Source organism: Lathyrus oleraceus, chromosome 6 (assembly GCF_024323335.1).
Source record: "Lathyrus oleraceus cultivar Zhongwan6 chromosome 6, CAAS_Psat_ZW6_1.0, whole genome shotgun sequence".
Taxonomy (NCBI): Eukaryota; Viridiplantae; Streptophyta; class Magnoliopsida; order Fabales; family Fabaceae; genus Lathyrus; species Lathyrus oleraceus.
Genome location: NC_066584.1, coordinates 501298310 through 501370398, shown reverse-complemented (window position 1 = coordinate 501370398; position 72089 = coordinate 501298310). Strand labels below are relative to the sequence as shown.

The 72089-nt window shown below is 36.1% G+C and overlaps 1 protein-coding gene across 1 annotated transcript; it reads left to right on the top strand.

Moving 5' to 3' along the window:
- The first annotated feature begins 11949 nt into the window (after nt 1–11949).
- LOC127097701 (protein indeterminate-domain 5, chloroplastic) lies at nt 11950–26555 on the top strand. The gene is made up of 7 exons (XM_051036192.1): nt 11950–12074; nt 12318–12406; nt 19325–19378; nt 21648–21812; nt 22297–22693; nt 24206–25457; nt 26272–26555. Exons 3-6 carry the CDS (start codon nt 19336–19338, stop codon nt 25434–25436), a joined length of 1836 nt encoding a protein of 611 aa, XP_050892149.1. The 5' UTR covers nt 11950–12074; nt 12318–12406; nt 19325–19335; the 3' UTR covers nt 25437–25457; nt 26272–26555.
- Nucleotides 26556–72089: the final 45534 nt, after the last annotated feature.

Here is a 72089-nt window from a genome sequence, read left to right as displayed (position 1 = left end):
ATACCAAAGAACAAGATGATAAAAGTACTATGCAGAATAGTGGTGTCACCGTGGTAGCTGAAGCAATGCACATATCAAGTGTGAAGGACTTAAACCCCAAATTTGCAAATCTGTCGTATTTTGGTGTTATCGAGCGCATTTGGGTGTTTGATTATGAGAAGTTTCAGATTCCTATATTTGGTTGCAAGTGGGTTGAAAATAATAACGGCATTCGAATAAATAAGTCAGGATTTTTGCAAGTGGATCTTAATAGGGTGGGATACAAAGATGAGTCTTTTATTCTAGCCTCTCAAGCTAGACAAGTGTTCTATGTCAATGATCCGAAAAGTACGAAATGGTCTATAGTTCTTTTTTCCAACAAAGTAATTGATGAAAACACTGGAGATCAAGGTGATATTGATGTTGAGATTGAATCGTTTACCATAAATGATCAAGATGAGAATATTATATCAAATGATTCATATATTAGAAATGATCATAATGAGGGTATTTGGATCAATCCAACCGTCCGTGTTGTTAAGAGACATGTAGAACATATTCCAACCAAGAAAAGAAAGAGAACTTAGTGAAAAAGGTACAGGTCAAATGATTTTAATTGTTTTCTTTATTACAGGTAAAATGACTTTTATGATTTTAATTGTTTTTACATTTGTCATCTGATTTTAATTGTTTTCTTTATTACAGGTAAAATGGCTATTATGAAGTCAATCATTCGTGCAAGAGACAAGGGTGTAAAATTTGAAGTACATTGGAGTGCTGAAAACCAACTAATTTTTTTTCATCAGGCTTGTGTCTCAATAGAGGATGGGTATCTACCTAAAGTTACTTTTGTAGTGGTCCAAAAGAGACATCACACCAGTCTCTTTCCTGTCAACCCCAAAGAGACCGATAGAAGTGGAAATATTAAGCCAGGTTTTTTCAATATATTTCTCAACGCAGCTGGTATATATTATCATTTGAATTTATCACTTTTTGCTGATTTTGTTGTTCTAAATTGTCAAAGGAACCGTGGTAGACACCAGCATTTGTCACCCTAGGGAATTTGATTTTTACCTTAACAGCCATTCAGGAATTCAGGTAATATTAGCTATGTCATTTAACTTTATGTCATTGTTTACTATTTGTTGCTCAATCGCCTTTTGACAGTTCTGTGTTATTTGCATTTGGACGTGTTCTTTTTGCAGGGGACTAGTCGACCAACGCATTATCATGTGCTGTATGATGAAAATAAATTCACTGCAGACCAGCTACAGAGTTTGACCAATAACTTGTGCTACACGTAATGATATGATTTGCTTTATTTTGTTTAGTATTGGTTAGAACTACTAGACAGCATGGGTGGATGGGCGTTATTTTGTTTAGTATTGGTTAGAACTACTAGACAGCTTTTGGATACAGTGGTCACTGGGTGTTGGTTGCTATGGATCTTTCGAGACTAATAGTGTATATTGTTGTCGTACTTTTACTAAATCATGAATATGTTGTTGTATATTGTTGATCAAAGAATCATATATTAATGTTGTATATATGGAGGATTAATGTTGTATATAAATGGATTCATGTTGTATATATCAATGGATTAATGGTGTATAACATTGGATTAACGGATGAAATCAATATGAATTTTACACTTTTGCAGCATGCGAACAGGTTACCAATTAAATATCCACTGTTTTTCAAACAATTTTTTTTAAAATAACTAACACTTTAGAGGGCGCTTTGTCCAGAAAGCGCCCTCTAAACACTTTACATTGACAACTTTAGAGGGCGCTTTTTCCTGAAAGCGCCCTCTAAACACTTTACATTGACAACTTTAGAGGACGCTTTTTCCTGAAAGCGCCCTCTAAACACTTTACATTGACAACTTTAGAGGGCGCTTTTTCCTGAAAGCGCCCTCTAAACACTTTACATTGACAACTTTAGAGGGCGCTTTTTCCAGAAAGCACCCTCTAAGGTGTCCCTTTATGGACCACTCCAGAGGGCGCTTTTTTCTGAAAGCGCACTATAATGTGGCCACTTTAGACAGCGCTTTCTCCAGGAAAACAAAGCGCTGTCTTTACCTATGCCAGCGCCACTTTAGAGGGCGCTTGAAAGCGCTGTTATAGGCCAAAATAAGCGCCCTCTTTTCCCTTATTTGGCGTAGTGTTTACACGACCAGATATTTCATATGTTGTCCAACATGAATGTCTTCATATACATGATCCAAAAACATAACACATGAATGCTCTCAAACCCATATGTGTTACGTGCAAGACACTCTACATTTCAACTTACATATGTACCCTTCATCCATTACTGGTCAATATTGTTTGTTGTTGTCAATTAAGATTTATTTATCGTAGTTCAATTCAAATTCATTTTTTTGTTGTTCAATGAAGTATATTATATTATTCATTTTTGGTATTTTATCTTATTTAATTTAGGTATTCTTAATTATTTAAACTTTATTTTAGTTATTATATTATATTATTTTAATTTTGGTAGCTAGCTACATACCTACCACTATAAGCAAAGAAACCATTGCACAAAATGTACAAAGAATGTATGCTTATAATATCATTTTATCCCTTAACAAATTATATGGAGGTGCACACAAATCTAAGAATCAATCAAGTTTTCAAATAAAATAAGAGTCTTATATTTGTAGGGATCAAGTTTGTTCACAAATAACATTTTATAATTTCATTTGAATTTTAGCACGTGACATCCCCATTGGCAATTAAGAAGATTGGAACTCTATGAAAACTATAATAAATAACCAAAATTAGCCAATAAATTATCAAAGTCGGGCATCTTAACAAAGAGGACAATAACATTAGTTGTTTGTTGATCATTTTAAAATCCAATAAATTGGAGAATAAGTAAATTCTAAACATAAATGGTAGCGAAACAATTAGACATGTATAATACATCAATGCAATAAATACATAACTTGACAAATCCAATTGGAAAATGAGAATTAAGATGTGTTAGTACCTTTGCTATGAGATTTAAAACAAAGCAATAAATAGCTTTTATTCTACCAAGACTATAACCACCAACTGATTTAGAAAAAAACAAAACAATCATTGGTGTCTAAATAAATAAAGAACATATAAAATTGAGGTTCTGCGTAACCAAATTACTAACACATTGTAAAACACATTTCAATTATCCATTCAAACTCACATTGTGCCACTTAAACTGAGAGCCAATTATCGATGTGCAAGATCTTAAGATTTTGAGATTTAGAGAGGGAGAGATCCCAACAACCATGGTTTTACCCTTAAAAGCTACCAATAATGTTAACTTAGATAAATTAAACTACAAAACACATGAGCTGCAAAACATCAACTAGTACTTTTCTTGTTAAATGGAAACTAGTATGCATTTAAGCTTCCAGACACCAAGTAGTCCACTAATACGTTATCTTATATAATGGCTATTTCCCCTCAATAACAAAGCCATATCAAAAACTTAAGAAGTTTAATCTATGAAATTTATCTCCCACAAAATTATCTAAATAAGACAAAGATAATGTTGGACTTGAGACTTCAAACACAAGAGGGGGGAAGTGAATTGTGTGATTTAGAAAAATGTGGTTTTGAAAAACATTACGAAGTAAAATCAGAGTGTAAAATTATTTTAAATATTTAGCAACGGAAAAAAGAATTTGTAGAAAAGTAAAGAGTTTAAAGAGAAAGAGATGAACACCACGATGTACAGAGGTTCAATCAAACAAGAAAATGGCCTACTCTTCTCCCTAAGAAGTGATATTGAGAGTATCTAATAAATATTAAGAGCTTTTAGTAGGAAAGACTCATGAACCCCCTTATACAAGGAAACGATGGTTGTCCTCCAACCAAATAATACAAGACTTCGGTATATAACAACTTGAGTCTTATAAATGGTATGTTGAAGTTGTTAGTCTTCTATCCATATAATAGATTGAAGTGGTTAATCTTCTCTCCACAAACAAAGATCTCATAGCGGTTAGTCTTCAAGTTCCTTCAACCATGCAAGAATTTACACGGGTTGAGCTCACGAACCTTTAAATATTGGTTTTACACTGGATAACCAATAACCTGTGAGATTTTAATACAGGGCTAATCTCGAACCTTTGAATCTTTTAATATTGGGTTGTGTTTTAACCAATCTTGGTCTAATCACAGGTTGACCAAGAACCAATGTGATTTTAATAGACTGATCTCCAACCTAAAATAGGGTTTAATCACATGATTCCCAAACCAATCTTTTAATACAGCTTATAACCCAAACAAATCCCTAAATGGATAATATTCAACCAAGGTGTATATAAAATATTATTGAAGTGAATTTTCAATTCTCACTCACAAAAATACTTTTCTTACAAAGGAACTATGGCTAAAACATTAGTGAGATAAAGTGAACAAAATATTTAGAGATAGAGAGTGTGTGTGTGAGTTGGTCAAAACGTGATTTCAGGAGAAATGAAATGGGGGAAGGGATATTTATTTATAGGCTATAGGTTGGCTTAAAATGGAATTTCGAATAAACGCATTTTATGATAATCTAATCGATTGACACATGTTTGGAATTGATTAGAAGTTTAATGTAATCAATTTTAAGTTGAAAAATGAAGGAAAAGATATCTAGCTGTTGCAAATCATTAAGGTGTTGTACTAATCGCTTGGGACTTAATTTTGAACTGAGCTACTCGATTAGACAAAATTTATAATCGATTAGATAAGTCCAAAATGTTTTTGAATGTACTTTATTTGGTTAAAAATAGTTTTAAAATATTTTTTAGTATGTGTGTGTGTGTGCATGCTTTAGCCATGCACTTTTATGATAAAGTCATTTTGTATTACAATTGTTTCACTCGCTGCTAAATTAGGAGTGTTCTTAGCACTTCAAGACTTTTCTAGATGCTTTCTCTTTTGTAGACACTTGCTTGAGTAGATTTATATGAGGCTTTAGTTACATTCCATTTGATTTCCATCATTGGATAGTCCAGTCCATCAAACCCTAATTATTAGGTTTGCATCTTTATCCACTTAACCGTTCATGCTTGAATTATCATAAGACATTAGTTGTCATCATCAAAAGTTGATGTCCTTGTTAAAAGCATATCACCTGCAAAATAAGTTTCCACAGATAGAACCAAATATCATATTGTAACCCATATAATTATTTAAAGTATTTTTAAAAAACAAAGGTATAAATTCATAACAAACATCTGCAAGTACATATTTAAGAAAAGACAAGACATAAAATTGTTGAAAAAGAACCAACTAATAAAGCATATTTTAATAATACAAATAAATAGGATTCAGTAGCAGCATGAAAAAACATCAAAATAATTTTCAATAAACCGACATCCATAAAATACCTAAATCACAACTTCAACACAAGATAAACAATTCTAAAGATAAAATATTTGGAAACAAAAGGAGGTAATTCTTAGATTACAAATAAAATAGAGTGTTAGAGTTTAAAATTGGAGATTTCGGGTATTTACATAATTTATCCAAAAAAAGGTTCAATACTTACCAAATATGTGAAGAAGAAGAAGAAGAAGAACAACAACAACAACAACAAGTAACAAAGAATATGGAAGTGACGTGCTCAAGCACCCATAGACAAAAGGCCAAAATTTGATGCATAATGTTGGAATTGATCTTGATAGAACTAGATTAAATCACTTTCTTCACTCTTCACTCGAGTGATTCAACCACAAGCTTGCTTGCAAGATGATTCCTTCATACAACGATTTTAAAAGGAAAAGAAATTTATTTGAATTTACGAGAGAGAAGATAAAATTGAGAGAGTATTGCTTATTGAAGTGAAAGGAAAAGTATTAATCTTCTCTTGATCTCACTTATCCAATCTCTTATTACAAATACAAAAGTTCCTTCCTATTTATAATAAGACTACTTGCACATCAAAAAATCTCAAACTAATTAACTAATTTATACAAGTTGTATTTGATATGTCGAATACATACAACTTTGACTACTACACGTTATATTCGACTCTATCGAATACATCCAGATCAACTCTTTCGAATACTTGCAAATTTGAATCTTCCGAATCCTGCATCTAGATACATGCTTAACACAAAGAATTACATATTTAACACACCACCTAATTAATTATGTCTAAATTTTCTTTATTCATTATAATTTTCAATCTCTTGAACAACTCTGCTTGTACATCCTTTGTCATGATGTCTGCAATCTGATTCTCAATTATGCAGTGTTCAAAGTTCAATTTCCCATATATTACTTGCTCTATAAGATAGTGTAATCTCATATCAATGTGTTTTCTTCTTCTAGTGCTATCAGATCCTTGGCCAAATTGATAGAAAACATGTTATTAATCTTTATGATCATTGCTCCATGATTCTTTCCTGTAACTTCCTTAATTAGATTCACCATCCATGTTGCTTGACATGCAAAAAGTGAGGTAGCTATGTAATCAGCCTCACATGATAACAAAGCTACAACTGGTTCTTTTCTGAGCTCTAAGGAACTATTGTACCTCCTAGCATAAACACATAACCAGCTATGGATTTTCTATGCTTAACATCACCACAAACTTGAGTTAGTGCATCCCAATAGTTTGCATTCCTTTCCTTCATCTTCTACAAGAAACAAAATGTCATAATCTAGTGTTCCTTTTAGGTACCTTAGTATCCTCTTGGTGGAAGCAAGATGAGATACCTTTGGCTTTTGCATGAACCTTCTCACCATGCCTACATTATATGCTAGATCGGACCTTGTGTAACATAGGTATCTCAATAATCCAATGAGACTTTTGTATTGTGTTGGATCAATATCTCCTTCATTTGAATCCCTCATTAGTTTCAGTCTTGTTTCAAATAGTGTGGGAGTTGCATTGTAATCCTTCATCTTAAATATTTTGAGTATCTCACTTGTATATCTCCTTTGGTGCATCATCAAGCCTCTACTAATCGTGTAGAATTGAATACCAAGAAAATATGAGGTGTCTTCCAAGTCAGACATTTCAAAATCCTTGCTCATGTCACATTTGAAATTTTCAATCTCCTTCTTGCAACAACCTATTATCAACGTATCATCTACATAGAGGAAAAGTATGAGCAATTAACTCATTCTTATAACATATACACAATGTTCAATTGTGCATTTTACGAACTCCTTATCCCTTATAAGACCATATATCTTCTTATTCCAAGCTATTGGAGCTTGTTTGAGTCCATACAGAGCTTTATGAAAAATGTATACCTTGCTTTCTTAGCCTTGTTTAAAAAACCCAATTGATTGTGCCACATAAACTTCTTCATCTAATTAAGGGGTCATTCAGAAAGGCATATTTCACATCCTTTTGACACATATACTAGTTATTTATGTTTGCTAGGCCAACAACCAATCTGATTGTTTTGATCCTAGCAACTGGTGCAAAAACTTCATCAAAGTCAATTCCTTCTCTCTGAATAAATCCTTTGGCTACAAGTCTTGATTTGTGTCTGGTCACTTCTCCTCTAGGATTCAACTTCACTTTATACACCCACTTCACATTAATTTCCTTATTATCTTGTGGCAATTCGACTAATGACCAAGTTTTGCCGGCCTCTATGGATTTATGTTCCTCCATCATGGCTTGCATCCAATTTGAGTCCTTTAATTCCTCAACTATATTGACTAGCTCAATACCTGCATAAAAAGCATATGTACCGGCTCACCTTCATCGCTGACTACATCATCTGGTGTGATCACACATTCCTGCAGCCTTACCGACATGTTTCTTTTCCTTTGAGGTTTGCTTGTGCTTGCTCTAGCCTTGCTTTGTTCTTATTGAATTTCCTTGTCTGCTTCACTAGTTGGTTCATCACATAAAATTCTTACTAAATCCTTCTTGATATTATCATTCCTTTCCCACTTCTTCAACTCATCTATGATCATATTGTTGTTGATCACAACTTGCTTGCATCAGGGATCAAATAACTTGTATCAACGAGTTGAGTGATATTCTATCAGAATCATCTATCTTGACTTATCATCAAGTTTCCTTCTCAACTAGTCAGACACATTACTATTTTATATGTATCAAAACACCTTTAGGTGACTTAAGCTAGGCTTGACACCTGAGCAACATTCTTCTGGTGTGATTCCTTCTAGCTTATTGGTTGTACATCTATTTAAGATGTATGTTGCAGTCGACACAACCTCACCCTATAACTCGGTTGGTAGATGATTTGCCTTTAACACACTTCTCACCATATTCACGATGGTATTGCTTTACCTTTCAACAGTTCCATTTAGTTGAGGAATGTATGGTGTCACCACCTCATGCACAATCCTTTATATTTCACATAGTGCATCAAAGTCTCTTAACACATATTCTCCACCACCATCATCCCTTATGGTATGGATCTTGTGGCCACTTTTTCTATTCACCATAACTTTGAGCTTGGTGAATACCTCAATCAAATCACTTTTCTTCTTGATCAAGTAAGTCCATAATTTTCTGCTATAGCAATCTATAAATGTAATAAAGTATTTGTTATATCCAATTGAATCTACCTGAAGAGGGCCACACACATCATACTATATGACTTCAAGTGTGGCTTTAGAATTACTTCTTGTATTTTTACTAAATATGCTCTTGTATTGCTTTGCATAAATACATTCTTCATACACTTCATTTGAAATATGGATTTCTAGTAGACGTGAAACCATGTTCATTCTCTTCAGGTTGTTGATGTCTTTGAAATTTATATGACCAAGTCTGTAGTGCCATAGCCATATCTCTGCTAGCTGCAGTTTCTAAACACTTGTGTTCCATCACTTCAAGCTCGATCTTGAAGGTTCTATTTTGAGACATAGGGGCCTTCAAGACTACTTTTCCACTTGATTCATGTACTTTAATAATCTTGTCTTCTATCAACACTTTGTAATTTTTCTCAATTAGTTGCCATATGCTGAGCAAGTTGCTTTTCATGCCAGGAATATATAACACATTGGAAATCACTTATTGTTTGTCATCTTTCCTCATGATCAGGATATCACCAATACCTTCCGCAACTAGGATATTGTCATTTGCAAATTTCACCTTGTTCTTTATGGAGGGGTTGATGTTGGCAAATCAATATCTCCTTCTAATCAATATCTTCTTCTTCCTCTTCTACCTTTGTTGTCATTCCGTCTTCCTTTGCCTTTCTTTTATTATACTTAATGTGCCTAAATAGCTACATCATCATTCGTCTTGCTTGTGGATCTTTCAACCGTTCTTTGTTCATGAGAATCAAGCATCCCTTGAACCTCTTCTTTTTTCATGCTTGACAGGTCTTTCGATTCTTCTATTGCTACAACCACATGATCAAATTTTTGAAGCAATGACCTCAAGATCTTTGCAACTATTGATTTTGATGTCAACAATTCTCCATACATCTTGATTTGATTCACCAGTCTTGTTACCCTAGTGAAGAAATCAACCACACTTTCATTTTCTCCTGTCTAAAGCAAGTCATACATTCTTTTGTGAGTTTGTAACCTTATTTCTTTCACCTTCTCAGCTCCTCCAAAAGACTTTTCCAAGATTCCCAAGCCTCATTTGATGAACCTACATCACCAACTTTCTCAAAGCTGCCTGGATCAACACATTGATGGATTATAAATAGAGATTTATAATCTTTCTTCTCCAAATATGCTTAACACAAAGAATTACATATTTAACACATAAGAGATGAGTGGGAACAAAGAAGATATGGGCATACCAAAAAATTGTTCTAGAGAAAGAGCTCTATTGTGTTTGGATTTGAAACTCTGACAACGGCGGCTAGGTTTAAAGGATTTTTTATCTTCAATGAAAGGCTTTTTTTCTTCTTTCTTTCGGTTACTCGAGGAGTGAGAAGAAAAAGATAAAGGCAATTTAGCGTGGTATGTATATATGATATATATTTTATTTTAATTTGATATAAAATTGTTTTTTTAAGGGTATTGGGTTCAATTCTCTCATGGTAAACATTAGAATTTAATTTGTTAGAAGTAAATAAAATTTCTTAGGTCAGGTGGGGGACACTTGACTTAATAAATAGACTTCTTAAGTCAGTCAGTAAACACATGCGACTTAAGAAATTTAATGCGAATTATATATATTTTTATTTAATCTTTGTTAAATCAATTTTAAACGCACCCGACCTAACTAAATTATAAATATTTACCGAATTGCAACCATGTCGTTTCTTAATTCAAGTGGCAGATGAACTAATTTAACAACCTCCTACTAAAAAGATATTTTTGTCCAAATAAAAAAGAAAAGTAGGATCGAAAACCTCCATTACCACACAATATATATAAACATATTCCCTCCATTCTTTTTTATAAGTAAATTTTAATTTTTAGATTCATTAAATAAATGATGTATTTGGACTATATATAGACAAGATACATAATTATTTAATGAATCTAAAAATCAAAATTTACTTATAAAAAAAGAATTAAATTAAAATGCATTGATAATATAAACGGATTTTACATTATCAGTTAATTATAACCGTTGGATGTTAGAAAAACTTTGACTTTTATTTCAATAATCTATAAAATAACGTAAACGAATGATGATGATAAACTGACAGTGTCACTACTAAAAACTTCGTGTTTAGTGATTGAATTAGAGACCGAAAAGACTTAGAAATCGATCACTATAACGTTTAGCGATTACAATTTTTCGGTGGAAAAGTGTTAGTCGCTAACCTTTAGCAACGTATTCAATGACCGAATTAGTGACCGATTTAGCCACCATTACTGTGTTAAGTAAATTAAAGTTAAATAAAAATAATTGTCGCATACAAGTATCAACACCCTTGGGTTGTAAAGTATCCGCGTTATCACTGGACACATCATAATAGTTATCAATTTTATATTTAAACTGGTATGTATTATTAGAATATATTTAAATTATTATGATGTCATTTAAATTACATTTTTTTATGTTAAATTAATAAATTTATGTTTATCAAATTTTTATATAAATATATGTTTTATATGTTATAAAAACAAAAATGTGAAACTTTGACTAAAACCTAAAAATTAGGATGAATATAAAATATTAAAAAATGAGAAAAAATTAGGAGGAAAATAGTAACTTAAAAAAGAAAACCATCAAAATTATTAGTGATCGAAATTTCGATCACTGATTTTTTTTAATAAATTAATTTTGTATAAAAATATATTTTGTGATTGAGTGTTATGCTCACAAAATTTCAGTCACTAATTCAGTGGCTAGTTTTATTTGGTGATTGATTTAGCGATTTTAAATTTTTTATTAATATAATGTTAAAGTTTGGTGGCTAATTCGGTGACTAAAATGATATAACTTTTTTAGTCACTAAATCAATTATTAAAAACAAATTGTTTAGTAGTATGTAATTTTTTTTTTATATTTGATAATACATACTAATTAATCTTTAAAAAAATAAAAATGGAAGGAGTACCAATTTGCTGAGTTAGTGTGAGATACAATCTAATATAGTGTTGTTTTCAAATTTTTGCTTGGCCATGTATCCTTTTTCTTAGAAAAATTTTACTCTCCATATTTCTAAAAATTGATTGTTTTTGCAATATACATTCTCATTTTAAGGTTATTCAATAAACAATAATTTTTTAATTTATTATTAAATTTACAATACATTTAAAAGTATTTATTTATTTTTGCACGAAAAAAACATTTGTCATTAAGACAAATAAAGTTATTGTTATTCAAATGTATATTTATGAAACTTTGACTAAATTGGTATAATAAATTAAAATATAATATAATATTAATTAAATAATATTTTATTGAATATAAGAATATTATTACATTTTAATGATAAATAAAACCTCCTTCAACCCATAGACTTTACTACCGACTTTATTTTTTTTTTAATATTTTAACAAATATATAAAGAATTTCCTATTTAAAACACCTTTTTTTTAATAAATATATTTCTTTAAAAAAGGGCTTTATAAAGCCTCCCCATCTTTACCATCTTCCTACAAATCTCATGTGTTCATTTTATATTTGTGAAATAAAACAAACTAAGTTAAGCATGAATTTTGGTTATCTTGAAGTCATCATATTACTCTCAGGTATAACATTATCTTTTATTTATGCGTAAATAATATTATTCTCAAATATATAATAAATACTTGTATTATTATATAATTCGGGTTTGATGAATTGTTTGAATATATGATTTTCATCAATTTAAGATAGATTTTCATCATTTTTAACTATATGTTTTCTGATTTCAACAATTTTTCAAGATTATTGCATATTTTATAGTGTTTTATGTGTAAAAAATACATGTATTAAAACAACTATAAATGCAGATATATAAGTGCGGGTGCAATCCAAGATCAAGACCAAGTTTCCTCTTCTTCAAACCGAACGCTAAAGACTTGTTGAAAAATTTAAAGAGGTAATTCTATGAATCTCTTTTTATTTTATAAAGTTGTATGATTTTATGTATATTGTCTTTAGATTGACTTAGATAACCAAGTCTACTGATTTTAGGGAACTATTTTCTCCCTCAATCCATATTAAGAGCATCTTCAATGCATGCACTTTAATAGAATCTTTAAAATATATTTTTTATTTTTATTTTTTTATTTATAGATGAAATGATAATAATTACTAAAAAAATTATTTAAAAAAATATGTATCTTAAATAAATAGTTTTTGGTGTAAACTTTTTTTAAGAAAATAAGTACGAAAATTAAATATGTTTTTAGGATTTAATTGAAATACACTAACATTATAAAAAGATTTTACTCTGTCAGTTAATCATAGACGTTGGATATTGAAATAAGTTTGATTTTTATTTTAAAAATCTATAAAATAATGCAAACGGGTGATGGTGATGAATCGACAATGTAAATCTTTTTACACAGACAGTGTATAGTAATTAATCAGATATTTTTTATTGAAAAATGTTTATCAAAATGTGAGAGTGAGTATATTAAGAATTATCTCAAAAGAGACTAATTAAAAATTTGTTGGTTGTTAATAAGAAAAGTTTGTTGTTTTTTATTTGGGCCTGGCCATGTTATCCTTTTTATGATAACTTTTTTTTTTTATTTAAAAATTTTAAAATCACACATGATTTTATATGTATTTCTAAAAATCATAATTTATTTAAAAATATTTTTCGAATGACACAAATATTATTTTTCTTTTTAATTTGTGTAATGAGAAAATATTTTTCGAATGACACAAAAATTTATTTTTCAATTTGGAATGCATCTTACCTGTTGTAGCAAGTAAATTGGTTGCCATTATAAATGCAACCAGTTGCTCACTCTTTGTAACTAACAAAAAGTTCAAACAATGAAAAGTTAGTTATAACTAAAATGAACAACATAATTATCAATTTTATCGTCGAATCAAATTGCTAACGCGATCCTAGGTCATGGCAACTCTAGCACCGGCTTCGCCATCTGTTTATGCTAAGTCTCAATAACTCTAGCACCGACACAACTTCAGCAAACGATGAATTACGTCGTCTTAATTTCTCGCTCAAGATTGCATAGAAATTAGATGAGAAGAGTTTTCATCTTTGGCGTCAACAAGTTGAACCTTACATTAATTAATGCGCACAATCTCATAGAATTTGTGGTTTGCACACGAATTCCACTCCAATTTCTTGATGATGTAGTTCACAGCTAGATTTGTGAATTCTGAGTAATCCGCGTGGCTACAAAAGGATCAAATGTTGTTATCTTGGCTTTAACCTATGCTTTTTAGCGAAATCCTTTCTCACGTTCTAGGATGTCCGCGTGCGCATTAGATATGGGATCAATTGTTCGGCTATTCTCAAAAGCAAATGCATGCAAGAGCTCGCCAATTGCGTGTGTAATTTCGTGTTATCACACTTGATAATTTGTCAATTCAAGATTATTTGCTTAATATCATAACTATTGTTGATGTTAGCCTCCATTGGTGATCCTTTACCAACTTAACATCACATAGATGTGATACTTGAAGGTTTGTCTTCAGATTATACTTCAGTGATTTCTGTTATTGAGAGCAAGTTTGACATCATGAATATGGACAAAGTTGAAATTCTTCTAGTTGATCATGACCTTACGCTTACAAATTTCGATAAGACTTTAGTTCTAGACATAGTATCTTTAAATCTAACTCAGACTATGCCTCTAACACAAGCTCATGTTGAATCTCAAACTATCACATATGAATCTCATTCTTGTCAGGTCACTCCCCGAAACCCTGAGTATGATTACCAATCTTTTAGAGGTGCCAAACCTGGTTGTGGTGGCAGAAATGGAAGAGGAAGATGAGGTCGTTTATCTAACAACTTTGTCAAGTTTACTCTAGGTTTGGACATTCCGTTTTGAGTTCCTGGCATAAATTCAACTAACAATTCCATCCATCTTCCTTTATTGGCAATCATTACAATCAAAACTCTTGGAAATGTCATCTTGCTTACTTTTGAAACAATGTATGGACTAGGCCACCTCCACCACCAAAACCTCCATTTCAAAGTCCTCCAAGTACCTTTGTTAAAAACACACTACCTTACACTTCTACATCCTAGTTCCTTGTCTCAGGTGAATCCTACCATGTTATAAGTGATGCCAAGAATCTTCAATAACTCACTCCTTTTGAAGGGTATAACCAAATTTACACAAGTAATGGCCAAGTTTTGCATATTCACTCTGTTAGTTCTAATAGTTTGCCTCCCCCTTTCCACCCTCACACACATATCACACTTAGTAAACTCCTTCTTGTCCCCTACATAACCAAAAACCTCATGAGTTTTAGTCAATTTTCATGAGATGACAATATTTATTTCTTGTTTACTATTGACAAATGTCTTGTAAAATCACAAGTATCCAATGTTGTCCTTCTAGAAGTTCATGTTAGGAGTGACGACCTCTATAAGTTCCCTCCTATAGCTACGCCCAATCTTGCTAAGTCCACTTTATTTCCTTCTTCTTTTGTCGTTGATAAGGTTGTACCTAGTGTTTACTCTATAAGTGTATATGCTAATTTGCCTAATATGTGGCATCTTAGACTAGGGAATCCCAACGTTCATGTCTTAAACTTATGTTGCAAAGTTATAATGGTGTGGTTGAGAGAAACATTGACACATAGTGGACCTTGGCCTTACCTTTCTTAGTCAAGCTTCCTTACCCTTATCTTACTAGGATTATGCTTTTTCCACTCTTGTTGCCTCATTAATAGGATACCTTCATCTTCTATTAAATTTTAAGTCCCTTATACCTTCTTGTTCAAGCTTTAACCTGGTTACACTTTCTTAATGGTCTTTGGATGTGATTGATTTCCCATTTTTAGGCTTTACAATACTCACAAGCTTAATTTTAGGTCTTATGAGTATCTCTTCCTTAGCTATTAAACCTCCCACAAAGGCTTTAGGTGTCTACCTTCTACTGGTAGATTGTACATCTCTAAAGATGTCATGTTCAATTAATCTAGGTTCCCATATCTTAATCTCTTTCCAAAGTTCACTAATAATCTATCATCCAACAAACTTGTCACTCTATCCCCTTTATGTTTTAATCCTAATTCCTCATCCTCAAATCCTACTTCATCTTTTTCTTTAGAACCCTCTTCCTCCAAGACCAACCTACCTCAATCACCTGAGCTTCTTGAACCTATCAATGCCTTCACGAATGAATCCATCAACGAGTTCACTTCAAAAGATCCCTTATCTCCCACCTCTTCTAATTCCACAACTGGAGCTACAAATGACTCATCTATACCTACAGTCTCTCAACTCAGTCCCTTAACTCATTCAAATCCTTCAAATTAATCAAGCCCCTCTAACTAGTTTAGTCTCATATGTTCCTCTTCATCACCTTATACTCAGTCTATACCTCCCTTGTCCATTCATGTACCATCCAAACTAGTTAACCTTCATAATATTCAAACCAAAGCCAAGTATAGGTTTGCTCAACCAAGACTTGAGCCAAGATTGTTGCTATTACACTATGATCCAAAGATTGTTAAGTAAGTCTTTGCTAACTTATATCAGAAGTTAGGTATGCAAGCTGAATATGATGCCTTGCTCCATAAAAAACTCGGTCTTTGATTCCCTTGCCCCCAATAAGCAAGCTATTGTTCGCAAATGTATTTTTAGGGTCAAGGAAAACCCTGATGTAACAATTAATAATTTTAGGTCCAAGCTTGTTGCCAAAGGCTTTCATCAAAGACATAGTTTGAATATTATATAGACCTCCTCTCCTTTTGTCAATCCTATCATTATCAGGCTCATTCTCTCCATTGCCATTACTCATCAAAGGCCAATTAAATAACTTGATACTAATAATGATTTCTTAAATAGGCTCATTGATAAAGAGCTCTACATGGAGCAACCTCAAAAAATTTTAAGTTACAATCATTCACTTGTCTGCAAATTGCATAAGGCTCTTTATGACCCTAAACAAGCCCATATGCAATAGTTTGAGATACTTTAAGCTGCCTTTTTCGATCTTCTATTCAAGTAAAGAAAGTGTGATCCATCTCTCTTCACATACTTTTCCAATGGCCACACTATATATCTCATAGTGTATGCGAATGACATAATTCTGTCTGGAAGTTCCACTACCCTGCTCAAAGATGTTATCAATAACTTGATTCTTGCCTTCTCACTCAAGTATCTTGGTGTGATCTTGACTATTTTCTAGGTATTGAGGTTAAATAAGCTTCTCATGACTTTCTCCTTCTCACTAAGTCCAAATACATTATGGACCTTCTTCAGAAAACTAACATGATTGAATCTTTCTCTGTCAACGCTCTTATGCAATCAACATGCAAGTTAAGTAAAACAGGGCCGGCTGCATTACTTGATCCTTTATTGTACAAGTCAGTTGTAAGTACCTTGAAGTATGCAACCATTATTATACCTGACATTTCGGATACAGTCAACAAAGTGTGCCAATTTATGTAACATCCTCTTAACAGTCATTGGGTTGCAGTGAAGAGAATTCTAAGGTACCTCAAAGGTACTATTAAGCATGATTTGCATCTCTCCCCTCTTTTACCTACTACCTCTACATCCTTACAAGTTTTTTGTGATGTTGACTAGGTTTCTAATCCAGATGATATAATAAGTACATTTAGGGCATCCATTTATTTTGGCAACAACCTCATCTCATGGTGGTCCAAAAAGCAGTTTGTAGTAGTCAGGTCCAACACTGAAGTATAGTACATGAGTTTGGCTCAAACAACACTGATTCACTTTGGGTACAAACTCTCCTTCAAGAATTAGGCATTATCATTAAGCATAACTTATCCTCTGTCACAATTAATCAGTTGTTATTATGCTTACCCACATTCCTATTATGCAATCTAGAATAAAACACATGGAGATTAATCTGTTCTTTGTAAGAGATAAGGTCATGGCAAAGCAACTCAAAGTTGTGCACACTCGTGGCAATGATCAACTAACAAATATGCTTACTAAACCCTTATCATCCATTAAATATCTTGAATTAAGGCACAAACTCATGGTTGTTTACTCCCCAATGAGTTTGTGGAGGATGGGTATTAGAAGTATGTTAGGATAACTGCGTTATATCAATTATAACTGCCAAGACTAATAGATGTCCACTTGAGATGTATCTTAACTGCTATAGCAGGTCAACTAGTTGCCAATATAAATGTAATCACTCACTCAATCTTTATAACTAACAAAAAGTTTAATCAATGAAAAGTAAGTTATAAGTAAAATGAACAACACAATTACCAATTCTATCAATCGTCTAAAGAGTTTATATAGAGTAATATTTTTCACTTAAAGATGATTTTGTAAGAATGAGTTAGAGCATACTCTAGTTTTAATATGATATCCGAGTCTATCGATCGGGATATGAGTCATCCGTCATTTATATTCACGCACCATACTCAATAGTGTCGGTGTGAGATAAATGTATTGAGAAAATATCATATCCTACATTTATTAGATATAGAATTTCTAAAGAATTTATATAAAGTGATAAAGCCGATTTTATAAGAATGAAATATAGTAAACTCTAATTTTAATATTTACATTTCAAATAGAAAAGGTTCTTCTCTTTTTCTTTCCAAATATCAAACTTGTGTTTATGATTCACAATCTATTGACAATAAGAAACAAGTATTCTCCAAATTACGTTAAATTTTGTGTTTTAACACTAATAGCAATGTTTTGAGCAAATTATACTAAGTTTTAGGTGTGTGAAAAATTGGTCTAATAGGACATAGAAAAAACAAAGACAAGACAAAAATGTTAAGATTTGTTGAAAGAAAATGTATCCATCATTGAAGGAGACCATCCTCTAAGTTATAACTAGTCACTAAAAGTCTAAAGAGAGTCTCACACTCTTTCATTGCTTAATGCATAGCCACTAAGAGTTAACATTTTAGTTTGTCTAAATATAAAAATAAATAAAAAATTTCAACTAAAAGATATGTGAAAATTTTGGACAGGATCTCCTATTTTGAAAACAAGCATATTAGTTATTGTTTGACTGTTTTGGATCTCTATGTTTGAATATTTTAAGAATGTAAAAACTAATGGATGCAGGCTCTTATCCTATTATATTCCAAACCATAATACTTTAAGATTTTCTATTTGGTTTCTTGTACTTTGGATCTTTGTCTAAAAGAATGACAACAGAATAGAACCCAACAAAGAAAACGATGATTGGGACTTCATTTTTTATTTTTTTTGGGTCTTTTGATTAAATATTCTTCCACTTGAAATTAAACTATAATTAATTAAATTAATTACATAGCTTGATTGATGTTAAGATTGAAAGGTAACTGTAACACTATAACTTTACCAACTTCCATAAAGGTTTAAATTTAAACTAGAGATTAGGTATACAAACTTGAATTTTATTGGCTTACTCATATGTTGTCACAGGTTTTTGACTATTTAATGAAAAGCTACATTTTTTTGTTTAGGTTTAATATATATATATATATATATATATATATATATATATATATATATATATATATATATATGTATAATTGTTTTTTTATAAAAAAATACTTAATATTCTATTTCGTCATTGTAAATATATATTTTTTAATTTATTGAATAACCGATATATTTGGTCTATATAGAGGTAGCTAAAGACGTTTCATCCGTCGAATATATCTGTTTTCTCTACATTTTTTATCATGCAAGACAAAATTTTAGACTTGTATTTTGTAATATGTCCGTTCCTCTCTATTTCATTTTTTTTGTTAGCATTAGCATTTGCATATGCGGACATTAATATATATTAATTTTATGAAACCTTTTAAAAAAAAATTGAAGCGGATTTAGATCTTACATTGCTCGTTTTTTTTTGGATTTTTGCAGGACCGACTTAAATGGAGAGGACAAGTTTGTTTATCACTCCTGAATTTATAAACGGTATGTCAAACATGTCTATTTTACTTGTTTTTTATTTTTGCAAAATAATCAAAACTTTAAACTTGCACCCTGTGATATATCATCTCTATTCGGTCACAGTATTTTGTCAACTTTTACAAATGCAAACATTATAATAAGTTTTTACAATTCTTAGACTTTACACGACTTTCATATTTTTTTATCCGTATCTTCAGTTATACTTGCTCCGTTCAATTTAAAAGAAAATTGCAAAACGGATCTACGTAAGTCGAACATATTGTTTGTTGATATATATATATATATATATATATATATATATATATATATATATATATATATATATATATATATATATATATATATAATATATATATATATATATATATATATATATATATATATATATATATATATATATATATATATATTTTTTTTTTATTCCGACTAAATTCATATAAATTATTTTCTAAAGATTGAAATTATATTTAACCAAATTTTATTTTGAGCAAATTTATTTACTTTTAAATTATGAATATATATTCAATTAGATATTAATTAAACTATAAACCATTTATGACTCTGTAATTACTTAAACATTAATTAATCTCTTATCAACTATGAGTCAAAAAGAATTCCTATTTATGATCATGTTGTCATTCTGTCAAAGAATGACTCTCTCCCTTTTATCTATTGGTTGTTAATAAAAAATAACTTCATCCATAAAAATAAAGATTTAGAAAGAGAAAAAGAAAAGACAACTGTGAAGAAATATAAATAAAATGATAAAATAAAACGATGTTTGCTAAAAAAAATTATCTAAAAAAAAAATTCACATAATAATACTATTAACTATCCATATCAAAAGACCTCATAATTCCCCAAAAGCACATATTTCACTTTATTCCATGGTAATATCTCACAAAAAATCCACTTGAAAGTGATTAAATTTTAATCCACGGTCTAAAATTAACCTGTCTTTTAAGAAAAAGTAACAGCCCTGTGATGTTATCAAATTCCACCCTGTTTCTAAAAAAATTCTGTTTCATTTGTTTATCCATAGTGGTTGGATTAGGTCTTTTCTTGAGTCTTTTGATTGTGACTTGTTTTATTTATTTAATTTACATTAATATAAAATTACTAAATTACCCTTCAGTTATGATTGTGACTTTTTAGAGCAAAATCAACACAAAAAAACTATAGTCATAAGGCAATTACTCATTGCATGCAAGAATTGAAAGTGATAACAGAACAGAATAAGCTCTTTCAAAACAAGTAAGCCAAACACAGCAAAGAGAGTTTCAGAATCATTTTTTTGCTTTTTTCATGTCAGTGTAACCCTTTAAACGGTAAATGTACTCATTCTGAAACCTCCACTGAATTTCAGACATAACATCAGGTGTTTTTTTTTCTTCAAAAAAAAAATCATTTCAGTTTAATTAATAAAAAAATAAAATAAAAATTAAAATAATTATTTATAAACTTCATATTTCATTTACCAATGCTAATTATTCTTTCATGCATTAACTTGAATTTCAGTTTCATTGTCCTTTTTTGAATTTTGAAATTTCTGTGGGGCTGCATGATGAGCAAATATTTGTCTGGAAGTGAGTAAGAAGATACTACAAATTAAGAGAGAGAAAGAGTTTTAGAGAGAGAGAGAGGGGGGTTGTAGTAGTAGTAGCTGTTTCATGGTGCTTTCAACTTTCTATGTCGTTTTATGACTAAGGATTGGGTCCACCGACCTGTAGGGATTACCCTCTCTCACTCTTTCTTTCTCTTTCAATATATATATTTTTTATTTTTTATTTTTGTGAAAATATAAAATAATTCATTTATGACAAAGAGAGAGATGAAAAAGTGAGGAAAATCTGGAAAACTTTTTGAAGAGGAAAAAAAGGCAGAGAATAATAATAAAGAGTGAAGAAAAAATATGTTGTTTGTATATGTGTTGATGTATCTGCATGACAACAAATCATCAATGAAAGAATCAGTTCAAGTTTCTTCTCATTTAAATCATCAAAACCATCTCAAGCAAGAAATGGCTTGATTTGCTTTTTGTTGTTTTTTCATCTTTGTTATATATATATATATATATATATCTATATCTATTGTTCTTTAGTTTGTTCTATATCTCATCCATTTTTTTTAAATTTTTGTGAGATTGAGATTGTGATGAATTGAAGAGGATTCAATTTGCATGTTAGATTTTTCAAAATTGTGATTGTGTTGTAAGGCTAGAAAAGTTAAAGAATTGTTTTACTAGTTGGTTGAAGAAGGTTGTTATATATAGATATGGCTGCTTCATCTTCTTCGGCATCACTTTTTGGATTCAGAGAAGAGGATCCAAATCAAATGAATCAACAGCAACATTCCTTGCCACCGTCATCAACAACTGCAGCTCCAGCTCCGGCTGCAACATCTCAGAAGAAAAAGAGAAACCAACCTGGAACACCAAGCAAGTTTCTCAACTATTTTATTAATTCTATTTATATCTTACATAATTAAGCTCTAATTGCATGTTTCGATTCGCAGTATAAGATTGACAGAATCGCTGTGTCAGCACGATTCTGCTAAACTAACTGCGATAGATCCATACTTACACCAAGCAATTTTCCATCAATAAGATACATTTTTAAAAAATAAAATCCGATTATGGATTTTATCTATTTGAGTATTTTCATTAATTCTACCAATGTTTTTTCAGACTATTTTTTTGTGTGTTTGTTTTTTGTTTTCATTTGAGAAGAATTCCCTAGTGCGGAACCCTAATTTAAAAACATAAATGTAAAATAGAATGAAATGAATTTCAATGTCAGTTTGTTTGACATGGAAATCAACCTTTGTCTTGACTCTTGAAGCTTCATTTTCTCAATTAATTTTAATTTTTTTGTGTGAATTTTTGTAATAATTTATTGTTTGGCTATTTTCAATGGAAACAGATCCAGATGCAGAGGTGATAGCACTATCTCCCAAGACCCTAATGGCAACAAACAGGTTTATCTGTGAGGTATGCAACAAAGGGTTCCAAAGAGAGCAAAACCTACAGCTCCACAGAAGAGGACACAACTTGCCTTGGAAGCTTAAGCAGAAGACAACAAAAGAGCCTAAGAGAAAGGTTTATCTCTGTCCTGAGCCCACATGTGTTCATCATGACCCTTCCAGAGCACTCGGTGACCTCACCGGAATCAAGAAACACTTCTCTCGCAAACACGGCGAGAAGAAATGGAAGTGTGATAAGTGCTCTAAGAAATACGCTGTTCAATCTGATTGGAAAGCACATTCCAAAACTTGTGGCACCAGAGAATACAGGTGTGACTGCGGCACTCTCTTCTCCAGGTAACATATTACAACTTCACATACTACATACTATATTTCATGTTAATACTAATTAATCGAAATCGAAGTAACAAGGGCTGAATTTTAATGTGTGTCATTTTGATGTCATGTTATCATTTTTAGGGCATGTTGTTTATGTTAGATTCTTCAAATGACTATAGAGAGGAAAAGACTAAGATGCTTTTCAATATTATCTACTGAATTTGGTTGATAATAATGATATTTTTTTTACATTTGACAGCAATAGCAATTGATTGAATAAGATTCTATGGTTTTGGTATGTTTTTGTTTGTCATGTTTCTATATTTGTGTATATTTTGTGGGCAAATGAAATGGATGGAAACATCTACCCACGTGAATGATCTCTGAAATTTTTCTTCAACAAACAAAAGACACACACGGAGGAAAGAGCACCCACCACCTTATAACTATGCAAATCTTTCTCTCTCTACTCGTAAAAAAAAGGATATTATGGAAAAAACACTTCACCTTTTTTCTGAATTTTTCTTGGGAACCGTGCAGTTTTTTTAGGCCATTTCTTTTTCTTCCTATTCACGTGTTGCTATGGCATGAAGCTGTGTGGTGTTGTATTACGATCTTTGTTTTCTTCTTGGTTGGCAACTTGTGTTTGTGTTCAGTACACTGGACTCTTGCAGGTGCTCCTTTTCATGATAACCTTACGACTAAATCAAATTATTCAACTCTCTCAATCTTCCTTTCATATATAAACACTCAGTAGTATTAAATTCTCTTATCAAAAAGTTTTTTACTGTCTATTTTGATTCAAAACTAGTCTCTATCAAAAATATTATTAGCTCTGATATATTTATAAAAAAAATTTACTTTTTAAATATATATATCAGATACGTTACTTGATTAATAAATTTATAAATTTTTTCTTATAAATACAATGAGGGAGTATGTTTTTATTTATGGAAGAGTGATGAGTCTTATAATCAAGTTTTGGTGGTGAAATTAATATCATTATGCTTAATTGTGCTTTTTTAGGAAGTTTTTTTTAGTTATATACCTTTTAAACATTTGTAGAGGTATTCAAATTATAATTTTGTCTAACTATACTCTTTTTAATAAATACACGCAAATTTTTGTCCACTCGTTAATTAGTTAATTAAGTATCACATTCTTTCATTTTGATGTCAATTATTTTTCACTCTTAATTAAGAGTTTTATTGTCTTTTACTTGAAAAGGTCAAGTTCCACTTCTAGTAATTTATGTGTAATTCAGGATACGTACGTGACAGCTTTTAGATACTACTTTCATATTTACAGTGTATATAGCCAACCATTTCATCAAAAAAGAAATTTGTAAAAATCTTCAAATATAAAATCCTCTCTTTCTCTATATATAGAAATATTAGCCCCTAGTATATTTTATTTTATTTTTTAATGATTAATTGAGTAATATTATTGACTAAGTTATTGTCTAATTCATGAATTTTTTAACTAAGTGATTGAAATCATGTTGTTAATAATTTTTTAATGTCAATGCAGGAGAGACAGTTTCATAACTCATAGAGCTTTCTGCGATGCATTGGCTCAAGAGGGTCCAAGACAGCCACCAATAACCCTAACTGGTGCCATTGGATCACATCTTTTCGGAAGTGGCGGCAGCGGCGGAGGTGGCGGCAACAACAACAACAGCATGGGTTTAAACTTATCCCAAGTTGCTCCACAAATGCCCAACATGCAACATCAACAAGACCACCACAACAATTCAGCCACTGAAATCCTGCGACTCGGTGCAGCCGCGAGTCGAACCGGACAATTCGACCACCACAACATTCTCCAGTCCACTTTCAGACCTAATTCCTTCTTCAACAATAACATTCATGATCCAAACCAAAACTATGTTTCTGATCAAGGATTGATGATGCAGCAGACTAATAACAACACCGCCAACAACAGCAATCTCTTCAACATTCCGAATTTCCTTTCGAGTAACAGTACTACTAATACTAACAGTAGCAACAACTCATTCTCCGAGCACTTGAATATGAATAATGAAGGGACAAATTTCTTCACTGGATCAGGTGGAACAAGTAGTGCTCCATCACTTTTCAGCAACTGTTTCCCTCAAGGAGGTGGAAACAGTAGCAACAACAATATCAATGCTGTTACTGCTATATCTTCAATGTCAGCAACTGCACTTCTTCAGAAAGCTGCTCAAATGGGTGCAACTTCAAGCAATGGAAACGGTACCACCGCAACTTCGCTTCTCAAGAGCTTCGGAAACAACACTCCTGCTACTAATTCAGCTTCTTCCGGTGGTGTTGGTACTGGTGCTGGTGTTGCTGGTGCCGGTGGTGGCGAGCATAACAGAATTCTCCAGATGGGAGGTGGAAGTGTAAACTACGGTTTTGGCGGCGGGAATAACGAACAGAGTAATTTGCAGGATTTGATGAACTCTTTTGCTGCTACCGGGAATGCTTCAATATTTGAAACGGGAAGAGGAGGTGTAGGGCTTGGAAGTGGAGGTGCAGATAGCAGTCAACTAACTCGTGACTTTTTAGGAGTTGGTGAGATAGTGAGAAACATGAGCGGTGTTGTTGGAGGACAAAGGGAACAACAACAACAACAACAGAATCATCAACATGCAGCAGCTGCATTTAACCTGCCAGTTTCCATGGAAGGAGATCAAAGAAACATTCATGCTGCACAGTCCTTTGGAGGCGGAGGAAGAGGAGGAGCTGGTGGTGGAGCAGGAGCAGGAAATTTTCACTAATCATTATCATCTTTCATAAAGGTACCTACACAAATAGTCAACACTAGTAACCTAGAATCATATGTTTTACTATTATTATTATTTCATAATGTTACTTTCTTAGGGATCAATAACTTACCTTCATTTAATTCGATCAAAACATATCAACTGAGTTATCTCACTCGCTTAAATAATCAGTTATATATATTTTGAAAAAAATAAAGATATTATTTTATTAAAATGAAACTTATAGGAGTAGTTATTTAAGTAGGTATATAGAAGAAAGATGCTATAATAAAATAATTTGTTTCTAGTGTCAAAAAAGTGAGTGTGTGTGGTCTGACAAGTTGTCTTGCATGGTGCAGACAGCGACGTTGTGCAGAACTAATTTGTTTCTTCTATTGTCTTCTCTTTTTCATTTTCTTCACTTTCATTTTTTGGTTGGCTGGCACATCCACAGTGAGTCACGAGTGCCAAAACTTTTTTCTCAACAAATTATTTCTCCTCTTATCAACCTGTTTCTTTCTTGCCATGTCACAGAATGTGCTTCAATTAATTTTTTATTTCAACATTTTCTTACAATTTGTATTATCCACGTATCTGTTCATGTGTGTTGTTTTTTTCTCTCTACAGCTTAGGTCAATTATTTAGATTGGTATGTATAGTATCATCATACACGTTTTTAACTGCATTCTCTTGTACTATTTTTATACTATCATTATGTTTGTTCTTATATCAAATAATATTCCATGAGTGCAGAGTACTTATTAGTCCTTTTTCTTAATATGCATTTATATAATTTTTTAATTATATAAATGATGTTTGCTTAAATAAAGTAACGATTTAATTTTTGCAGGATTTCAACATGCTCCATTGGAACTTGATCTAATTAAAGATTTTGAGACTACTGTGAAGAATATGTGGAAATTCCTGAATTTTCTTGAAGCTTCTTCAAACTCTGTTAAATCCCCCTCCCCCAATTTTTTTTTTCCTGATACATATTAGCTTCAAGTTTTTTTTATGGTTTATTTAATAGATTTTGTTATTGGGTAATTGATATTTATCATATATATTTAAATGCGACAATAAACCAGTTATAACCTTTTTTTTATATATATAATATAGACCAGTTATGACTTATTTCATATATTTTTTGTTTATATATATATATATATATATATATATATATATATATATATATATATATATATATATATATATATATATATATATATATATATATATATATATATATATCTTCTGAATGTGTTATATATTGGATAGGTTCTACTCAAGGAAAAAATTTCTTAGGCTTAGAGTCTTACTCCATCCCAATATTTTCTAGGTCTCATGAAACCTTGAGGTATGATTCTTGATTTCTCTCTTAATATGTTTTATATGCTATGATATATACCTGAATTATCAAATTAAAATTTAATAATGACAGTCCCGTAGAATTTATGTCCCAAATATATTTGGGAAGTATTGCAACCCTTTTCTCTATAAACAACGAATATGATGTGCTAATTTTAAAATTTAAAAAGTGATTAATATTTTTCTAAATAATTGTTATTTAATATTTTAATTATTTTGGTTTAAATTTAAAAAAAAAATTGACATCTACAAATATATTATATTAATTTATTTTAGAACAAAATAGATTTTGATATGTTATCTTCAAAATTTTCAATCTAATTTTTTTGAAAATATTGAAAGTGAGAAAAACACTATTTTGTGTGACTTTAACAAACTTTCAATTAGAATTTTGGTTGAGAAAAAAGATTAAATAAAACAAAAAAAAAAATTTGAATGATAAAGAGATAATGAGAGAGTGACACAATGGCTTATTCTATCTCACCACCAATCTGGCATCAACGTCTAATATCTTCAATTTCTAAAGAAGAGTCTTTCTTTAGGATTTTGATGAAGACAAATACATCAATAAAAGAAGAAAAAGAGAAAGTCAATAATAATCAACAAAGAAGAAAAAGATTAAGGGTGTGCGCGGGTTGGGTTGGATCGTATTTGGCTTAACCCATTATCCAATCCGTTCAAATTTCAATGGGTTGGGTCCGTCGTCCAACCTGCAATTTCATTGGCAAACCCGACCCGGACCGACACATTCATTAATGGGTTGAGTTTGGTTGGGTTCGCGGGTTGTGTTTCAAATAAAAAACATATTTTTTATAATTCCTTTTGTCGGTTTAAAAAAAAACACAACTCAATACAATCATACGCATTTATAATACTCAAATTCAATGAAACATATCATATAATATCTAATAAAATTCATCAACTCGATATAACACTTTATAATAGTATAAAATTCAACCAGACACGTTGTTTCTATAAAATACATAAATCAGAAATGATACAAAATAAAATAAGAAATAACACTTAATCTTAAAATTACGTAAACTCATTGGTCTAGTAGTATTATTGGTGGAGAATAATTGTTTTTTTTGGAAAAATTATGGTTATTAGTGAGATACTAATTATATATTTTTATTTAAAATAAAAATAAAAATAATAAGAAATTACTAAAGGCACATCAATGAGTTGGATCAACGGGTCCGCGGATTGCAAAACTCAAATTCAATACGCGAATCAAAATTATACGGGTTATTATGGGGTGGGTTGGGTATACCCGTAAATGAATGAGTTTGGGTAATTTATAGGTTGAGTTGGGTTAGATCAGCGGGTTTGTGGGTCGATCCGCACCCATGAGCACCCGTAAAAAAGATAAAGATAACAATGATTAAAAAAGAAGAAAAAGATGAAGACAATGAACGATAAAGACGAAGACAACAATCAATCATGACAAAGTGACTAAGATCAAAATTGAAAAAAGTTAAGATTGTCTTTTTTCTTTTATATATCATCATCCATCTCATATATCACTTAAAAAATCTCATAAAATATCATTCAAATTTAACCTATAATGTTTCCAAAGTTATCGCATAAAAACCACTAGAGTCGTGTGCCTTAAAAAGCTGGATTTAATGTTGGATGGAAGTGGTATTCGGCTACCAGAATGTGGTATTCGAATACCAATGTTAATTTGTTTAAAAATTGTAATGTTGCAAAGTGTTATTTGACTACTAGGATGTGGTATTTGAATAACACCTGAACCATGTTGTTTTTTCATCAAACAAAATCATCGTTTTGAATGGCAAAGCTTCGTGAAATCTTTTCATAGACATGCAATCATTCATAGAGGTTTTTAAGTGTGTATAAATGATGGCTTAATATAGAAAACCTAAAAATAAGTTTTACATTATAACTTACACAAATCAAAGAAACTTTCTTTTTCAAAAATGGTTGTAAAATTGTAAACCTTCATAATTCAGAAAAGTTTCAAAACCAAAACAGAATTTGAACAATTAAATAATATACTTTGAATTGTGATATTGAGAAAATAAAGTCTATAATTCCAAGATTGGATTTGACATTCAAGAGTCTACTACATTATTCATTTCTCAACAAAGTTTAAGTATTCGTATCTTTCACCATAGTGTGTTGTGAAAGGTGCTTGTAAATAGAAAGTGGTCTACTTTCTGGTTTTTGTAAGGATCATCATAGTGTTTGGTGATTGTTGAAAAGGTTCTTGTTATCGGTTTTTGTAAGGATCATCATAGGGTTTGGTGTTTGTGTATGTATTAGAAGGTTGTAAAGAAGTCTTGGTGTGAGACTTATACAATAATGTAAAACATAGTAAATAACCCTCTAAGGAGTAGAGAGACTAGATGTACCATTGGTTGATAAGGGAAACTAGTATAAATATATTGTGTTCTTTATTTTTGTGACTTTAAAACTCTTCACTTTACATTCATCTTAAAGTAGCATTAAATCACTTGTTTCCGGTAAAATTATAAGTTAAGAAACATTGAATAAAATCAAGAAAACATAGCAATACTAATTCACGCCCTCTTAGATTGCCTCTCATAGTTACATTTAGAATCAGAGCAACAGTTAGGTAACTTTATCCAAGAGTCGGGTAACAATTTCTTACACAAAACCTTTTTTAGGAGAACGCAACAACGTCAATAGACCATCATGTTTCACCGGTGATTGTTATGATTTTTGGAAGATTAGAATACAAATGTTTCTAGAATCATAAGGTGTAGTGTAGAACCATGTTTTGCCGGTTAAGGAAGCTTTCATGTACTTAATGATGAATATTCTTTTGATGATGACAACTAAAATGCTAGCATAACAAGCGGTAAAGTTACAAGCAGACTAAGTAGGGTTTGATGAGTTTGATGATCACTACAAACATCATCTGTTGATGGTGCCTAAATGGAATATAAATCAAACCTCATTTATAAGTAGAATTCAAACAAGTGTCTATAAGATTGAATCACGTGAAAAGTATCGAAGCTTCAAAGTGTGAAAAAGAGGAAGTGTGAAATTCCACCCTATCGCGTATGAGTAAACATGATGTTGTAAAAGGAAAAAGGCATTTTTAAAAATTTATACGGCTAAATCACACACAATAAAAACACACTTTAAAGCCTATTTTTCTTAAATAATTATTCCTAAAAATGTTTTGAAGTCATTCCAATTGAATAAGAAACTATCTAAATGATTTTGAACAAAATATGCATTATCCAATCGATTGGCACATATATCAAATTGATTGGATTAATGTAAAAATTGTTCTTAATCATTTAAGACAATATCTTAATGAACGACAATCAGAAATTATGTACTAACAGGTTTGATGGAAAACATGTTCGACACGCAAGAAATCATAGATCCTTATGAGCATCTTGCTAAATTTTATGAAACTTGCTCGATGTGTAAGCCGGTTGGTGACATCACCATCGATCATGTAAAATCACGTTTGTTTATTTTTTCATTGATAGGTCACACAAAATATTGGTTGTAGTGTATCCCTGTAAGACCCCAATTTTGACCCTAAAATCCCTCATGTTATCTCATCATATGCATTGACTTTGAAATCACACCTTGGCATCCTCCTTACCTCTCATTCATTGGGTTTGCATTGGGAGAGATCACCAAACACATTTGATTGTATCATACCTTTTATTTTTCTTTGCTTACTAACCAAAATACCAAAAATATGTCTATGTATAACTTTGTTTCTTTTATAGGTAATGTTGTAGCGGGGTATTCGTTACCATTAGAGATATTGACTAAATCCAAGGTAAACCATACAAGTCGATTCGCCACCGCACTTCTATTTATCCAAAGGAATGGTTAGAAAGCGAACAAAAACCTAAAAGTTTTATCGAATCAAAAACTAGTAAAAATGTCAGAGATCTGGGTAAGGGGGTTGGTTATGCAATGAGAAGGTTTTAAGCACCCAAAACATCCTAGGTACTCCTAGGGAGCCCTTTTCATAAGTGTTGTTCTAGTCTAAAGGGTGTAGGTATATCTAAAGTACTATTTACTAAAAGGAAGGCTAAAAGAAAATGACTCGCAAGGATGTCGCATCCACTGCCTACGTATCTCATCTGAGTATGAGAATCAGAGTCTTTGTAGCTCGGCTAACTAGGGGTTAAGGATTGCCATCTAAACATGGACTTACAAAAGAGGACACCAGCTGTGTCAAAGGAGGGTGGGCAGTGTGTTCAACGTCCTAGAAGTAGGCGTCACAGCTCGCTGAATCGAGTCTTAGGCAGTTACCTCTTTGCAATAGAACGGACTAACATGCCACCAGGTCGGAGACGCACAGAAGGTCTAAAAGTGGGGAAGCTCTGCTCTAGAGTTGTCATGCAATATGGACCTATGTGTTAGGATTTACAAAGGGGAACATCTACCTAATGTTAGCATGCAAAGAATAAGGGAATTCTACCTATGTTATCATACAAAGGGTTCTACCTAATGGGTGCTACCTAAACGGAATAAGAGTCGACGGATGGAGCAAGGAGAGGAGCCACTGATAAGGGTAGATGGCGATGCCTGAGGCAATCGACTTACAGGTAGATGGCGATGCCTGAAGCAATCGACTTACAGGTAGATGACGATGCCTGAAGCAATCGACTTACAAGAGAAATGGCGATGCCTGAAGCAATCGACTTACAAAAGAAATGGCGATGCCTGAAGCAATCGACTTACAAAAGAAATGGCGATGCATGAAGCAATCGACTTACAAAAGGATGGATGAATACGTGCTGGTTCTGTTAAATTTTGAAAATGATTACTCGACGTTGGATCGAGCTTTTGATCTTGTTTTGAAATGATTATCGGATGTTCGTTTTAATTCTTGTATTAACAGATGAATAAAGAAATAAAGAAATAAATATTATACACTTTATGTGCGAGGGGTACATTTGTTATGAATGGGGATTGTTCATGGCAAACAAACAATAAGAATATATGCCTCATACATCATACAAGTAGGCAACAATTATCAATCAGATCGGATAAATAAACAATATATAATCAAACCAAAGAATAAAATAATGGAGCACTTAAACAATGCATGGGAGTATGAACATGTTAAATAATCAAGCAATAGAAAGCATGAATGAGAGAAACAAGTATAAAAGATAACAGATGAATCAAACAGATGAAAATATACACACGAAGGGTCCACTGAATAATTTAATCAGGAAATAAGGTAAGGACCAAATAAAATCAAGGTAAAAGGCCTCTAATACATGGCATATGATATGAACAAGGGAGGATCAAAAGATCTCTTCAATTGCCCTAAGCAATCCCTAAGTCAAACGTCGATCATAAAGAAGTCAACTGAAAGTTCAAGTCAACTTAAAAAAGAACAAATAAATATAAAATTAATCAAGAAAATTATGAAAAATTAAACTAAATAAAGTGGGGTCAGGACATCATCATCCCACAAAAATATTTTTAAAATAACGAAAATTGGTACATAAATTAATTAAAATAAAACAGAGGTCAAACCAAAAGTCAATTAATGAGACTAGGTTAGAAATAAATCAAGAATAAATAGTAAATTAATCAAGAAAATTATGAAAAATTAAACTAAATAAGATGGGTTCGGTACATCATCATTCTCCAAAAATATTTTAAAAATAACGAAAATTGGTACATAAATTAATTAAAATAAAACAGAGGTCAAACCAAAAGTCAATTAATGAGACTAGGTTAGAAATAAATAAAGAATAAATAGTAAATCAATCAAGAAAATTATGAAAAATTAAAATAAATAAGGTGGGGTCAGGACATCATCATCCCCCAAAAAGATTTTTAAAATAATGAAAATTGGTACGTGAATTAATTAAAATAAAACCGAGGTCAAACCAAAAGTCAATTAATGAGACTAGGTTAGAAATAAATCAAGAATAAATAGTAAATTAATCAAGAAAATTATGAAAAATTAAACTAAATGAGGTGGGGTCAAGACATAATCATCCCCCAAAAAGATTTTAAAAATAATGAAAATTGATATGTGAATTAATTAAAATGAAACAGAAGTGAAATTAAAAGTCCACCAACCAAACTAGGTCAAAAATAAATCCAAAATAAATTGAAAATGTGAAATAAAATTCCAAGAAAAGGTCAGTTTGACCATGAGACAGTGGTCAACCTTCATCCCAAAAATTAAATGCTAACAATAATTTTAAGGCATAAAAATAAAATCAATAAAAAAAGTGTGTTAAAATGGACCAGTTAGAATAAATAATTAAAATAAAATATTAATATTAAAAAAATACGAAAATAAAAATTATATAAAATTAAATAAAACGTTAAGAAAAGTGAAAAATATTTTTGGGTAATTTTATGGACGAAGAAAATATTTTAAATAAGAAAAAGAAATACGAAAATGGAAGGATTAATTGTGATGAACATGGTAAGCAAGCGCAGATATATCAAATCACGGCCATGGAAGAGATGATTACCTAATGGAAAATAGAAGTGGAATGGAATCTGATATGTGATGAAACTTTGCCTCTTTGCCACGAAATTCCAATGCTCCTTTAGGGTTAGGGTTTCAGCTTCTTAAATAGGGTGGATTAGGTGTTCTCATGGGCTTTTTAATAAGTGATTTATCCATAAGAATAAAAGTGTGAAGTGAGCTGTAAAATGTTGTTATTTTGGGCCAAACTTAAGTGAATGGATGTCCAATGCATGGCCAAAAGAGGTAAAAAAAACATGACTGGTTTGTGCAGCATGCTTAGAAAATCTGATTGGGCCAGCCAGGCCCAAAATCTGCCTAGAAAATCAAGTCATGATGCCCACTTTAAATGAATGTATCTCTCAAACCATGGATCCAAATGAGATGATTCCAAAAGGATGTTAAAGAGGATATGGCAAGGTACAATTGTTGTGAATAAAGTATTTTCAAATAATGCCTTGAAGTGCAAGAAAACTGGCCAAGAACTCTTGACAAATTTTGAAGATTTTGGACTTAGAAATTTTTCTAAGTGTCCTAAAAAATGTCTCACTTTGACTAAGCATAACTTTCTCAATTCTAATCCAAATGGAGCAAACTTTATATCTCTAGAAAGCTTGAAACAATAGGAACAACTTTCATATTAGAGAAAGTTTCAAATGGAGCTTTTATCTTAATGCGAAATGGGCTTAAAGTGAGTGCAACGATCATGGAAACTTGCCCTAAATGGAAAGTCAACCATTTCCAAATTAAGTAACTTTTCCAATTCCTGATTAAATGAGGAATCCATGATCCAACCTTGATCGAATTTCACATGTAGGATCCCCTAGGCATGGATTTTGAGATTCCACTCTCAAAATGTTAGGAGTTGACTTTTCTAGCCCCACAGTTGACTTTTCTCAAACTGTCTGATTCCTGATTCCATTGATCAATTGAAGCACTTCTAGCTCAAATAAAGAGCTGATTTTTTGTATGTAGACCCTTGTGAACATATGGAGGACCATGGAAAAGAGTTTCACCAAAAGAATCAGAAATAAACTGATTTTATACCAAACCCTAGTTTAGGGCAAAATGATCGGGAACTGATTGCACTGCTTGCCAATGGATCTTTCCGAGGTAATTGTGAGTCTTCCTAGGCCAAGATGCCTCTCTAATCATGACATGGATGAGCTCCTCTACTTCCAACCAAACATTTCCTGTTGCAGGTAGCCATGAAACCCTAATTTCTGATTAAATCCAGATGAACACTCTGATAACTTTGAATCCTTCACTGATGAACTGAGGACCATAATATGATACTTGGACCCCCCTGAGACCCTTGAGACTTGTATACTTAGAAAATGAAGTCCAATTCTCAATCTTGCTTTATGTGGGCTCCTACTGTTAAGGAGTGATCGATCAAAACCTGATCTCCATGTCACTAATGCAGTATGCAATGAGTATGATCTAATATGATGCTAATGAAGTGTACAACATAATCCCATGCTTCCCGGAAAAATGAAGGGTAAATTTTGGGTATTACAGCTGCCCCTATTCAATCAACTGGAAACCCGAAAGGAAGATAACAACGACTTTCGCACTTTCGAGGTATCAAGTGATTGAATACGATAAAAGCCCGAAAATTTACACTGAAGTGAAGAAATGAAGTAACAATGCCTGTCAGAATCGGCCAAGAGGTGGTCTTGAAAAAGAATTCGTCTGGTACGGTGAGAGTCGGTCTGAACACCGAAACAAGGAATGTTAGCCTGAATTCCAAAATAAATGGTAACACAAAAATAACCATGGCCTGAATGTCGCTCATCAATCTAAATACTGGAAATGACTTCGATCTGAGCATCGGACGATACTTGATTATCAAACATCGGCCTGAACGCCGGGAAACTGGCCTGAATGCCACTTCGGTCTGAATACCGAAAAACTGGCCTGAATGCCACAAGTTGCATCGACCTGAATGTCGGAAACTTCTTCGATCTGAGCATCGAAAGATATTAGATTATCAAGCATCGGTCTGAACACCGGGAAACTGGCCTTAGTGCCACTTTGGTCTGAATACCGGAAAATTGGCCTGAATGCCGCAAGTTGCATCGACCTAAATGTCGGAAACTTCTTCGATCTGAACATCGGAAAACTGGCCTGAATGCCACTTCGGTCTGAATACCGGAAAACTTTCATGTCTGTCAGCATCGGCAGAAATAGGGAAAATGATAATTGAGGCGGCGCGTGGGCCAACGACCCCTGCTGGGAATAATAAAGATAAGTCATGAACAATCTTCAGTCTGAGTACTGGAAACAACTTTTGGCTTATCACTTGGGATACCGAGAATGCCTTATGCTTTACATGCGTATCTTTGAATTTTTCAATGGCGTAATGCACCATGAAAATGGAAATGATGCGTAATTTGGGAGGATGCAATGCAATATGATTCTACATACAAGGATGCGAAATGCTTGATTAGAGAGAACGCCAAGCTGAGGCAAGGAATTCTGTTGGGGAAATGATCAACATCTTCTGGACCCTGGCAAGGCTGTTGGAGATGCACAACACAAAGAACTCTGTGGGGAAATGACTCGCCACACGGTGTTCTGGCAAATAACAAAATACCGAGGCTCTGACTGGGGAGAGAATGGCACTGAAAACTTACTGCTGAGGAAAGCGACAGTGGTTCTGGCAACCATAATCTGCGAGAGAGACGACTTAGCAGGGGAAGCAAACACCGATACGGTACCGAGATTCTGCTTCAAGGAAAGAGACCATGGGTCTAGCGTCAAGATCATCGATCTGGCATCGAACTCTGAGGAGCAACCGCTTCTGCTAGAAAGATACAGTTTGGCATTGTCAACTCCGCTGGGGATATACAGTCAGACACTATCGACTCTACTGGCGAATGTATAATCTGAAACAAATGCTTGGGGAAGTACAGCAGTGAGAGCCTGCTGGGGATTGAAGAATCCAATGCTCGGACCAGCTCTGCAGGGATAAGATACCAAATTCCAACTGTTGAGGAAAAACATCCGCGATCATTTGATGGGGACCTTAAGGAAATGCCCCGAGTGTACTTGTTCTGAATAGACGATCCAAAGCACTTAAAATTTATAGCAATTTTCAATGTTTATTAAGCACGTACCTGTAAAGCTCTTATGTTTCATGATGCAATGTTTATCAAAAATTCGGACGTCATTTTTGCAAACAAAACAGTAAAATGAAAATGAACACAGAGATGTACTGAATAACATGATTTTATTGATTGAGTGGCCTCTGAATAGGTATTTACATCAGGAAGCAATCCCTGGAAAGAGGTAATTGCACAACAGATAAAAACAGAAATTAATCTAATGGCAATGTGAAATGGATTTCTATCGGGTTCCAATTCTGCTATGATTCGCTCGTCTTCAAGATCCTCCAGATGATCAGCTTTCCGAAAAAGGTGATTGGATTGTTTCCTATCCTTCGGAAGTTTCCGGTTATCGACACGAGATGATATTCAGAACTACTCAGAACGCAGCCATTCGCTTAATCCCTAACTTTTGCCTGGATCGCCCTTTCGGGTTTTCAATCCACCGGGATACCCATTTTTGCCTAAGTTGCCCTTTCAGGTTTTCAACTTACCGGGTGTACAATCTTTTTATTTTTTAATCCCTAACTTTTTCCCGAACCTTTTTCATTTTCTTGGTTCGCCGGGATGCCCATTTTTTTTCCTGGACTATTCTTTTTATCGTCCAGCGGGTCTATTTTATGTGAAGTATTTTTTAACTGCGTCTGAGTTCATAGGGGAAGTGAAGTTTTCACCATCCATAGTTGTAAGCATTAAGGCTCCACCATCAAAAACCTTGGTGACAATATACGGTCCATCATAGTTAGGAGTCCACTTGCCCTTGTGATCTGTCTAAGGAGGAAGGATCCTTTTCAACACCAAATCTCCGACTTGGAAGCATCGCGGACGCACTTTCTGATCAAAGGCTCTCTTCATCCGACTCTAATACAATTACCCATGACAAATGGATGCCATTCGCTTCTCTTCGATAAGACTCAACTCATTGAACCTTTTCTGAATCCATTCAGCTTTGTCTAACTTGACATCCAATATGACTCTTAGAGAAGGAATCTCCACTTCAACAGGTAGGACTGCTTCCATACCATACACAAGGGAATAAGGGGTTTCCCCGGTCGATGTACGTACTGAAGTACGGTACCCATGTGTAGCGGGGTATTCGTTACCATTGGAGATATTGACTAAATCTAAGGTAAACCATACAAGTCGAGTCGCCACCGCACTTCTATTTATCCAAAGGAATGGTTAGAAAGCGAACAAAAACCTAATAGTTTCAACAAAACTAATAAAAGAAACAGAGATCTGGATAAGGGGGTTGGTTATGCAATGGGAAGGTGTTAGGCACCCAAAACATCCTAGGTACTCCTAGGGAGCCCTTTTCATACTTGTTGTAAGGTAGTTTGTCTTGTGAAAATTTTATTTGTGCAAACATGATTGAAGAGATGAGAAGAGAATGTACAAGTTATTTACATTTTGTGTTTGGATGGATAAACCCATTGCCTACGTACCATCTTATAAAAAGATTAGGATCAAAACCTCGTAGTTCGGGGTAAAAATCTCAAAACAAATTGGTGAATTGATTGGTCCAAAAGCCTTAAGGTCTTTTGTTATCAAATGGAGAAAACTCAACCAAACCATAAATCCACCATGTGAGGATAGCTTCAACATGCTAGTGAGGGGTTAACCCTATAATAAGCATGGAAGACTCATTGTCCATCACTAAGGATATAGGTGAGTATTACATCTACCACAAGGATAACTCAAACCTAATAGCTAAAGGTTATGGAAAATTTTGATTAAGAAAGTGGTCATTGGAACCACAAAAGGGAAATTTGAATGGGTTATATTTACCAATTAGAAGTATATACAAAAGTAGTCAACGTTGATTTAAAGATTCAATTCAAAATGAGTGTTATGAAAAGAAAGTTTGAAAATCAAAAGCATAAGGTTTAGGTTTCTAATGTTGAAAACAAAGGTTAAATGTTTGCACAAAAAGGGTTTTGGCTTGGGTTAGAGTGGAAAGATGAAGAAGAAGGGCTAAGTCCTAAGGAAAACAAAAAGATGAGGGATAAGAAATGAAACCACACTAGGAGTTCCTCTCTTGATATCATATTGATGATCCAAGTAGCTCCCATCCTTTGGAATAAGCAAGCACAAAGTATAAGCAATCAAACAAGTCTCATAAGAGATCCTCAATGTATCTTGTATCTTCCACTTGGATGAACATGGTAATGATCCTCCAATTAAGCTCAAATGGAAACTCCTAGTTCAAGAGCACACACATCAAAAGTTTCATGGGGTAAAACACTCTCCTAACCAGAGACCAGGGAAACAACAAACTAATAGGGAGATTAAGACTCGAGCCTAATAGTTGTCATGCAATCAACATCCCTAAATTGAGGTCTCTAACAAGAACTTAACTCACAAGTAAACAAACATCACACACTATATCCATTCAAGAGGCTCAAACAATGGGTGGGCTTTAGTCAAGAGGGGTCATGTCAACCTCGACAAACAAGCCAAACTGTAAAGGGTAATTTGTAGCTCTTAACCAATAACATTGAACGTTAGGGTGAAGCTGATCAAATCGGTAATGAGGATGAGACCTCATGCTCTTAACCCTGGCCAGGGTGAGCTCATGACAAAGAAAGCGTGGGGATCCAGAAAGCGGGATCCTTTTCCACTTGACAGACTCTGGACAAAGATCTGGGGCACATGTTCAGAAGCATCATCACGTAGTGCGAGCATAAAGAACGACACACTAAATAACAGGGGATTGGCTACTAATCCCTTTTATCCGTCAACTGCCTCTTCTCTTGGAGGTCTTATCAAATAACACATGTATCTTCTTGGAGGTCTTTGGGCACAATTTTAAACAAACTCAAACAGAGCCTCTTAAGGAGGACTTGCAAGCAAAATGCCTGCCAAAAAGGTGACAGGACTTCAGACTACATGAAGTAAGAATCTAACTACCTAAGTGGTGTGTCAACCACAATCCAATGCTCAAGCAAGAGCAAAAGCAAGCAAGCAACTAAGGTACCTGTACAAAGACTAAACAGTCGGTACTTCAGTCATAAAACCAGAAAACAAGCAGTGAAACCCTCTAACAGTTACACAATTCAGTGCATAAGTGCCCTTGCACTCAAATGAGCTCATGAGTTCACCACATCAATTAAAACCCTACAAAACAAAAATAGGCCAGTACTCAATGCATTTGCATCTCACAAAGTGAGAACAAACCCAATTACTAATGCTAAGTATCCAATCCTGAAACAAAACAACAAAGTTAGCTTATGTACATCCAATCAACACAACAAAGCATAAACAACCAATGGCATGAGATGAATCAAATCACAAGCCCCAAACAGAACCATATGAACCCCTAAACACAAATCACCATGGCCAAAGATCCACCATACTCCAAATATCATTCAAATGCTTCAAAAAGCCTCAAAAATATGCACAAAATGAGCTTCCAACTTAGAAAATTCATACCAAATCAGAAATGCATGCAATGACTTTGAGATTTTTTGTATAAGTTTCTCATGCCATGAATGTTCAACATGCAAAAAATCAAGTCCAGAATGATGCAAATGCTATGTGAACAAAAATGCACCAATTCAATGTCAAAAATGTGACACAAATTGTCACACTTTTCTCTATGTGTCAAAAATGATGATAACATGTGAGAAAAAAATCCAAACCAGTGATCAATAATTCATGTCATGTATGCAAAAGAGTGGATCGAATGGCTCAAAAATGAAGATTTCACAATACATTGAATGCACTAGGTCAATTTGGCACAACATCAATTCAAAAATTCCCATCTAAAAATCCAGACATCCAAAATTCATGAATTCAGCACCATAAAAAAGTAGACACCAATACAAAACTATGAAAAAAAATTTGGACTCATTTGGACTATTTTTGGATTTTTTATGAATTTTACAAAATGACCAAAATAATTGAATATGCAATGGAAAATGGAGGGAAAATGCAATATTCAAATAAATCCAGAAAAAACAGGAGCTACACGATCTGGCGCGCGCATGGAATCAATGGCTCTCATTCAAAATGGTGAAACGTTGCGTTTCATTAAACACAGTCACCCACACAATCAGCATTCCACGCACGCGTGGCTTCAGTCAAAGCATTCTCCTCCAATCAATCCTCCACGCAATGACACACATGGCATACACATCATCCAAACCCTAAAACACGTAGACGCCGGAGCTACATCTCCGGTCGTCTTCTCCGGCGAGACGCGCGGTGTCGCCGCCCTACATTTTCCAGAATTTCACCAAACCGGTACCATTCGACTCGTCTTCTCACGTAGGTTCCAAATATGACCGTAGTTTCTCTCAATTCCTCCTAGGTTTGGCAAATCGAAGACAATAAATTCTGAGATCTAAAATTTCAGTCAACACCACGTCCTCAATTCTCACTCAATTTCAAATCTAATCATATATCCATAACCTACGCAATGAGATCTACAATTCTATGTCCAAAAATCAGCAAAAGGAGAGGATGAAATTTGAGTCACCTTGAATTGGAGCTTTCTGAAAACGTGATCTCTCAAGCTCTGCTGCTCCAGATCATCTCCTATGAGCTTCCTTTGAAGCTTTATGCAAAAATGAACAGTTAAAACCTCTTGAATATGCTTCAATTTCCAACTTCCATTGCCATGAGAATGCTCTTGATCTGCTCGAATTCTGGCTGAATTGCTCCAAACAGTGGATGATTCTTGCTCAGTGAAGCATGAGGGTCAAGAATATGCAAGAATATTTGAGGCTTGTGTGGAGAAAATCCAAATTCGAAGAGAGAGAATTTTGAGAGAGTTTCTTGAATTTTCAGATCTGAAAAGTTGGTTATGGCAGTTATGATTAGGGTTTCACTATTTATATCCCTTGCTAATGACAATGCTAATCATCTTTTCCATTTGCTAATCATGATTAGTGAGATATGAAGCAATTTGTAAAAATGCAAAATGAGCTCACATGCCCATAATCCACGTGTTCATCCTCATGTTATGGTCTTAATCCACTTAAGAACAACCAATGGTCATGATTTGAAGATTATTTAGCTTACATCTCAAGCCAAGAATGAATGGTGGAGATTTACTTTATTTTGTACATGTGTGAAATAATGTGAATTTTGACCATGATTCCTTTGCACAATTGAGCCAAATGATGTCATTCTGAGATGCCTTGAACATGAGAAGCACTTTGTAAAAAGAATGAACCAATTTGAAGCATTACATCAAAAGTTATGCCATTTTGAATTTCCATGCACATTTTGTGATCAAATGACCATAACTTCTCAACCATTCATCATATGGACATGAATTAGGACTCTTTGGAAAGGGGAGACAAAAATCTACAACTTTCATGTTCACCAAAAATCCATTTGAAACTTATTTGACATTGACAAGTCAAGTTGAAAGTGGACTAAAACTTGCCAAATTTGGAAACTTTGAATTATAGGTCATTTTCCATTTTTAGTAACTTTTGCCATGACCTTTGAATCTTCAAGATGGATGTTTAGAATGATGAATAGACCCCATTTGAACATGATTGAGGTGTCTCAACTCATTTCCCCACCTCATAGCCCTCAGTTGACTGCACAGTTGACTTTTGGTCCTTAGATGACCTTGAAATATCTTGATTAACTTGAGCCTTTACCACTTGGTGAAATTGCTTCAAAATGAAACCCTAGCTCATGTAAGCCCCTTATAATAATCATGTGATCCTCATCCCAAGAAAATACCTCATCTCTTGCACAAAGGATCTTCTTGAAGCTCTTAACCTGGTGATTGCTTAAGCTACAAACAAAAGATGTTAGTGACATATTTTTGTGCTTTTGGTTAGTAAATAAAACAAGAAAAGCAATGATATACAATTCAAGCATGCTTGGTGATCTCAAACCACTCACAAGAGATCCCTACCCAAAGGGAAAGGGAGCCAAGACGCTCAATGATCCTTGAGGCTATGCAATGCAATGTTATGATGCCATGAGGGATCTTAGGGACAAAATTGGGGTCTTACAGATGCCCCTATTTAAGGTCATTCTAGCCGGAGAAGTGAAGGTTAAAATCTTCGTCTCGACGAGGTAGAATGGGATTAAATAATAACAAAGAGACAAATTTTGGTCCCTAAGAGACCTCATAATGCAAATGTATGTATGCAAAACAAACAAACTCTGTGGGGATATGTGTCCACAAAGAAGAAAAGACATCTGGAGAAATTGACAATCCATAGGAGTAATACACTCACTAGGGATAGAGACTCTGGGGACTCTCATAGGGATAAGAAGAAGAATAAAAAAATGCGTGAGCAGGTCACGACTTGAAACTTGGGGAACAGAATCCCAAAGGGAGTAAACCCAATGGAAGGATATCGAGCTGACTCGAAGGTGCATGTGTTGGGGAATATGCCAACACAGCAAAAGGCGATCCACAACAGATACCTCGCTGGGGATGTCTAAAAAGACTCTCCTGGGGAAGCAGCGGGATGAGGTGTTACCGGTTACTGGGTAACAAGCTCAATGAGACATGTGATCTGATCACCGGTATAAGGGTGAGAGAACAACAAGCTCGGGAAGAATGAATATCTAAGACCGGTATAAGGGTGAAAGATATCAATCAACCAAATCATCTGAGGAAGACCTAAAAGGTATATCTCAACTCAGGAAAATCTGACTCCACAAGGGACCAAAGTCATAATAGGGAGCAGAAGGAAGGAACACCAGGGATACCGGTTACTGGGCATATAATAGGTGACCAACCAAAGCATGAATTGGGGAATATTCCCAAAACACTCATCATCCAAAAAGAGGGCAGAACGTAAACTCGATTATGGGATGGACATTCGATTCCAAAACAGGGATACAAATCTTACTCGATCGGGGAAGAACAAAAGGCTTCGACCAAAGAGTGCATGAGATATATTATCTATTACCGTCGGAACGTAGATAATATACTCGCATGGAAGATTATCCACAACCGGTTACTGGGTTAATAAAGGATAAATCGACCGACAGAGAAAGGCATCGGGATACCAAAACTAGGTATATAATGATGACCAAACAAGGGGAGCAACAAACATCACCGGCAAACGGTAAATGAAAGAGGACCCGCTGGGGATAAAATTGCTTAATCAGAGCAATTATCCAAAAGAAGGAGGGAATATCAATACCGAATATTGGATAATGATAACCGTCAAAGAGGGGATTACATATACCAGATACTGGGTAGAAAACCACGGAAGAGTAACCGTCATCAACTAGGATGAACAACAATGGTTAACTCTGCAAAGGGGGGGAAATAGGGTTTACAACTACCGGTATAAGGGTAGAAAACCACAAACTCCGCTGAGGATAAGGTGAATAATTATTGATTACTGAGCAATTATTCATTTACCACAGGGAAACACCAGAGACGGTCACAAGAGGCCAATTTAGGATCAAACCAAAAAGGCAAACTGAATTGAGACTCATCCTAATGAGGATATAACTCAATAGGGGAACCCATACCAATATATGTGTTGGGAGGATGCAGAAACAACCGTCGTCCACGAGGATATAACTCAGTAGGGAATATGGCAGGAAAGATAAACACTTTCTACTTAAAGGGGCTGACTCTATATTGAGGGATCAGACACCGACATCTGCTTGGGAAATGTATTACTAACTAGCAGAGGATAACAAACAATAGATATATGGCAAAAAATGCAATATGAATATCCAAATGTTTGAAGGTTATATGCACATATGCGTGATTTATGTATGATGAATGATGACAAACAGACATTCTAACACAAACAACTCCAAAGGAAAAGGCACACAGCCGTCCGGTATTACATCTCAAGGGAGGAAGCCCAAAATTCCAATGGAGAGTATCCAATCTACCGGGGAATCAGAGATACCAGGAAATCACAAAATCTCTGGGGGATGAATCATCAGTCAATCCGGGTGGGGAAAAAAGTTCATTGCACAAGCAGAAACTGCCACAAAAGCAACTCTACTGGGGAATCCATCTGAGGGATATAAGAGGAATATGGTGATCCGACACCAAGTACCAAACTCACCAAGGAGATCACACATGCTAAGAAGAAAAGATCGCTCTTCCGCTGAAGGGGAGAGTGGTGAACATCTCAACAAGCATACCACTCGGGGATGAACCATAAAAGGGGCTCCGGAGGAAGAAGATACAGTCATGTCAGGGATATGAACAAATGTCTTACCTTGTTGGGGATCATACCACCCTTGGGAGAGCACTGAGGATCTCCTAAGTATCATTTTGTCATTGTGAATGTTCACTTTGTTTAAAAAACAAGTTATGAAAAATTCATTTATTTAAAACAATGATATTTTCTCAATTAAAAAATGCAAAACATTTGTTGAAATAGAAGCAAATAAGAGTGCAAATAATTAGATAAAAGGCTCAAATTCGTTTGATGGAATGGTAGCCTGCAAATGGCAAGACCCCATAGATTTTTTACAAGTTTGAAATTGGTGATATATACTGGAAAAGGGCTACATTGAACATAATAACCATTTCTCCACCAATTCTGAATTCGATGTATTCGAAGCTTTGGTTGACAACGAATGAACAAGAATCTCTGATGGATGACAGTTGTAGAACACAGTCTTGTTAGGATGCAGTTACTTGCCAAATCCCTAATTTTTGCCTAGATTTCCCCAGGATGAGGTACTCTATCTAGCAGGATGCATATATTCATTTTTTATGTCTCTAACTTTTGCCTGGATCGCCCTTTCGGGTTTTCAATCCACCGAGACGCTCATTTTTGCCTAAGCCGCCCTTTCGGGTTTTCAACTTAGCAAGTTATTCTATTTTTATTTTTAGGCGAAGTATTTCTTGACTGCATCTGAATTCACAGGACGAGTGAAATCCTCCCCATCCATAATGGTAAGTATCAAAGCACCGCCTAAAAAGGCTCTCTTAACAACATATGGACCTTCATAGTTTGGAGTCCACTTGCCCCTGGAATCGGGCGCGAAAGACAAGACCTTCTTATCAAAAGCCTTCTTCATTCTCTGCTGATACAACTGACCATGACACATGGAAGTCAATCTCTTCTCTTCAATCAAATTCAGCTGGTCATAGCGACTCTGAACCCATTCAGCATCAGTCAACTTGGCTTCCATCAAGACTCTCATTGATGGGATCTCCACCTCTACTGGGAGTACAACCTCCATGCCATAAACAAGAGAGAAAGGGGTTGCCCCTGTTGAAGTGCGGACAGATGTACGATATCCATGCAAAGCAAATGGCAGCATCTCATGCCAATCTTTGTACGTAACAACCATCTTTTGGATAATTTTCTTGATAATCTTATTAGCAGCTTCAACAGCCCCATTCATCTTGGGTGTATAAGGAGAAGAACTATGGTGTGCAATCTTGAACTCACTACACAACTCTTTCATCATCTTGTTATTCAAGTTAGATCCATTATCAGTAATGATCTTATCTGGCACACCATAACGGCATATGAGTTGATTCTTGATAAACTTCACGACCACCTGCCTGGTCACATTTGCATATGATGCCGCTTCAACCCACTTAGTGAAGTAATCAATTGCTACGAGAATAAACCTGTGTCCATTGGACGCTTTCGGCTCAAGCCAAAGCACAACATGTCTTCTCAAGCATTGAGTATCGAGACTCACAATCAGTGAACTTCTTACTTAGGTAGTAAATAACATACTCTTTCTTCCCTGATCCGTCTTTCTGACCAAGTACACAACCCATCGAGTCTTCAAAAAATGTCAGATACATGATCAAAGGTCTTCCTTCTACAGGCGGAGACAGGATTGGAGGTTCAAACAGATACTCTTTGATACTATCGAAAGCTTTCTGGCAATCCTCGGTCCAATCATGGGACTGATCTTTCCGGAGGAGCTTGAATATCGGCGCACATGTGGCAGTCATGTGGGATATGAATCTGGAAATATAATTCAAGCGACCAAGAAAACCTCGGACTTGCTTCTCTGTTTTGGGCGCAGGCATCTCTTGTATTGCTTTGACCTTTGCAGGATCAACCTCAATACCTCTTTCGCTGACGATAAAGCCCAATAACTTGCCAGAACGGACTCCAAATGTACACTTGTTGGGATTCAGACGAAGCTTATACTTCCTCAAACGCTGAAAAAGCTTCAACAGGTGCTCTACATGTTCCACTTCCGTTCTTGACTTAGCAATCATATCATCAACATATACCTCAATCTCCTTGTGCATCATATCATGGAACAAGGTGGTCATAGCTCGTTGATACGTGGCTCCGGCGTTCTTCAAACCGAAGGGCATCACTCGATAACAGAATGTTCCCCAAGGTGTGATGAATGTTGTCTTCTCCATATCCTCGGGTGCCATTTTAATCTGATTATATCCGGAAAATCCGTCCATAAATGAGAAGACTTTGAATTTAGTTGTATTGTCTACCAACATATCAATATGTGATAGAGGGAAATCATCTTTCGGACTAGCTTTATTCAAATCTCTATAGTCCACACACATCCGGACTTTTCCGTCTTTCTTAGGCACGGGCACAATATTGGCCACCCATTGAGGATATGTAGAAGTCACCAGAAACCCCGCATCAATTTGCTTCTGAACTTCTTCTTTGATCTTCACTGCCATATCAGGATGAGTTTTTTTGAGCTTCTGCTTCACAGGCACGCACTCAGGCTTCAAGGGTAAGAAATGTTGCACAATATCAGTATCTAGACCTGGCATGTCTTCATATGACCAGGCGAAGACATCAACATATTCTCGTAGCAATTCAATCAACCCCTTCTTAACAGATTCTTCCAGGAGTGCCCCAATCTTCACTTCTCGCACACAATCCTCAGACCCCAAGTTGACTGTTTCCAGATTCTCAAGATGCGGCTGAATGATCTTCTCTTCATGCTCAAGTAGACGGGTAATCTCGTCAGGAATCTCTTCAACATCATCTTCCTCTGCCTCAAATACAGGGAACTCAAAATTGGGAGATGGTGTCGGATCATTATTGTAATACCCCAAAATTTACCCTTCTTTTTTTTCTTGGAAGCATAAGATTGTGTTTCACATTGCACTAGCATCATACTAGGTCATACTCATTGCATACTGCGTCAGTGACTTGGGAAATCAGGTTTTTATTGACCACTCCTTAACAGAAGGAACCTACACAGAGAAAGACTGAGAATTGAATTTCATGCTCCAAATATACAAGTCTCAAGGGTCTCAAGGGGTTCCATATGTCTTATTATGGACCTCAGTTCATCAGTGGAAGATTCAGAACCCTCAGGGTGTGCATATGGATTTAATCAAAAAATCAGGGTTTCATGGGTACCCGCAACAGGCAAGGTTTGGTTGGAAGTGAAGGGATTCATTCATGTCATGATTATAGAGGCATCTTGGCCTAAGAAGATCCACAATTATCACAGAAAGACCCATTGGCAATCAGTGCAATCAGATCCTAGTCATTTTTGCCATAAAACTAGGATTTGGTATAAAATCGGTTTATTTCTGATTCCTTGAGTGAAACTCATTTCCATGGTCCTCCACATGTCCACAAGGATCTACATGCAAAAAATAAGCTCTTTATTTGAGTCAGAGGTGCTTCAATTGATCAATGGAATCGGAAATCAGACAGATTGGGAAAAGTCAATTGTGGGGCCAGAAAAGTCAACTCCCGACATTTTGAAAGTGAAATATCAAAATTCATACCCAAGGGAGCCTATATGTGAAATTTGATCAAGTTTGGATCATGGATTCATCATTTAATCAGGAGTTGGAGAAGTTACCAAATTTGGAAATAGTTGACTTTCCATTTAAGGCAAGTTTTATGGTTTTTTGCACCCACTTTAAGCCTATATTCCATCAAGATGCAAGCTCCATTTGAAAATTTCTCCAACATGAAAGTTGTTCCTCTTGTTCCAAGCTTTCTAGAGATATAAAGTTTGTTTCATTTGGATTAAAATTGAGAAAGTTATGCTTGGTCAAAGTAGGACTTTATTTTAGGACACTTAGAAAATTTTCTAAGTCCAGAATTTGCAAAATTTGTCAAGACTTATGGGCCAGATTTCTTGCACTTCAAGGCATCTTTTGGAAACACTTTCTTCATGGCAATTGTACCTTGTTATGTCCTCTTTCACACCTTTTTGGAACCACCCCATTTGGATAATTGGTTTGGAAGATACACTCATCTAAAATTGGTATCATATGCTGAATTTTTGACAGCATTTTGGCCAAACTGGCCCAACCATTTTGCAGCCATGAGACCTGAACATTATGGTCATTTTTCACCTCTTTCCACTCACCATTTCAAGATGTGTTCAACATGAAAGATGTTAAGCTCCCTACCCTCTTTCTACTGTTTGCATTGCCTTGTCATTTGGTCATGTATTCATCAAGTTACAATGTCTTAAAGTCACCCTGTTGGAGCCATTTTTTGTGCTGCACTAGAAAACCAACCCAAACCCCAAAAACGACCAACACACCAATTTTTACCTCATTTGGTCATTTGCTTTTGGTTCACTCACTTAAGCTTTGCCACATTTAGCCATTTCTTTCCACACCTCACTTTTACACATTTTTGGTTCATTATGCACATAATCAAAAACAAATCTTTCAAGCCCATTTACACACTTCAAACCCTACATATTTAAGAGCTTCTAAACCCTAGCTAAAAGGTTAGTGGCTGCAGAACTTTGTGGGGAAGGCAAGTTTGTTTCATTTCAAGTTTCACTCCTTTCTCTCTCACAAGCATTGAAGCACCATTTGAAGAGCATCTCATTTCTTTCCATTCCTCTCATTCCAACAAGAAGCAGTGGACTTTCTCCACTAGGTAAATTTTCTACTCTCTTCCATGGCCTTGCTCATTTCATGAATATTATACTTGTTCACCACTTGTTTCTTCCATGCCTACCATATATACTTCATGCTATTTTTTCATTTATACCATGCCATACCATATTTATTTTCCATGTTAACAATATACCATACTTGTTATGAAACCCTCACCATGAGGCCTTGTTTTTAAAGTTTAAGTTTTTTGACATTTATTTTTTCTGAAAATCTTTGCATGAGCCTACCTTGTGGTCCATATTTCTCTATGATAAAGTCATTATTTTGTATAAAATAAAGCTCCATTGCATTCTACTCATTTTATACTTGAGTTTTACTTTTTACACCATGCCATTTGATGCACTAAATTGAGAAAAATGTTGGGGGAAATAAAGATTGCATGGAGGTTTTGTTTTTTTTCTTGCTGGAAGTGGAAGTTGTATACTGCTGCTGCATTTTGTTTTTGCTTTTCTTGCTGGAAGTTTGTATTCCTCTCATTCCAACAAGAAGCAGTGGACTTTCTCCACTAGGTAAATTTTCTACTCTCTTCCATGGCCTTGCTCATTTCATGAATATTATACTTGTTCACCACTTGTTTCTTCCATGCCTACCATATATACTTCATGCTATTTTTTCATTTATACCATACCAAACCATACTTATTTTCCATGTTAACAATATACCATACTTGTTATGAAACCCTCACCATGAGGCCTTGTTTTTAAAGTTTAAGTTTTTTGACATTTATTTTTTCTGAAAATCTTTGCATGAGCCTACCTTGTGGTCCATATTTCTCTATGATAAAGTCATTATTTTGTATAAAATAAAGCTCCATTGCATTCTACTCATTTTATACTTGAGTTTTACTTTTTACACCATGCCATTTGATGCACTAAATTGAGAAAAATGTTGGGGGAAATAAAGATTGCATGGAGGTTTTGTTTTTTTTCTTGCTGGAAGTGGAAGTTGTATACTGCTGCTGCATTTTGTTTTTGCTTTTCTTGCTGGAAGTTTGTATTCCTCTCATTCCAACAAGAAGCAGTGGACTTTCTCCACTAGGTAAATTTTCTACTCTCTTCCATGGCCTTGCTCATTTCATGAATATTATACTTGTTCACCACTTGTTTCTTCCATGCCTACCATATATACTTCATGCTATTTTTTCATTTATACCATGCCATACCATACTTATTTTCCATGTTAACAATATACCATACTTGTTATGAAACCCTCACCATGAGGCCTTGTTTTTAAAGTTTAAGTTTTTGGACATTTATTTTTTCTGAAAATCTTTGCATGAGCCTACCTTGTGGTCCATATTTCTCTATGATAAAGTCATTATTTTGTATAAAATAAAGCTCCATTGCATTCTACTCATTTTATACTTGAGTTTTACTTTTTACACCATGCCATTTGATGCACTAAATTGAGAAAAATGTTGGGGGAAATAAAGATTGCATGGAGGTTTTGTTTTTTTTCTTGCTGGAAGTGGAAGTTGTATATGCTGCATTTTGTTTTTGCTTTTCTTGCTGGAAGTTTGAACTGCATGTATTGTAGTGAGCACCTACATTTATTTTATTTTATTTTTTGTTTTTGCTTTTCTTGCTGGAAGTTTGTACTGCATGTATTGCTGGAAGTCTGTTTTTGTCACGTAGTGAATACTTTTTTATTTTTTTATTTTTATTTTTTTATTTTATGTATAAAAATAGCACAAACATGGTTTGAACCCATGTCTGTCCCGTTACCAGCGCCTTGTTTCATCCGCTAAAGCATAAGCGAAATTTATCAAGTTAATGCTAAACATTGTTTTTATTTTATTTTTGGATGTAACGCTGGCAATTCCGTGGGCTGGGCCTTGGTATCACACTGCTGTTCCCACCCCCTGCGCTGGCCCACTCACATTATCCATTCATTTTCTTTTTTATTTTGTTATTCTTATTTTATTTTGCAATTTTCGTTTTTAATTAATAAAAATATTTTATTTATTCATAAAAATACCAAAAAATATTTTTTACATTCTTTAATGTTTTATTTAATTTATTTAATTTTTATTTTCATATTTTATTTAATGTTAATATTTTATTTCAATTATTTATTTCAAATGGTTCTTTTGAGCATACTTTGTTTCATTTATTTTATTTTCATGACTTAGAATTATTTTTAATTTCCGATTTTTGGGATGAGGGTTGACCAATGTCTCATGGTCAACCTGACCTTTTATTGGAATTTTATTTCCCATTTTTAATTTATTTTGGATTTATTTTTGGTCTAGTTTGCTCGGTTGACTCTACATTTGACTTCTGTTCTATTTCAATTAATTTATACACTAATTTTCATTATTTTTAAAATCTTTTTGGGGGATGATGATGCCCTGACCCCACCTCATTTAATTTATTTTTTCATAATTTATTGAATTAATTTACTATTCATTTGATAATTTTTAAGTTGACTTGACTTTTCGGTTGACTTTTCTATGATTGATGTTTGACATAGGGATTGCTTAGGGCAATTGAAGAGATCTTTTGATCCTCCCTTGTTCATCTCATGTGCCACATATTAGAGGCCTTTCATCTTGATTTTACTTGATCCTTGCATCATTTCCCGATTAAATTATTCATTGATTCTTTGTGTGCATAATTTCACTTGTCTTATTCATCTGATATTTTTATACTTGTTTCTTTCATCCATGTCTTTATTGTTTGATTGCTTAACATGTTTATACTTGTCATACATTGTTTAATGTCTTATTATTTCATTCTTTGATTATTTGACTTGATCATATACTTGTTTATATATTTTATCTGTCTGATTAATAACTGTTGCCTACTTGTATGATGTATGAGGCATTTATTCTTATTTGTTTGATTGCCATGAACAATCCCCATTCATAACAAATGTATCCCTCTCCCATGAAATGTATAATATTTATTCTTTCATTCTTTATTCATTTGTTAATACAAGAAATAAAATGAACATCCGATAACCATTTCATAACAAGATCAAAACCTCGATCCAACGTCGAGTAATCATTTTCAAAACTTAACAGAACCAGCACGTATTCATCCACCCTTTTGTAAGTCGATTGCTTTATGCATCGCCATCAACCTTGTAAGCCGATTGCTTTATGCATCGCCATCAACCTTGTAAGTCGATTGCTTCATGCATCGCCGTCCACATTTACCCCACTCCTCTCCTTGCTCCATTCGTCGATTCTTGTTCCTATTAGGTAGCACCCATTTAGATAGAACCCTTTGTATGATAACATAGGTAGGATTCCCGTATCCTTTTGTATGATAACATAGGTAGAATTCCCATATTCTTTGCATGCTAACATTAGGTAGATATTCCCATTTGTAAATCCTAACACTTAAGCACACATTGCATGACAACTTTAGGGCAGAGCTTCTCCATTTCTTTTAGACCTTTCCGAGCGTCTCCGATCTTGTGGCATGTAGTCCGTTCTATTGCAAAGAGGTAACTGCCTAAGACTCGATTCAGCGAGCTGCGACACCTACTGCTAGGACGTGAACACATCGCCCACTCTCCTTTGACACAACTGGTGTCCTCCTTTGTAAGTCCATGTTCAAATGGCAATCCCTATGAAGGGGAACTACATCGCCCTGATCCTTGTTCCAGACGAGGTATGTAGGCAGGTGGTCGTGCGAGACCACTCCGGGCACCTTTCTTTTTCTTTTTTTGTGTGTTTTGGTTCGGATGCTGATGTAAGTCCAGTAATCGGCGTTCGGGCTCCACGTTTGCCTTTTTGTGTGTGTTTTGGTTCGGATGCTGATGTAAGTCCAGTGATTGGCACTCAGGCTCCATGTTTGCCTGCTTGTGTGTTTGTTTGTTTGGCGTGCGTGAGCCGAACTACGGCAACTCTGATTCTCATGTTCAGATGAGATACGTAGGCACGAGATGCGATGTCTTGTCGAGTTTGACTAACAACTAACACTAATTCTTTTCTCTCGCCCTCGTTGCGACCGAGACCTTCCTTTCTCTCGCCCTCGTTGCGATCGAGACTTTCCCTTTCTCTTGCCCTAGTTGCAATCGAGACCTTTGTTCCCGTAGTTAGTTGAACTACGTTTTGCTCTGATTCTCATTCCCGATGAGATACGTAGGCATAAGACGCGATGTCTTAGCGAGCACACATCTCTTTCACCCATAGGTAGCCGAGCTACGAAGACTCTGATTCTCATTCCAGATGAGATACGTATGTAGTGGATGCGACATCCGTGCGAGTCATTTTCTTTGACCCTTGCTTTTAGTAAATAGTACATTAGATAAACACACACCCTTTAGACAAGAAATAACAAGAGTGGATCCCGTAGAGTACTACGGATGCGTAGGGGTGCTAATACCTTCCCTTCGCATAATCGACTCCCGAACCCAAGATTTGGTTGCGAGACCTTGTCTTTTCCTTTCCTTTTCTCCAGGTTTACTTCGAGCGTTTCCTTTCCCTCCTTTGGGATAAATAACGCACGGTGGCGACTCTTCTGTCATTTCTTCTTCGCCGGTTGTTTTTTCGCATACCGTATTTTTCGGGTTGCGACAATTATGTTCAATGGGTTTGATCAACCTGCATAATGATTTTGGATATGAAAAGCTTTTAGAAATCAAACAAGGAAAAATTATGCAGATGAAAAGATTGATTTTATTCTATTTTTAGGGTTTTATGTGATCACTAATTTCATGCAAAAACGAAAAGGGAAAATAATTGGAAAAACAAACATTTAACATGAATTTATTGAATGAAAATATCATTGTATTTATGTTGCCAACAATGTCATCACTTCTCCTTTTGGCATGGGAGAAGGGTTTTTTAAACAAAGTGATCATTACGTTGACTCGTGGATAATTGTAGGAATATCCACAGCGACCTAATTGTTGCAGACCCCTCCAGGGATGATGAAATTGTCAGAATCCTCTGTATCTTCTTCCAAAACAGCAACAACTTCTTCCTCCTGACCAGTGTGGATGAACCCTCCACTCTTGAATAATCCTTTCTCATTGAAAACCCTAGAAGAAAAGCCTATGTCAGCCCGGGACTTATTGTCTTCCAGCTCAATCATTTTTCCTAGACTAGCAATTGCACCACACTCAATGGCCCATTTCGCATCTCTATAGGAAGTAAATGAAGGAATTCTCTTCTCAATAGGCTCAACTATAGATAAATCTTGGAAAGGAGTTCCAACTTCATCCTCAGCATCTATGTACGAGAAGAAAGACAAGTGGCTAACCAGGAGAGCCTTTTCTCCCCCTACCACTACCAGTTTCTTATTCTTCACAAATTTCAGCTTCTGGTGTAGGGTGGATGTCACGGCGCCCGCCTCGTGAATCCATGGTCTGCCTAGGAGACAACTGTACGATGGGTGAATGTCTATAACCTGGAAGGTAATTTGGAAATCACTTGGTCCAATCTTGATTGGGAGATCAACTTCCCCAATCACAGTCTTTCGAGACCCCTCGAAAGCTTTCATAACTAACCCACTCTGCCTCATGGGAGGCCCTTGATAAGACAGTTTTGAGAGAGTGGCTTTTGGCAATACATTCAGGGATGACCCAGTGTCCACCAGCACATTGGACATGGCGTCGTCTCTACAATTCATGGATATGTGTAAAGCCAAGTTGTGGTCTCTTCCTTCCTCAGGGAGATCAGAGTCACAGAAACTCAAATTGTTACAAGTAGTAATGTTTGCAACAATGCTATCGAACTGTTCTATTGTGACATCATGATCTACATATGCCACATCCAAAACTTTCTGCAGAGCCTCTCTATGTGGTTCTGAATTCAGGAGTAATGATAACACGGATATCTTGGATGGCGTTTGTAGAAGTTGGTCTACAACATTGTACTCACTCTTCTTGATGAGCCTCAACATCTCATCACAGTCTTCTTTCACATTTCCGCTAGGGCCAACAAAAGTAGGAGTTTTCAGTACAGAGGAGGGCTTAACAACAGGTGCCGGATTCGGGGTGCTTACAACATTCCCAATCGGGCGTTCAACAAAATCAGCCTTAGCCTGGGGCTTCGGTGGTGCTGAAAACACACGACCGCTGCGGGTCAAACCACTTACGTCAGCAATATTCACAACAGAGGAGGATGGCAAAGTCACCTCTTTCCCATCTTCTACAGCAACAGCGTTGTAACGAAAGGGAATTGCCTTTTCATAAGAATACGGTACTGGACCGGCAGGCTTAATGATCAGGGTAGGAGAGACCTTCTGCTTGCTACCATCATACTTAACGATAACAGGCTCGGGCATCCGGAATACTGGGGAAATTACGTTGACCTCTGGCTCATCTTCGTCAACATTCCTATTCTGAAGGATATCGATAACTCCTTCGTCCAGCATTTCCTGAAGATCTTTGCGCACCTGGCGACAACCCAATAGGTTAACAGAGCAGACTCGGCATCTATCATGATCGTGTTCATAGTGACTATACTCGCATAGCACGCGATGCATTTCAACCAACGATTGTCGAATATGACTGACATATTTGACTTTGTACTTGCCAGGGCAGCCCTGGACCATGTTGACAGATTTCCCATGCTCGGGCAATGGGTTCTTCTTCACATTAGGACCTACGTCCTCAAAACACAGGATGCCACACCTCACAAGGTCTTGAACCTTGGTCTTCAAAGGATAGCAATTCTCCACGTCGTGGCCGGGAGCACCAGAGTGGTATACACAATGCAATTCAGGCTTATACCACCATTGAGGGTTAGCAGGTATAGCTGGTGGGTCTCTCGGAGTAATCAACTTCCTCTCTATCAAAGAGGGATATAGTTCTGCGTATGTCATCGGAATCGGATCAAAAGTGACCTTTTTCCTCTCGTAACTCGTGCTGGTTTGATTACTGTTTCGAGGCTGATAGGCCTGCTGTTGCGGACGGTGCTGTTGTTGTTGATATTGCTGAGGTGATTGTTGATTGTTGCTATGTTGCTGATACTGTTGATTGTCTATGAAAACAGGTGCTATGTGAGCCACCTGGTGCTGGTTACCGGTAGGACGTACGGTCTTCCTCCTCACAGAGGGTCTTCTAGGTTTCACATGGAAGGTCACAACATGTGCCTCTCCATCTTTCTTCTTTGCAAACGACCCATAACGTTTGGCAGAAGAGCCTTCTTCTCGGGTTAGACGTCCTTCTCTGACCCCTTCTTCTAAACGCATCCCCATATTCACCATCTCGGTGAAGTCAGAAGGAGCGCTAGCGATCATTCGCTCGTAATAGAATGAACTCAAGGTCTTCAGAAAAATCTTGGTCATTTCCTTCTCTTCTAGCGGAGGCACGATCTGTGCTGCCACCTCTGGGCATACTCTTTGAACGTTTCTTTGTCCTTCTGGGACATGGCCCTTAGCTGATCCCTATCGGGAGCCATATCCACATTGTATTTGTATTACTTGACGAAGGCCTCGCCAAGGTCGTTGAAGGATCGGATGTTCGCACTGTCCAGCCCCATATACCAGCGCAGAGCGGCACCGGACAGACTGTCCTGAAAGTAGTGGATGAGCAATTGGTCATTATCAATTTGAGTTGACATCTTTCTGGCATACATGACCAGGTGGCTGAGAGGACAGGTGTTCCCCTTGTATTTTTCAAAGTCAGGGACCTTGAATTTCACAGGGATCTTCACATTGGGAACCAAGCATAATTCGGCAGCAGACTTGCCAAAGAGATCCTTTCCTCTAAGAGTCTTCAATTCCTTGCGAAGCTCAAGAAATTGGTCATTCATAGCGTCCATCTTCTCATGGACATCTGGGCCCTCAGATGGCTCATAATGATAGATGGTGTCGTCTACCCTAGGCATGGTATGCACGACAGGCGGAGGAACAGCAAGGACCGGGCTAGATGCCGACATAGAAGCAAAAGTTGGAGCAGGGCCCTCAGGCATGAAATTGGGAGGCATCCCCCACGGGAATCCGGTTGGCATAGAGGCTGGAGCAAAATGTGCACTGGCTGCAGGCACAGTTAAGGAAACAATCTCAAAGATGACTGTCCTCTGGGGAGGAGTTGAAGGTGTTGGAGAAGACTGGCTCTGGGCAGCCAGGAATAATTCCATCAAAGCACTCAGTCTGGCGACTTCTTCTTTGAGTTCACGGTTCTCTTGCTCTAGATGATCCATCAGTCTTGAAGAGTTGGCTCTAGTGTAGTACCGGTGAGTCAGCTTGTCTTCAAAATAAATGAAGAACACAAAGTTAGACCACAAGACCAGAAGTCGGGAACAAAACCTGCTTATGCATATGATGCATGCAATGCTTGTGCATATGATTTGTTTTTATTTCAAAGGAACTATAGGGTTTTATTTGCAAATTTTGGAAATATTAACTGTTTATCACATATGAAAATATCTCATCAAATAATATTAGGGAAAAGAAATACAGCATTTGTCAATCATATACAAGAGAAAAGGAAAATAATCATCCTATGGATCCCTAGGGACAATCATCTAAAGCTCGGGACACAGGAAGATAGGATGCGCGAAGTCTCTTCACCTCCTTTTCGTAAGCTGCCTCCATATCTGCCTTTTCCTTGGAGAGTCGGTCATACTTCCTCTTCCAAAACTTGGAAGACTGGGGAAGTAGAGAAGTCCATGCATCATTAGGATCATCAATAACCTGATGCTCGAGGAACTCTATCGAAGCATCTTTCTCCTTAATCTGCTGAAGCAACTCTTCCCTTTCACGGATCCAGGCACGTGATAGGTCTTCGTCTCTCAACTCCTCTACTCCTTGGTTAGGGAGGGTTGAAGGCCCAACCACAACCAAAGGTGTAGGTCTCGGATATTCGTAAGGCATGAGATACTCAGATGCTCTCTTCCTTACCCAAGCAGTGTAAGGCTCCATAGCAACACAATTCTTAGGACCCAACTCCTTCCTTCCTTTCTTATGAACCTTGCGCCAAGCGCGAACCATTATGCCCTTCAAGCCTTGGGGATCTTTACCCTCCTGAAAGAACACACCCTCTAACAGAATGTTATTAGGTTTATCCTTTAGGGGGAACCCAAGCTGACGACGTGCTAAAACAGGGTTGTAGTTAATCCCACCACATGTACCAAGAAGAGGTACATTGGAGAATTCACTACAAGAGTCGATAATCTGCACACCATCATATACACGGTTATACCAAGAGATATCATCATTAGTGAGAGACATGAGTCTCGTGGACCACCGTAGACATCTCTTGTTCTCCTTGAAGGCGACCGTCTGAGGTAAGTGAGAAATAAACCACTAATACAACAGAGGCAAACAACACACAATGACACCACCACCCTTTGCATTCCTCATATGCAAAGAGAAATAGGTATCACCCAACAGAGTCGGAACGGGATTAAGAGCGGAGAAGATCCTAATAGCGTTCACATCCACAAACTTGTCGATGTTGGGGAACAATACCAACCCATAGATGAGAAGTACAAATATGGCTTCAAAGGCATCCTCACTCATGGCCTTCCCATAAACAGTAGCTTGAGCAATGAGGAACTCAGAAGGGAGACCTTGAATTCCACCTTTGGTAGTCATATGAGCACCAATCAGAGGTTCATCTATGTGCAACATGTCAGCTATCTCTTGAGAAGTAGGAATATTCTCCAAGCCACTGAACGACAACTGGTCTAGAATAGGTATACCCACGAGATAAGCATACTCCTCAAGGGTAGGCAAAAGCTGGAAGTCCGGAAACGTGAAGCAACGGTACAAGGGATCATAAAACTGCACCAATACGCTCATCAATCCTTCATCCACCTGAGTAGTCAGAAGAGGAAGAAGCTTCCCAAAGCGAGCCTTGAAACCCAAGGGATCTAATACATAGGATGTCAGATTCCTTAACTCTTTCAAATCTGGTTGCCTGAAACTGTACTTCTTTGTATTCCTTCTTTGTCTTTCCATGTCTGAAAATTCTGCAAATAAATCCCTTAAGTTCCTTGAAAGTTTTCTTCATTATTGATGATATGGATGCAAATGCGTGCATGAATGCATGAATGCAACAATCACACTCAAGGATCAAGCAAAGCACACCAAACAAAGGTCATGGGATGGATCATATTATCCTTAATATCAATCATCCATTTTGGTGGATTATGGTTTACACCTTATCAACACCCAAGTTCCATTGATTTTAAGGATATATGAACGGATCAACCATGAATCAAGGGTTTGATGCAAATCACGAGCATGGAGTCTCGGTTAAGAACCACCCAAAGGGAATGTACTAGGGTTAAAACCTGCCAAACATGTTCTACAAGAGGTCCCCATAGTCATCATCCAATCTTTCGGATATTATCGGAGAAACGACTAGTCGTATTCCAAAAATATTCTCAAGAGAGACTCTTATGAGTGTAGTATCGCTTAACAATCGTATCAAATCTTACATTTGAACGACTTTCGCACTACATCCTAAAAATAGGCCAAGATGGGCTTGGTAAACTAAGGTCCTTGGCTTCTAAGGTCTATATTGGAAAGAGTAATGTCTAACCACAACTTACTTGTGTGACATTATTGATCCCAACATGGCCTCCACCAAGTGAATGGACTTGCAAGTCAACTTGCTAAGGAATAACTCCACACAAGTCAACAAGACTACGCCATTCTCCTATCCTAAGTGCACTCGAGTTCGGGTATAGAACTCATCTCACAAAGATCACCAAGCATACAAGGAATTGATATCAAGCAAATCAATCATTACATACAATACATTAATCCCAAATTGCACAAAAATATGTCACAAAACAATACAATACAACAAGCATGAAAAGTTGGCAAAACCCACTAGGCAAATCCCCAGCAGAGTCACCACTTTTCTGTAGCGGGGTATTCGTTACCATTGGAGATATTGACTAAATCCAAGGTAAACCATACAAGTCGAGTCGCCACCGCACTTCTATTTATCCAAAGGAATGGTTAGAAAGCGAACAAAAACCTAATAGTTTCAGCAAAAATGATAAAAGAAACAGAGATCTGGGTAAGGGGGTTGGTTATGCAATGGGAAGGTGTTAGGCACCCAAATCATCCTAGGTACTCCTAGGGAGCCCTTTTCATACTTGTTGTAAGGTAGTTTGTCTTGTGAAAATTTTATTTGTGCAAACATGATTGAAGAGATGAGAAGAGAATGTACAAGTTATTTACATTTTGTGTTTGGATGGATAAACCCATTGCCTACGTACCATCTTATAAAAAGATTAGGATCAAAAACTCGTAGTTCGGGGTAAAAATCTCAAAAAAAATTGGTGAATTGATTGGTTCAAAAGCCTTAAGGTCTTTTGTTATCAAAGGGAGAAAACTCAACCAAACCACAAATCCACCATGTGATGATAGCTTCAACATGCTAGTGAGGGGTTAACCCTATAATAAGCATGGAAGACTCATTGTCCATCACTAAGGATATAGGTGAGTATTACATCTACCACAAGGATAACTCAAACCTAATAGCTAAAGGTTATGGAAAGTTTTGATTAAGAAAGTGGTCATTGGAACCACAAAAGGGAAATTTGAATGAGTTATATTTACCAATTAGAAGTATATACAAAAGTAGTCAAAGTTGACTTAAAGATTCAATTCAAAATGAGTGTTATGAAAAGAAAGTTTGAAAATCAAAAGCATAAGGCTTAGGTTTCTAATGTTGAAAACAAAGGTTAAATGTTTGCACAAAAAGGGTTTTGGCTTGGGTTAGAGTGGAGAGATGAAGAAGAAGGGCTAAGTCCTAAGGAAAACAAAAAGATGAGGGATAAGAAATGAAACCACAATAGGAGTTCCTCTCTTGAGATCATATTGATGATCCAAGTAGCTCCCATCCTTTGGAATAAGCAAGCACAAAGTATAAGCAATCAAACAAGTCTCATAAGAGATCCTCAATGTATCTTGTATCTTCCACTTGGATGAACATGGTAATGATCCTCCAATTAAGCTCAAATGGAAACTCCTAGTTCAAGAGCACACACATCAAAAGTTCCATGGGGTAAAACACTCTCCTAACTAGAGACCAGGGAAACAACAAACTAATAGGGAGATTAAGACTCGAGCCTAATAGTTGTCATGCAATCAACATCCCTAAATTGAGGTCTCTAACAAGAACTTAACTCACAAGTAAACAAACATCACACACTATATCCATACAAGAGGCTCAAACAATGGGTGGGCTTTAGTCAAGAGGGGTCATGTCAACCTCGACAAACAAGCCAAACTGTAAAGGGTAATTTGTAGCTCTTAACCACTAACATTGAACGTTAGGGTGAAGCTGATCAAATCGGTAATGAGGATGAGACCTCATGCTCTTAACCCTGGCTAGGGTGATCTCATGACAAAGAAAGCGTGGGGATCCAGAAAGCGGGATCCTTTTCCACTTGACAGACTCTGGACAAAGATCTGGGGCACATGTTCAAAAGCATCAGCACGTAGTGCGAGCATAAAGAACGACACACTAAATAACAGGGGATTGGCTACTAATCCCTTTTATCCGTCAATTGCCTCTTCTCTTGGAGGTCTTATCAAATAACACAAGCCTCTTCTTGGAGGTCTTTGGGCACAATTTTAAACAAACACAAACAGAGCCTCTGAAGGAGGACTTGCCAGCAAAATGCCTGCCAAAAAGGTGACAGGACTTCAGACTACATGAAGTAAGAAGCTAACTACCTAAGTGGTGTGTCAACCACAATCCAATGCTCAAGCAAGAGCAAAAGCAAGCAAGCAACTAAGGTACCTGTACAAAGACTAAACAGTCAGTACTTCAGTCATAAAACCAGAAAACAAGCAGTGAAACCCTCTAACAGTTACACAATTCAGTGCATAAGTGCCCTTGCACTCAAATGAGCTCATGAGTTCACCACATCAATTAAAACCCTACAAAACAAAAATAGGTCAGTACTCAATGCATTTGCATCTCACAAAGTGAGAACAAACCCAACTACCAATGCTAAGTATCCAATCCTGAAACAAAACAACAAAGTTAGCTTATGTACATCCAATCAACACAACAAAGCATAAACAACCAATGGCATGAGATGAATCAAATCATAAGCCCCAAACAGAACCATATGAACCCCTAAACACCAATCACCATGGCCAAAGATCCACCATACTCCAAATATCATTCAAATGCTTCAAAAAGCCTAAAAAATATGCACAAAATGAGCTTCCAACTTAGAAAATTCATACCAAATCAGAAATGCATGCAATGACTTTGAGATTTTTTGTATAAGTGTCTCATGCCATGAATGTTCAACATGCAAAAAATCAAGTCCAGAATGATGCAAATGCTATGTGAACAAAAATGCACCAATTCAATGTCAAAAATGTGACACAAATTGTCACACTTTTCTCTATGTGTCAAAAATGATGATAACATGTGAGAAAAAATCCAAACCAGTGATCAATAATTCATGTCATGTATGCAAAAGAGTGGATCGAATGGCTCAAAAATGAGGATTTCACAATACATTGAATGCACTAGGTTAATTTGGCACAACATCAATTCAAAAATTCCCATCTAAAAATCCAGACATCCAAAATTCATGAATTCAGCACCATAAAAAAGTAGACACCAATACAAAACTATGGAAAAAAATTGGACTCATTTGGACTGTTTTTGGATTTTTTATGAATTTTACAAAATGACCAAAATAATTGAATATGCAATGGAAAATGGAGGGAAAATGCAATATTCAAATAAATCCAGAAAAAACAGGAGCCACACGATCTGGCGCGCGCATGGAATCAATGGCTCTCATTCAAAATGGTGAAACGCTGCGTTTCATTAAACACAGTCACACGCATAATCAGCATTCCACGCACGCGTGGCTTTAGTCAAAGCATTCTCCTCCAATCAATCCTCCATGCAATGACATACATGGCATACACATCATCCAAACCCTAAAACACACAGACGCCAGAGCTACAGCTTCGATCGTCTTCTCCGGCGAGACGCGCGGTGGCGCCGTCCTACATTTTTCCATAATTTCACCAAACCGGTACCATTCGACTCGTCTTCTCACGTAGGTTCCAAATATGACCGTAGTTCTCTCAATTCCTCTTAGGTTTGGCAAATCGAAGACAATAAATTCCGAGATCTAAACTTTCAGTCAACACCACGTCCTCAATTCTCACTCAATTTCAAATCTAATCACATATCCATAACCTACGCAATGAGATCTACAGTTCTATGTCCAAAAATCAGCAAAAGGAGAGGATGAAATTTGAGTCACCTTGAATTGTAGCTTTCTGAAAACGTGATCTCTAAAGCTCTGCTGCTCCAGATCATCTCCTATGAGCTTCCTTTGAAGCTTTATGCAAAAATGAACAGTTAAAACCTCTTGAATATGCTTCAATTTCCAACTTCCATTGCCATGAGAATGCTCTTGATCTGCTCGAATTCTGGTTGAATTGCTCCAAACAGTGGATGATTCTTGCTCAGTGAAGCATGAGGATCAAGAATATGCAAGAATATTTGAGGCTTGTGTGGAGAAAATCCAAATTCGAAGAGAGAGAATTTTGAGAGAGTTTCTTGAATTTTCAGATCTGAAAAGTTGGTTATGGCAGTTACGATTAGGGTTTCACTATTTATATCCCTTGCTAATGACAATGCTAATCATCTTTTCCATTTGCTAATCATGATTAGTGAGATATGAAGCAATTTGCAAAAATGCAAAATGAGCTCACATGCCCATAATCCACGTGTTCATCCTCATGTTATGGTCTTAATCCACTTAAGAACAACCAATGGTCATGATTTGAAGATTATTTAGCTTACATCTCAAGCCAAGAATGAATGGTGGAGATTTACTTCATTTTGTACATGTGTGAAATAATGTGAATTTTGACCATGATTCCTTTGCACAATTGAGCCAAATGATGTCATTCTGAGATGCCTTGAACATGAGAAGCACTTTGCAAAAAGAATGAACCAATTTGAAGCATTACATCAAAAATTATGCCATTTTGAATTTCCATGCACACTTTGTGATCAAATGACCATAACTTCTCAACCATTCATCATATGGACATGAATTAGGACTTTTTTTAAAAGGGGAGACAAAAATCTACAACTTTCATGTTCACCAAAAATCCATTTGAAACTTCTTTGACATTGACAAGTCAAGTTGAAAGTGGACCAAAACTTGCCAAATTTGGAAACTTTGAATTATAGGTCATTTTCCATTTTTAGTAACTTTTGCCATGACCTTTGAATCTTCAAGATGGATGTTTAGAATGATGAATAGACCCCATTTGAACATGATTGAGGTGTCTCAACTCATTTCCCCACCTCATAGCCCTCAGTTGACTGCACAGTTGACTTTTGGTCCTCAGATGACCTTGAAATGTCTTGATTAACTTGAGCCTCTACCACTTGGTGAAATTGCTTCAAAATGAAACCCTAGCTCATGTAAGCCCCTTATAATAATCATGTGATCCTCATCCCAAGAAAATACCTCATCTCTTGCACAAAGGATCTTCTTGAAGCTCTTGACCTGGTGATTGCTTAAGCTACAAACAAAAGATGTTAGTGACATATTTTTGTGCTTTTGGTTATTAAATAAAACAAGAAAAGCAATGATATACAATTCAAGCATGCTTGGTGATCTCAAACCACTCACAAGAGATCCCTACCCAAAGGGAAAGGGAGCCAAGACGCTCAATGATCCTTGAGGCTATGCAATGCAATGTTATGATGCCATGAGGGATCTTAGGGACAAAATTGGGGTCTTACACCATGCAAGGCGAAGGGTAGCATCTCATGCCAATCTCTGTACGTAACGACCATCTTCTGCACAATCTTCTTTATGTTCTTATTTGCTGCCTCAATAGCACCGTTCATCTTAGGATGATAAGGGGAAGAGTTGTGATGTTGAATGTTGAAGTTCTTGCACAACTCTTTCATCATTTTGTTATTGAGATTAGAACCATTATCAGTAATGATTCTTTCGGGAATCCCATAACGACAAATGATTTCTTTCTTGATGAATCGGGCAACCACATGTCTGGTGACCTTCGCAAATGACGCTGCTTCGACCCACTTGGTGAAATAGTCGATGGCAACAAGGATGAAACGATGCCCATTGGAAGCAGTCGAATCAATCTTTCCAATCATATCAATGCCCCACATAGCAAATGGCCACGAATAAGACATCACATTCAGAGGATTTGGTGGCACATGCACCTTATCAGCATAAATCTGACATTTATGACACTTCCGAGCATATTTGAAACAATCAGATTCCATGGTCATCCAGTAATAACCCACTCTCAATAATTTCTTAGCCATTGCATGTCCGTCGGCATGAGTACCGAAGGAGCCTTCATGAACTTCCTGCATTAACATGTCCGCTTCGTGTCTATCCACGCATCTGAGCAAAACCATGTCGAAGTTCCTCTTATATAGCACATCGTCTTTGTTCAAGAAGAAACTTCCTGCCAATCTTCTCAAAGTCTTTCTATCATTGTTGGATGCCCCTGCAGGGTACTCTTGATTCTTCAGAAAGCACTTGATGTCGTGATACCAGGGCTTGTCATCAACTACCACTTCAGCAGCAAACACATACGCGGCCCTATCAAGGCGCATAACATCAATCATGGGAACATGGTTCCACCGAATCACCTTGATCATGGAGGACAGAGTAGCAAGAGCATCTGCCATCTGGTTCTCATCACAAGGTATATGATACAGCCTTACTATTGTGAAGAAAGTCAACAGTCTTCTCGTGTAGTCTCTGTAGGGGACCAGATTAGGCTGGAGAGTATTCCAATCACCATTCACTTGATTGATCACTAGAGCTGAATCTCCGAAGATGTCTAGAGTCTTGATTCTCAAATCAATGGCTTGCTCGATACCCAAGATACAGGCTTCATACTCAGCTTCATTATTGGTGCAGTCAAAAGTCAGACGAGCGGTGAAAGGCATGTGGGCACCTTTCGGAGTGGTAATGACAGCACCAATTCCACTTCCTTTGGTATTGACAGCCCCGTCAAACATTAAAGTCCATTTTTAATCTGGATCAAGTCCCTCCTCAACAACTGGCTCTTCACAGTCTTTCATATTGAGGAACATGATGTCTTCATCCGGAAAATCAAACTTCATCGGCTCATAATCATCAATCGGCTACTGAGCAAGATAGTCTGATAGAATACTCCCTTTGATGGCTTTCTGGGATGTATACTGGATGTCGTACTCTGTCAGTACCATTTTCCAACGAGCAACCCTTCTGGTGAGAGCTGGCTTCTCAAATATATACTTGACTGGATCCATTTTGGAGATCAGTAAGGTTGTGTGAGTCAGCATGTATTGTCTCAATCGCTTAGCAGCCCATGCAAGTGCACAACATGTCTTCTCAAGCATTGAGTATCTCGACTCGCAATCTATGAATTTTTTACTCAGGTAGTAGATGGCATGCTCTTTCCTACCCGTCTCGTCGTGTTGACCGAGAACACAACCCATGGAATTATCAAGTACTATCAAATACATAATCAGCGGTCTCCCTGGGACTGAAGGCATAAGGATTAGAGGATTCTGCAAATACTCTTTTATTTTTTCGAAAGCCCTTTGGCAATCATCATTCCACCTGATAGTCTGATCTTTTCTTAACAATTTGAATATTGGCTCACACGTGGCTGTTAGGTGAGAGATGAACCTTACAATGTAATTCAACCTCCCTAAGAAACCACAGACTTGTTTTTCTGTTCTTGGCTCAGGCATTTCTTTTATCGCTTTCACTTTGGTAGGATCCACCTCAATCCCTTTTTCACTAACAATAAAACCCAGCAGTTTTCCAGATCTCACCCCGAAAGTACACTTGTTCGGATTAAGCCTCAGCTTGAATTTCCTCAAACGCTCAAACAGTTTCTGCAAATTCACCAGATGTTCTTCTTCCGTCTGAGATTTGACAATCATATCATCAACATAAAACTCGATTTCATGATGAATCATATCATGGAAAAGAGTTGCCATAGCTCGTTGATATGTTTCCCCAACGTTTTTTAGACCAAACGACATCACCTTGTAGCAGAAGGTGCCCCATGGGGTTATGAAAGTTGTCTTCTCCATGTCTTCTGGTGCCATCTTAATTTGATTATAGCCAGAAAAGCCATCCATGAAGGAGAATACCGAGAACTGAGTCGTGTTATCCACCAAAACGTCGATGTGAGGTAATGGGAAATCATCTTTAGGACTAGCTCTGTTCAGATCCCGGTAGTCAACACACATCCGTACCTTTCCATCCTTTTTAGGTACTGGAACGATATTTGCAACCCATGGCGGATAATTTGTAACCGCTAGGAACCCTGCACCCAACTGTTTTTGCACTTCTTCCTTTATCTTGAGAGCCATCTCTGGTCTCGTTCTTCTGAGCTTCTGCTTGACCGGAGGACAATCCTCTTTGAGAGGCAAACGGTGTACCACAATGTCCGTGTCAAGCCCTGGCATGTCCTGATAAGACCAAGCGAAGATGTCAACATACTCTTGTAGCAATTCAATCAGCCCCTTCTTCACATTATCTTCCAAAGTAGCCCCTATCTTGATTTATCTCTTGGCATCCTCGGTGCCGAGATTAATCACTTCAACAGACTCTTGATGCGGTTGAATGACCCTTTCCTCCTGTTTTAATAACCTGGCAAGTTCTTCAGGGAGTTCACAATCTTCATCACCCTCTTCTTCAGCTTGAAAGATTGGATTTTCAAAGTCGAAGCGAGTCATAGCAGAACTGTTATCAATAGGATACGGTGACGTGCATCTGCGTGAGTGATGGTTTGTGCTTATGAGTGTGAACAAGGAGTGAAAACTAAACAAAACATTGCCAAATGTATATATTTTTTTATTTTTGATTTTTGAAAACTGCAAAAATAGAAAGATAGTGAACAAAATTTTTGAATGCAAAAAGACGTCTTTTATTTATGATAAAAAATGCAGGTATACACATAGATGAGCCCTACAATGAGTCATCACTCCCTGGGCGGAACGTAAGACTTGGATATGCATGAATAAACAAAGAAAATTACTCTTTAAGAAGAGTGACTTGGATAATCTCTTCAGAAGACCAGTTGCGGAGAGCTTCACCCGGGACCCTTGGACGCACCCAATTGTCAATGTTGTAATCACTATCCCCATCTTTTTTGTTGATTGCAGAGACCTGGCCATACTGAATGATGCCAGCACTGGAGAAAGTAATCGGCCCCTGACGAGTCTGAGGCGTTGAAGTTGTAGAAGTCAATGTTGGCTGATACCCAATCCCGAACTTGTCTTCCTTCATAGGTCGGGTACCGTATTGGTGAATGCCTGAGTCAGCTATCCTGCTAGTGGAATACCAAACAAACTGAGAACACTGTGGCGGTACCTGTTATGCAAGACATGCTAATGAATATGCAAATGCAATGACATGTTTATCAATTTCAAAGGGTATTCCACCCCTTGATTCCAGTCTCACATTAGATAAACAGTGTAAGAAAACCCCGACTAGAATCAAGAAGAAGATATAAACCCCTAGGAATAGATAAACATGATGCATGCAATGCTTATGATTTAATTTTTATATCAGAGGAACTTTAGAGTCTTATTTGCAAATTTTGGAAATATTAAACGTTTATCACATACGGAAATATCACGTCAATTAATATTTGGAAATGTTTTTACGCCAAAGAAGTACAGTCTTGGTAACCAAATACAATACAAGAGAGAAGGAAAATGAACATCCTATGGATCCTGTCATACGGTGAACTGACTTGGGGTATTTTGCTTTTTATCGCAATGTCGCGGATAGCAAGAGTCGCCACCGACTTTTCTTTTATCCAATAAGGAAAGGTGGAAAAGAACAGGAAAGACCTCAATAGATTTTGGGTTCGGGAGGTACATTACACAAAGGGAAGGTATTAGCACCCTTTGTATCCATGGTTATCCATGGGCTCTTAATTGCTGGATCACTTATATTTTTGTCTGAAAAGTGTTGGTGAATTGTTTAAAAATGTTTCGAAAAGAGAGTTTAACTTTGTGATGATTCTCGTATGAATGTATACAAAGTATTTATCTCGTTTGATTTTGAAAAATAGTTTAGAAAGATATAACTTGGTAATGATTCTAGTATGAATGTATACCAAGTGGTGATTTTCTAGGACTTACAAAGTGTGAGGGGTGGAAAATGTTTTAGGTTATGATCCAGTAATTGAGAGTTATACCTTCCTAAGGTCGTTATGAACGTTTCCTATCCTTATGAGGGTAAAACTGTCCTTACTATTGAGAAGTAAGTAGTTTTATCCTTTGGATGTAAAAGGGTCATTGTAGGGTCATCGATAGGTCATTGAAGGCAACAGTTGTAAGGATACCTTAGCATTCGAAGGGACGATCATCATTTAACCGTAAGCTACACCGAAGGGTCATCGAGGGACAAAATCGTATTTTCGAAAGCAACATCCGAGGGACCATGATTTATTTTATGATGATTTAACCGAAGGGTCTTTGCTAAGTGTATCCCTACATTCGCGGGACATGACCGTTATACCGTAATACCGTAGGGCAGCAAAGAGAGGTCCAAAATCACATGTTTAAAGGTCATATTTTAAAGTCAATTAGGTGATTAGGATGAATCTCCACATTAAAATCAATACATTAAAATTAATACATTAAAATTAATACATTAAAATTAATTAAGCAATTTAGGGTGGATCTTCATAAGGGTATCCCACAAATAAAGTGGAAGGCCTAAACAACACTCTTTTCCTGGGATATGTGAACCTTTACAAAATTCAGCAAACGGGTTAGAATACCAATCAGGATGCAATCGAGGATTACACCGCAAAAGAAAACACAGCAGCATGAATGTCAGGCAAAACAGTGCATAATTAACATAGAATAGATCAGGTTACGCATAGGATATAACAAATATCAGCGGCTGTCCCGTTCGCCTCTGCCTCGCCTAGCGAGGGCCTAGCGAATGCTCGCTACATGCTCGCTTAGCGATGTGCTAGCGAGCGGCTGCGGGTTTTGAATTTCAGAACAGTATGATCTCAGCATGCTGCATGCCTTATTGCATTCAATTACAGAAAAAATATGGTCAAACACTCAAGATATCCAGGCGTACTGGAATTCACATGCAAAGTCTAATTACATATCCAAAAATTCAATCATGATGCATTATGTATTTAGAGATTTACAAATTGGAAGCATAAAACAATAATGATACACAAACCTGTTTGCAATGGAGTGGTAATGCTGAATTGGCAAGTCACTCTTGGTATCGGGTTGAGTTGGACGGCGGTAACTTCGGTGCGGATGAGCGGCCGTCAGGGTTTCTTCACTCCGACTTCTCTGGGCTACTCTCCAGGGTTTCTATGCTAGGGTTTCCGTCCGTCTTCGTCTCGGTTTTTCCTTCTCCCCTTTTCGTTCTGGAGTTGGGGTATTTATAATACTCCTTTGATGACCTAATGGGCTCAGAATGAAGCCCGAAATTTTCTGTTGTCTGTCAGCTTCGCTAGGCGAGCGTGTAGCGAACGTGTAGCGAACGTTCGCTAGGCGAGCGTGTAGCGAACGTTCGCTAGGCGAGCGTGTAGCGAACGTGTAACGAACAGGCCAGTTTGGGCCATTTTCTGGATTGGGCCATTCGTGAGCTGGGCCTTCGTTCCTTTGAGATCAGTGTCATAAAAATGAGTCGGAGTGCCCTGAAAAATGTCTTGAAATATTAATGGGCAAATTTTGGGGTATGACAGCTGCCCCTGTTCAATATTCTTGAACCGAGAGAGTCAGAATGGTATGTACGCCATTCGTGGTCTGGAGGTGGAAGATTATTGAACACTTAGAATGCCCCAAAAACTTGCACTTGTCAATTAGTTAGTCTTGATGGAGATGGGCTTAAAGATGCCATCTAGGAAGTTTGATGGTGAGAGCTTCAGAGTGCGTTGTACGTTAGACGATATCTGAAGTCATGGGTGTCACTGGGTCATACGCTAGACCGTATAGTGAGTCATTCATTAGGCCGTCGACTTCACTGGGGAGTTAGAATGGGTCATACGCCGCTGGGGATAACAGATCAGAATGGATCATACGCTAGATCGTATCTGAGTTGCAGAATGGGCCGTCTGCTAGGCTGTATCTGACGAAAAGTAGTCGTACGCTAGACTACACCTCGGGATGTACCGTACGCTAGGTAGTATCTGAGGAATGAAGATCCGAATGGGTCGTACGCTAGACCGTATTGTTGGAGGAGTAATATGTTGTGCCGAATCAAAATGAGATAAGAATCCGAATGAGTCATACACTGCTGGGGATAAAGGATCAGAATGGATCGTACGCTAGATCGTATCTGAGTTGCGGAACGAGCCGTCCGTTAGGCTGTATCGTTACTGGGGGTGAAGGATCAGAATGGATCGTATGCTAGATCGTATCTGAGTTGTAGACTGAGCCGTCCGTTAGGCTGTACCTGATGATAAAAGGGGTAGTCATACGCCAGACTACACTTCAGAATGTACCGTACGCTAGGTAGCATTTGAGGCCTTGAAGGTCCAAATGGGTCGTATGCTAGACCGTATTGGAGTTGTTGAAGGTCGGAATGGATCGTACGTTAGATCGCATCTGAGTTGAAAGAGTCATATGTTGAGCTGAATCAGAATGAACCGTACGCTAGGCTATATCTGAGAAATGAAGGTCCAACTGGGTCGTACATTAGACCGTGTTGGAGTAGTTGAAGATCAGAATGGATCGTCCGTCAGATCGTATCTGAGTGGAAGGAGTTATATGTTGGGCTGAATCAGAATGAACCGTACGTTAGACTGTATCTGATCGTATTTGTAGATGTTGTATTTGCAATGAATATCTGGGGTGGGCTTAAAGATGCCACCATTAGGAGGATATCAGAGTGCTTATCAGAATGAATGTATTTGAATCTTGAATGTAATCGATAAAGATGTCCGTCTGAATGGATCTTCATTTTGACTGTATCAGGAGGATAATTAACCTGAAAAATAAAGTTA

Excerpts from the sequence above, each read along its gene's own strand:
- LOC127097701 (XM_051036192.1), top strand. The coding sequence starts at position 19,336 with ATGGAGAGGACAAGTTTGTTTATCACTCCTGAATTTATAAACG. Across the intron at positions 19,379-21,647 it reads CACTCCTGAATTTATAAACG|ATATGGCTGCTTCATCTTCT; the intron begins GTATGTCAAACA and ends TGTTATATATAG. Across the intron at positions 21,813-22,296 it reads AAACCAACCTGGAACACCAA|ATCCAGATGCAGAGGTGATA; the intron begins GCAAGTTTCTCA and ends CAATGGAAACAG.